Source organism: Lepus europaeus, chromosome 10, assembly GCF_033115175.1.
Source record: "Lepus europaeus isolate LE1 chromosome 10, mLepTim1.pri, whole genome shotgun sequence".
Lineage (NCBI taxonomy): Eukaryota > Metazoa > Chordata > Mammalia > Lagomorpha > Leporidae > Lepus > Lepus europaeus.
In genome coordinates this window covers 71,100,859-71,168,523 of record NC_084836.1, presented here as the reverse complement: position 1 = coordinate 71,168,523, position 67,665 = coordinate 71,100,859, and the positions used below count along the sequence as shown (strand labels likewise).

The 67,665-nt window shown below is 57.0% G+C and overlaps 4 protein-coding genes across 17 annotated transcripts in view; all 4 read right to left on the bottom strand.

Moving 5' to 3' along the window:
• Positions 1-2,457: 2,457 nt before the first annotated feature.
• DDN (dendrin) lies at positions 2,458-4,918 on the bottom strand. Its single transcript, XM_062202495.1, has 2 exons — positions 4,710-4,918; positions 2,458-4,372 (listed from the first exon to the last, which is right to left on the bottom strand). The coding sequence occupies exons 1-2, from the start codon at positions 4,916-4,918 to the stop codon at positions 2,458-2,460; spliced, it is 2,124 nt and encodes a 707-aa protein (XP_062058479.1).
• Positions 4,919-8,544: 3,626 nt separating this feature from the next.
• Positions 8,545-22,162, bottom strand: PRKAG1 (protein kinase AMP-activated non-catalytic subunit gamma 1). Of its 2 annotated transcripts, XM_062203741.1 has the most exons (12): positions 22,083-22,162; positions 17,555-17,603; positions 11,553-11,662; positions 11,274-11,355; positions 11,131-11,189; positions 10,948-10,993; positions 10,804-10,858; positions 10,133-10,259; positions 9,861-10,026; positions 9,668-9,705; positions 9,261-9,407; positions 8,546-9,142 (listed from the first exon to the last, which is right to left on the bottom strand). In XM_062203741.1, the coding sequence occupies exons 1-12, from the start codon at positions 22,089-22,091 to the stop codon at positions 9,038-9,040; spliced, it is 993 nt and encodes a 330-aa protein (XP_062059725.1). In that variant the 5' UTR covers positions 22,092-22,162; the 3' UTR covers positions 8,546-9,037. The 2 variants fall into 2 exon arrangements, with proteins under 2 accessions (XP_062059726.1, XP_062059725.1); XM_062203742.1 differs by lacking the exon at positions 11,553-11,662 and having other exon boundaries at positions 8,545-9,142.
• A 667-nt stretch (positions 22,163-22,829) lies between these two features.
• Positions 22,830-63,354, bottom strand: KMT2D (lysine methyltransferase 2D). 13 transcript variants are annotated; one of them, XM_062203740.1, is made up of 57 exons: positions 63,010-63,354; positions 58,904-58,989; positions 58,530-58,656; positions 58,168-58,373; positions 57,958-58,067; positions 57,679-57,841; positions 57,244-57,409; positions 57,041-57,155; positions 55,672-55,829; positions 55,338-55,483; positions 53,573-55,237; positions 52,361-53,460; positions 51,817-51,930; positions 51,400-51,510; positions 50,695-50,799; positions 49,569-49,750; positions 49,264-49,428; positions 49,063-49,172; positions 48,932-48,979; positions 48,238-48,459; positions 47,897-48,016; positions 47,694-47,807; positions 47,345-47,475; positions 47,111-47,258; positions 46,876-46,941; positions 46,633-46,743; positions 46,297-46,443; positions 46,127-46,211; positions 45,718-45,959; positions 45,534-45,607; positions 45,272-45,322; positions 43,348-45,159; positions 43,062-43,244; positions 42,845-42,981; positions 40,776-42,652; positions 38,204-38,327; positions 37,974-38,058; positions 37,814-37,880; positions 37,480-37,712; positions 36,245-37,372; positions 34,706-34,843; positions 34,481-34,621; positions 34,190-34,357; positions 33,872-34,031; positions 33,296-33,371; positions 32,951-33,126; positions 32,724-32,854; positions 32,203-32,335; positions 31,995-32,122; positions 30,748-31,888; positions 28,124-28,260; positions 27,901-28,031; positions 27,376-27,423; positions 25,908-26,193; positions 25,640-25,713; positions 25,390-25,498; positions 22,830-25,226 (listed from the first exon to the last, which is right to left on the bottom strand). In XM_062203740.1, exons 2-57 carry the CDS (start codon positions 58,950-58,952, stop codon positions 25,134-25,136), a joined length of 15,267 nt encoding a protein of 5,088 aa, XP_062059724.1. In that variant the 5' UTR covers positions 58,953-58,989; positions 63,010-63,354; the 3' UTR covers positions 22,830-25,133. The 13 variants fall into 13 exon arrangements, with proteins under 13 accessions (XP_062059724.1, XP_062059712.1, XP_062059722.1 ...); XM_062203728.1 differs by having other exon boundaries at positions 34,706-37,372; XM_062203738.1 differs by having other exon boundaries at positions 33,872-33,965; positions 34,706-37,372.
• Positions 63,355-66,962: 3,608 nt separating this feature from the next.
• The window catches only part of RHEBL1 (RHEB like 1), a 3,005-nt gene continuing 2,302 nt past the window's right edge, over positions 66,963-67,665 (bottom strand). The window contains exons 7-8 of the mRNA XM_062202226.1: positions 67,586-67,665; positions 66,963-67,439 (exon numbers count right to left, since the gene is read on the bottom strand). The exon at positions 67,586-67,665 is cut by the window's right edge and continues 2 nt beyond it. Of these exons, the coding sequence (XP_062058210.1) occupies positions 67,350-67,439; positions 67,586-67,665 (170 nt within the window). The 3' untranslated portion in view covers positions 66,963-67,349. The remainder of the gene's footprint in view (positions 67,440-67,585) is intronic.

The following is a 67,665-nucleotide window of genomic DNA, read 5'->3' as shown; positions in this document are numbered from 1 at the left end:
AGGTCTCCCATGTAGGTGCAGGGGCCCAAGAACTTGAACTGTCTTCCACTACTTTCTCAGGCCATAGCAGAGAACTGGATCAGAAGTAGAGCAGTCGGGACTCAAACCAGTGCCCATATGGGATGCTGGCACTGCAGGCAGTGGCTTTACCCGCTGTGCCACAGCGTCGCCCCCAACCCAGGGAGTCTTAATTGATAGACCAAACAGACCAAATATGTCTGTTTAATTTTCTGAACAGACACATTTCCCTGTACCCATGCCTCTGCTTTTGACCATTCCCTGTCCTTGAAATGACTTTTCACTAAATTCCATCTCAGCGGCTACCTCCTGGGAGGTAGCCCTGGGAGGTAGCCCTGGGAGACCGGGGAGGGCTTCCCCATCTCCTCCTGGAATCCATGCACTCCCCCACGTCTGACCCTGCATGGGTACTTAGCCCTTGCTGCTCGGGTCCCATTGCTTGTGTGTTCCTAGTAGCTGCTCAGTAAAGCTAGGTGGTCAGAACTGGCTGTGAGGCAGAGGGGTTGGGGGTCCCTCTGATAGCACATGCGCGGCTCCCACTTCCTCTGCTCCCTCCGCAGGAGCCCCCTGGAAATCTGCAGCGGTGGGTTCGAGGCGGGTCAAGGACGAGCTGTCCTGGGCAGCTCTGAGCCCCGCCACTCTCCCCACTAGGGCGCAGCAATCCCCGAGGGGCACCGGCCCAAAGCCAGCCAGGTCTGCTTCGGGGCGGGTGGGCAGCCGTGTGGAGCTAATTGGAGACTGCAACCAGAAGTGGTTGGCGAGCTGGGGCCGGGGACCTGCACAGCGAGCGGGAGTCGGACCCGGCCCGCCGAGTCTGCTGAGCCGGTGGCTAAATTTACCCCGGCTGACTCAGCCCTTGCCAGGAATTGGGGGGCGGCGGGAAGAGCCGGCAGGGGGCGGAGCGGGGAGGGTCGCGGCTGGGGGACACCAGGCGAGCCTGGAGTTTCCACCAAAGAACGAGTCCCCCCCTCCCCTAGTGGCGGAGGGAAAGCGGCAGGGAACAGACCGAGCCGAGGCCGAGGAGAGGGGAGCTTAACTTTATTGAGCGCCTACTGTGTGCCGGGCACCGAGCAAGGCGCTTTACATACATTATCGTATTAAATCCTCACAACAACCCTGCGAGGTAGGTGCTTATTAAATCCCCATTGACAGATGAGGAGAAGGAGGCTCCAGGGGACAAAGTGCCCTGGCCAAGGTCACAAGGCCAGTAAGTGGCAGAGGAGGGGGGTGGGTGTGGGGGTTTCCAGGACTGGAGAGAAAAAAAATCCTCAGCGTCTGAGTCTCCAGCCGGTTGGAGTGATGAGTACAAACAGGAGCCGGAGGCCTGCTCCCGGCCCCGCAGTCTGGAGGTGGCCAGGCAGGGGACAGTAACTAGGGACCCGATTAACTGGCAGTGCTGGGCTGGGGGTGTCCGGGATCAGCAACCGGGAAAATTCGCGGCCCGCGCGCGCCTCCTCGTGGCTGCAGCGAGTAGCACACCCCACACCTGCAGGCTGCCTGGAAACTGAGCTGCTCTACTTAGCCCCTGCTTTCAGCAAAGGGCAGAGAGGCAAGTAAATTCTCGAGGTTCCTTCCGTGGGGGGTGGGGCGGGTGAATGCCCTAGGACATTGTGGTAACACTTCGGATCCACCAAGGAAAATTGGGGTGGAGGGAACAGGCGGCCCAAAGCTGGTTCACTGGCTGCTGTCCCTGCCTCTGGGAGCAGTGACAGGGAGTGACAGGGCCAGTGTCCTACCCTGCCTTGGGGAGCCCTCACCTCAACCTGGGAGAGTGCAGTAGGAGCCCTTTTGCCACTTACTCAGCTCTCCTGCAAACCCTGTAGAATCTCCCGTATCAGGACCAAGCAGCCACTGGGGACCCCTCAGACTGTGGCCACTTATCCTTTCCTCTTTCCTGGCTTGTTGATGGGAAGAGGAGATAGAGGCTTCCGTTTGGTCCCCAAAGATCAGCGATTGGAGGACAGACCTTGGAAATTCCTCATTGTGCATCCCCCCTACCCTGGGAGGCCTGGGAAGCCGCGAAGTTGGCAGAGTTGGATTGAACAGACAAACCCAAGACTTGCGACACCAACGCGAGCCCTTTTCTGCTTTGCTGGTTGAATCCATTCACTTCCTGCCAAGAGCCCTTCTGTGCTCCAGGCCCCTCTGCCACCCTCTCCATCCCTTTCTTCCTGCTGCCCAGAGGCCTGCTCTGCTCAGCTGCGCCCCCAGTGCGAGTGCACCGCCCCGCACACAGCAGGCATGGAACCTCACCCCCACTTCTCCCGAAGCAAACTTGGGAACGGGCATATGCTCCTTCCCTTGCATGTCTATTTCAGGGATGGCAACCGGCATTGTTGGAGGCACACAGGAAAAAAAAAAAAAAGGCAAAAGGCGGCCGCGGGGAAAGAAGGGGAGGGATGGGTCGGCAGACCCAAGTCCACGAAGGGACCTTCTCTGCTACTCCCTATCTGCCTGTGGGGTCTCGGCGGGGTCCCTCGCCCCGAAGAGGGCCTCCTCGGTTAGGCTGACGGCACCCAGAAGCTCCCGGAAGCTGTCGCTCATCTCGGTTCTCTTCCCACCTTCCTGGGGTCCAGGGTTCCCAGTCGCAGGCTGGGTCATCTCGTTCCGCCAGGAGGCGCGCGGGGCTTCCGAGTCGCTTCCATCAAAGGAGCCGCTGTGGGCGCTGAGCTCCTCAGCTTCATCCGAGTCCGAGTCCGGGGCGGTGTGGCGGCGGATGCGGGACACGGCTTCCCGCAGGGCCCCCGCGTAGGGCCCGGGGGCCCGCGCCCAGCCCCCGCCCGCTCGCCGCGGCCCCGCCGCCCCGCCCGAGCCCCGCGCGCAGCCCGCCCCTGCCGGAGCCGCGGGGCCTAAGGCGGGATGCTCTGGGCGGCCTGGCTGCGCGGGGGCACCCCGCAGGTTCACTTCACCGACAGGGAGCCCTAAGATTCGGGAGGCGCGCTCCTCCAGGGAGGAAGAGTCGCCCGGTTTCCCGCCCTCGGCCTCACCCTCACCCTCACTCCCCTCGCCCGACCGGTGTGAAAGGCTCACCAGCTGAGGCCTCGGGCCACGGAAGGGCGAGCCCGCAGCCCCCTCGCCCTGCTGCGGACCGGGCTCGGGGGGGCTGGGAGCATCCCCTACAACACGCACCACCTCAGAGGGCAGAAGCTGCACCTGCTGCGCTCGAGGGGTCGGAACGTACTGGGACCTTATCACCACGCACGTGGCATCGATGACAAACACGCCTTCTCCACCAGCGGGGCGCCGGGAACAGCGGGGCAGAGTGTGGGCTCGGCGGGCCGCGGGGCCTGGCCCGTCCCCGTGACCCGGGGACTCCCTCCAGCCGGTGCCTCCGGGAGCCCAGGGTCGGGGGAGGGTCTGGCTCTGCCGGGACGGCTGCTTTTTAGGGGAGAGCATCCAACACCGGGGGAGCCACACCTGTTCTCTTCTTCCTTCTTTCCCTTCCCTCGAGCCCTCGAGCTGGTGCCTGGACCTGGGAGCGGGGCGCGGGGGGCTGGGGGTCGCTGCTGCAGGCCTCGCAGGAGCTGTCCCGCTGCCCGGGCTCCCAGCCACAGCGGTGGCTTGGAAGCGGCGGTCGCTCCGGCCGAGCAGGCCGGCGGCAGGCAGGACGGCCCCTCTCTCTGCGGCGCCTTTGCCAGACGCCGGGCTTGCTCGGACAGCTCCGCAGCCTGGAGATCCCCCGAGCAGACCCCGGCCCTGCCGGAGACCCCAGGCCCCGAGGACGTCCCGGTAGATCCGAGGATCCAGCCTCTTCCTGGCGCTCCCTCCCTCTGTCCTGGCCGGGGTCGGAGCTGGGGCGGACGCGGCCGGCGCCTGGGAGCGCTCCGGGCTTCGCTTCGTCCCTAAGGTCCTATGGGGACCCTCATAGGAAGGTGGAGCCACGTAGGGCGGCGGCCGGTCCCAGCGGCGTCGTGGGGCCGTCGCGGCGGCGCCTCTCAATAGCAGGTGAGCCTCATAGCTAGGGGGTCCTGGCCGCCGACCCCCCCAGGGCCCCGCCCACGCCGCCCCTGGTTCGCTGTGCGGTGGAGCAGACGGGCGGGCCGCTCTGCCCGCCGACCCCAGGCGCTCCCGCCTTGAGGGACCCGGGAGGCCTGCAGACTGGACGGCCCGAGGGGCGTTCCGGGGCTCGGGGCGGGGTTGGCCCGGGGGGCTCCGTCGGGCCCCGCCAGCCTTGCGCCTCTTTCGCTCCGTCTCCTTGGCCTCCCGCTCTTGCGACGCCGCTTTCCTTTTCTCTTGCTCCCGCGCTCGGACCTCGGCCGGGGGCCCCGCCCGCCAGTTGGTGGCTTCCTGCAGCACCCTGGAAGCCCAGGGCCGGCGGGGCGGAGGCTCGGGGGATCCCGGGCGCGGCCTACACCTGGGACAATGAGCGGGAAGCCAGGTGAGCAGTTTGTGCGGGAAGCGAGCCGAGGTTCGGGGAGACCCCTTGGGAAGGGTCTGTGCGAGTGTGCGTGCGTGTGTACGTGCGTGGAGGTCGGGGCTGACGTCCAGAAGGGACTCCTCGCCATCTCGCCATGCACATTTTAACAGCGGCTGCCCCATCTCACCTCCTTGCCCTTTCTCACGCCTCTGGCCCCAGCCCTCGGAGTGGAGTTTAGGGAGGGAGGCGCACAGCGCTCGCTGGAGCCTTCGGATGATCCGGATCCCACTCCCCGCCCCACCAACTCGCGTCCCTTCACCCCGCCTTCACTCACGTGCGACTGCGGGGCCCGCGGGCCCAGTGGCTGGCCTGGAGGTCCATGGGCTGTCGAGAGGGGACTTGGCGACTATAATGACAGGAAATGGTCTTCACTTCCATCACCAACAGCTTGGACCTCTGCAGCCAGAGGCAGCTGCCAGACTTTGCACGCCGGAGCTCCCGGGGGCTGTCGCGCCCCTCGCAGAAGAGCGGACCCTCCAGCATCCTGCCCCCACCCCACCCCGGCCCCCCACCCTCCCACCCGCCCCGGGAGCCCCCTCCGAGCCCGGGGAGCCGGCGCCCACTGCAGAGCGGCGGGCCTAGAGACTGGGAACTATATATACTCGGGCACACGTGTGTGCCTGTCTGTGTGTGCGCGCGCGCATGTGACACGACGCGGACGGCTCGGCGCTGCTACCTCCCCCACGTGCACGACTGCCGCCTGGGGCCCGGGATTGGACGCCCCTTTCCACTGCGTGGCCCCCAAACCTGATGGGACCGCTCCGGGTGGGTAGGCGGGGAGGGACTTCTGATTCCTGCCAAACTGACAATGTTGGTCCCCCCATCCCCCGCCCGCCCGCCCCCATTTCCTCAACCTTCCTGACGTGTTAACCCTTTTCTCTCCTGCTGATCCGGGGTGCCTGACCACCAGGGTCCTTCTGCCCCCCTGACTTTCTGCCTCCGACTTTGATTCTTCTGACAGGGAATGGTGAGAACGGAACTCAAGGTCTCTCGCCTGCCACCCTCTGTCTTTCTGCTGGTTTCCATGGGGTTGGGGTGCAGGAGGGGCTGGCCCAGGGCTGGGGGCTATTTTTAGCGGCAGTGGCATTCGGGTGCAGAGATGAGATGAGTAACCAGCTCCCATGCGGTGGAGAGGAGGCGGTGGCTTTCAGGAAGCTTTTGTGTGGCTCTGGGGGAGAGTTGCCTCCCCCCCCCCCCCGTCTCAAAAAAAAAAAAAAAAAAGGTGACCCCTACACCCTCAATGCCTCACCTTTCTAGTGTTGCCAGCCCAGAGCTACTGAGGAATAGGATGCAGGGAGTCTGTCTTGGCCAACCGAGCTGCTCCACCACCCCCATTCCAGATATTTGTCCTTGGGCACCCATGGAGCCCTCCCCCCATCCAATCCAGGGGGCCAAGACTTGGGGATTATACTGTTCTGTGCTCGCACAGCTCTGCTGAGCCTTAAAGAGAGAGGGATGCAGAATAGGCTCATGTACTTTCACCCTCTCAGAGGGGATGGAGGAGAAATTTTGTGCTCCCTTGGCAAAGCTAACCCCCTAGCAACTGAACTAAAAGCAGTTGGTTTCCCAAGGCAGAGCCCCCCTCCCCCACCTCAATGCCCAGTTCACTGAGCCCCACTAAAAGCAGCACTTGAAAGGCTCACCCTGGGGCTTATTCTGTCCTAGGGGGCTGTTGCTAGCATCCACGTGGTCCCTCCCCCCACTTAAGTCTATACCAGGTGTCCCCTGATTCACCATGGTGATGTTAGTGGCAGCACAGCCCACGCCAACCCTTCCATGCAGACTTAGCAACCATGCCTGGCAACCATGGCAGCAGCTCCAGGAGGGGTGCAGGGAGGGGAAAAGAGTGTGTGTGGCAATGGTTCCTCGGGAGGACGGGACAGTTCGCCTCTCCCGAGAGGAACAGGTTGAGAACAGAAGCCTGGGATGCGCCCAGATTTCTTCCCTTGCCCGTGACGCAGCTCTGTCCTCAGACTTTGAGTGAGGCTGACTGGTTGGGTTTTCAGGGGAAGCGAGAGAGCCCAGTGTGCTCTCCACTGAAGCACACAGAGTCCTTTGGGTACAGACCCTTCCTTTTAAGAGTCTGGAAGGGTGGTTGTGGGGCAGGGACGGACTCCCTGAGAAACAGAACAAAACCCAGGCACCCTGCTCCCCAGCACAGACCTTTAGAGAGACCCCAAACATCCTGTCCCACTCACTTCACCACCACCCACCCCCCTTGATTCCACGCACCTGCCACCTGCTTTGAGGCCTTTGCTTTGCTTGAAAGTGCTTCCTTCTACTCCAGGCCCAATTGCAGGCTCTTTTAAAGCCCTTGCCTCCTCCCTAGACCAATTCTCCTCCCCAAGGGAATGTGACACGAGACATCTGTCCTTTCCATCGTAACCCTCCCCCACACATAAACATTCTCTAATTCTAATAACCTGGAAGCCTCCCTCCCCCAAGCTCAGGAATGTGCAGTGACAGCCATGGAGACTTCAACACACAAACAGGGCTTCTCCATAGCCAACAGGGCCTTGATGCTTTTCCCTGGGTTGCATCAGCAGACTCAGGCACAGTGCAGGTGGGGGCAAGGAGTTACCCTGGGATTGCTCCTGGTGTGGATGGGAAATTGTACCAGACCCATAATGCAGTGGCAAAAAGGCAATCAGGGTGTTTGGCTCACCGCCTGTGGTCCAGCCGTCTTTCAGTCTGGCGCTGACCACTGTCCTGGGCCATGTGGGTTCAGCACAGGGAATAGGTTTCACGGGTGACTATGGTCCTGCTGCTCCTCATTCGCCCACCCCTCTCCCCATCCCTAATTCATTCTCGCCTGGGATACCAGGCAAGAGATTTGTGGGTTCCAATATAGCACCAGTGCAGCGAAACCCCAACACTGTCCAACTTCTCTCAGAGGAGTTCATGATGGAGGCAGACCTCTCTGTCCAAAGGAGACCCCATCCCACCCCAACCCCAGTCTGCTTAACTCTCTGGAGACTTAACACTGTTAGGGGACTTTCCTTGGGTCCCAGCTATGGTCCAAGTAGAGGGAAAAGATAATAAGGGAATGATAGGGGACAGGGTGGGGAACAGGGCAAAATGACAATTGAGAGGCAATGAACTCTGCAGCCAGACTGGGTTTATTATTATTATTATTATTATTAATTTGAAAAAAGAGAGAGAGAGACAGGGAGTGACACAGAGAGATACAGAGATTTTCCATCCGCTGGTTTACTCTCCAAATGGCCACAACGGCCAGAGCTGGGCCAGTCTGAAGCCAGGAGCCAGGAGCCAGGAGCTTCATCTGGGTCTCCCACATTGGGTGGCAGGAGCCCAAGCATTCAGGCCATCTTCTTCTGCTTTCTCGGGTGCATTCGCAGGGAGCTGGATTGGAAGTGGAGCAGCCAGGACACGAACTAGTGTCCATATGGGATGCCACAACGCTGGCCCCCAGACTGGGTTTAAATCCTAGATTTTTTTTTTCCTAACTGTGTAGCCTTGCTTAGGTATTCAGCTTCTGCGTGTCTCAGTTTTTAGAAGTAGTAGTAACAGCATCTACTATTGCTCTGAGGATTAAATGAGTTCCTGCAGGTTGAATATGCCTAGTCCAAAATGTTCCAAAACCCAAAACTTACAGAGTGCTTGACAGGATGACCTCATATGACAGGCCACAGTGGAAATGCAGGCACACACTTCTGCCCAGCATCCCAAGAGGAAAAAAGACCCTCCCAGGGGCTTCGGCTGCAATGCACAAACTTCATTCCATACACAAAATTATCAAAAATACTGTAAAAAATTACCTTCAGGTTATGTGAATCAGTTACAAAATGCCCAAATAAATGAATTTTGTGTTTAGACTTGGGTCCCATCCCCAAGATATCTCATTTATATGCAAAAACTCCAAATTACTACACACACACACAGACACACACACACTCCAAAACACTTCTGGTTCCAAGCATTTCAGATAAGGGATACACAACGTGTACAGATAAAGCACTGTGGGTGATACCTGGCACAGTTGTGTGTGTGTGTGTGTGCTGTTAGTGTTGTCATTAACAATGAGTGAAAGAATCATACTAAGTGGGAAAGTCAGAGCAGCAGTGTCTACCAACTACCAAAATCAAATACCACCACACCAGGAAGAGATTCATGTCATTTAATTAGATTTGCCACGAAAAGCAATAACCTTGGCCAACCAGCCTACCCTCCTCTCCAGCCTACCCATGTCCTTGAACACGCCCGGGGACCCTGAGGCCCTCCTCGCTCACATGACTAAGTGGACACTGCCTCCTGTATGAACAACAGCATCTTCATGAAGAGCTCTGTTGCGCCACCTTATGGCAGTCAGGGCAGGGATGGTGGTACAGGCCGGTGAGGTCTGGGGATCTCGTGGAGATCAGAATCTACTGGAGGGGCACAGAGCCGGGCCAGAAGTTGTTCTCGTGTATGTGTGAGGGTAAGTCAGCTACAGACCCCCTTCTTCTTCCCTCTGTGCCTCCCCCAGCTCCCGGGGAGAAGGGCAGGGGGCTCCTGAGTAGCGCACAGTCATCTCCCAAGGCTCCGTCTGACTCCCAGGGCCCCCCACCTCCCCCCGGGCACTGCCTGGCCCCCTCTCGCAGCTCAGGGCTTCTCTCCTCCCGTGAGCACCAGAGCCTGCAGGATGTCTGACAGTGACACAATGCCTTTGACCACATTGCTCTCATCCACCACGACAAGCCGGTGAACCTGGCACAGAGCAACACGGGAGAAATGGTAGGTTCAACGGGGGCCCTTGGCCCCATCCTCCCGGCCAGAAGGTTCATGGGCAGCTTCTCAGCCCAGCCTGGGGCTCACCCGGTCCTACCTCTGCCTCCACCAGCCTGTTGATGATGGTCTCCAGGGTCTCGTGCAGGTAGCACTTGAGGACGCCCTCGAAGTAGTGTGACCGGTGCTGCAGGGCTTTGGTCACAGACACATCCAGGTTATTGTAGGTCTTTTCTGCGGCCAGATTCTGCAGTGAGAGAGGACGGGCTTGCGGAAAAGCTAGGGAACCAGGTGCCAGACCCTGAGCCCACCCAACCTTACTGGCAAGGTTTAGGGCAATCAATGGCCATACCCACCAGCCACACCCGACTTGTTCAGTTCCTTTTCAAATAGGACTGGAGTGCTTGGAAGCTTCTGAGATCCTCAGAAGAGACCCCTTCTCCCTCTCCGCTTTCAACACCCCCATCCCCTTCCCTGCCTCCCAGCCCACCACCCTCAGTCACTCACGATAACATCAAACTTGGAGTAGATGTCCACCACACGCCCTGGGGGGACAGAGGCAGCTCAGCAGGGAGGCTGTGGCACCCAAGGCTCCCCGGCACCCACAAAATCACCCTCCGACTGAGCCGAGGGGAAAGCAGATCTTCTCAGAGCCACCCTGGCCTCCTTGAAGTCCTCCCGCTCCTGCCCGATGACTCACCTTTCTCATCCACCACGGGCAGGGCTGAGACTCGGTGCTGGACGAAGATGCCCAGGGCTACATAGACGGGTGTGGTGGTGCGGACCATGGCGATGTTGGAATAGGTGCCGATCTGTAACTCTTGCAAAGACTTGGTCATGAATTCTGGCTTGGGGAACTCGGTGATCTGAGGAAAGAACCATCAGCTTGACTTTTAAGATCCACCCAGCCACCCCTGATAACCCTTTCGACCCAGTAGGTAAGAAGCAGGAGCTGGGCTCAGAAACGCTTACAAACAACTTGAGGAACTTGAGGATGCGCTTGTGGGTGAGGATATACAAAGTGTTGCCTGATTCCGGGTCGATCACTGGCAGCCTGTGGATCTTGTTCCGAATTAACGAAGAGACAGCATCAAACAAACTGTGGGAAGGTGGGGGGGATCATGATGAGAGCCAGGGCACTAGGGCCAAGGGCGGTTAACCAACTCCTTAGAGTGTGGATATAAACAGGGAAAGCGGGGGTTAGGAGACGGACAGCATTCAGACCAGAGAGAGAGAGAGAGATGGGAGGAATCTCCTTTTCCTCTTCCACCCTTTCCCCTGGTCTTTGAGTTAAAGTTTAGGGCTTCAGCTAGGCTGATGGCAAGACACTTCCTTTCTTTTCTTTTTTTAAATTTTTATTTATTTATTTTCATTCTATTTAAAAGGCAGAGAGACACAGATCTCCCATTCACTGGTTCACTCCCCTAATGCCAGACCAGGCAGAAGCCAGGAGTTAGCACTCAATCTAGATCTCCCAAGTGCTGCAGCCTGCACCCGCTGCCTCCCAGAGGGCATGTTAGTGGGAAGCTGGAATCAGGACCGTGGCTGAGACTCAAACCCGTGCACGCTGGTATGGGATGTGGGCATTCCCAAGCAGCATCATAACTGTTGTGCCACACACTGGACAGATAGCCAGCGCTCACCTGGCATTAGGAGAAATGCAGACAAGCGGCTTAAAGGAGTCTTGCAGGTACACCTCTGAAAGGGAAAAAGGATGGGTCCTGCAGTATCCCCATGGAGAAACCTCCACCCCTTTCGGCCTTTTACAAACCAAAGTCTCCACGTACCTCTCCAAGTTTCTATCTTGTGTTCTTCTAGTTCATAGATTTGTACCTGGAAGCAGAAGCAACAGAATTGGAAACCCAATCTCCTGGATTCCTTAACCTCCATGGCTTGCTTAAAGCAAAAGAAAGAGGAATGAGGGTCTTGGACAGGGACATGGTTTTGGTCACTGGGCTAAGGCTCCTTACCAAGGCGGATTTATAGTAGCGGTGCAGGATGTTGATGAAGTCCGTGATGGTCAGCATACCTGGAGGCCAAGACGGAGCCCTCAGCACTGTCCAAAGCTTCGCCCTCTACCCAGCAACCCTCTGTCCCAGGCACTTTTGCTTACCCACAAAACTTTGCTTCTTACTATCCCACAAAGGGGCAGCTCGCACACCATTAGTCACCAGCGCAAAGAAAGCTTTCTTCACCTGTGGCCAAGACAGTAACGGTTTAAAAGGAATTCACAGGGCGCAGCACTGCAGCAAAGAGGGGTTGGGTTAGTTTGGAAAAACCTGAGACTGACCCCATAGAAGGGCAAGGCTATCACCCTTGGTAGGATACAGGCTGAGCGGTACTGGACCAGAGGCTCCGAGGAGGGGGATGGGGCAAAGACTGCTTCACTCACCTGCAGAGAGGTGTCAAATACAACAAGTTTGGAGCTCGTGGGGATCAGGTCATAGCAGCGATGAGACTTCATGAAGGAAGTATACACGCTATTGTTGGAGCCTGGGGTGTCTGTATAGGGTGTGGCAATTAGTGGCTTCCTTCCACGGAACAAAAGTTTCTAGTTTCTCAACACTTAAATAATAGCTTTTATAAGACTTCCTATTCTGCTTGGTTCCTATGGTTACCACAAAGCCTGGACAAACCCCTTAGGGGACATTTCATCCAACCCCCTAACCCCAGGTAAGACTAAATCTATTAGCTGCTTCCTTAGGTTAAAAAAAAAAAAAAAAAAGGACTGACTAAAACATGAAGTCTGCAACAGCTCTCATTAGCCTGTTCCAGTCTAAATGTTTTTTTTTTATTATTTTTAATCCAAGTTCTCCTTCCATATATTTAGCACATTTTCACTTGATGTCTTTTATCAGTGAAGACAAAAAAAAAATCAAATAAGCTTCTTAAAATTCTCCCAAGACCAGTCAGTGAAAAAGTCATGGTCCAAACTGGGCTGTTTCCCATCCACGCTGGGTTGGAGCCCTGTGCTCATATTAGCATGGCCCCAGGTGGCATGGGAATCCAATTGAGGCTCACCTTGTGAATCAAAAATCATTCTACCCACTCCAGACGAATGGGAGATCCTTTTCTTTCCTTTGATTGGAACTGCCTGCTCAAAACTGGAGAATCAAATCTCCAAAATAAAAGCCTGAGTATGTTCAGTCCTATGCTATATGTACTTAAATATGGTACATCACCGAGCTAGCCGAAGTCAGCCCTGTCCCCCAGGGTTCAGATGAAAGCAGGTGTACTGCCGGCGCCGCGGCTCACTAGGCTAATCCTCCGCCTTGCGGCGCCAGCACACCGGGTTCTAGTCCCGGTCGGGGCACCAATCCTGTCCCGGTTGCCCCTCTTCCAGGCCAGCTCTCTGCTGTGGCCAGGGAGTGCAGTGGAGGATGGCCCAAGTGCTTGGGCCCTGCACCCCATGGGAGACCAGGAGAAGCACCTGGCTCCTGGCTTCGGATCAGCGCGGTGCGCTGGCTGCAGCGCGCCTACCGCGGCGGCCATTGGAGGGTGAACCAACGGCAAAAGGAAGACCTTTCTCTGTCTCTCTCTCACTGTCCACTCTGCCTGTCAAAAAAAAAAAAAAAAAAAAAAAAAAAAAAAAAAAAGAAAGCAGGTGTACAGCAGCTAAACAAACCGTGTGAGGTCATTCCCACTGGGAAGCAGCAAAAAAGACTCAAAACGAGAGCTACCTGAATCCAAAGGTCGTAAGTTCATGCTCTAAAATCCTAGGCCAGTTTGATTTTCAACAGTTGTGTTTTTTTTTTTTTTTTTAAACCAAAGCTATATAGGCACAAAGTTTAAAGAACCAAATAGTTTTACAGGTTTGATTAAGAAAAAATTGCAGTCTCTGGCACCTATAACCTTCTTATACCACCACTCCCCAGAGATGAGAACATTAGTTTTTTAAAAGCCAGTTCGATGCCTATTTCTATGTCCTTAAAGAACATGTGTGTACTGCTACTTCGTGAATTTCCATTTCCCACTGTGATTCCTTCTCTTCTTTCTTAGTTCTCTTTCCTACTAGGATCCCATCAAACAAGCACCTCCCATCTTATCCCCATCCCCACTCCCACCCCCACCAACTCTTCCAGGAGTTAAACCATAATGTTGCTTCCATCAATGCTGAAGTCATTTTGACTGAACATTCACTATTCAGAGCCATGGTAAGCAGTAAACTGATTTTCTCTTTCCTTCACAACTTTAGTTTCCCTGAAGTCAACAAAGGTCTTGTCTTTTTGTTTGCTTAGTTTTTAAACCTTGGTAGTCACAAATAATTCAACACCCAACTCTTTACCAATTGTTTTAGCTATTCTTTCAAGATGCTAAAAAGCACTAGACATATTCTGTTAAATTAAACTCCCCAGAGAAGCCTCTCCAGAGCCTTCCGACCTGCTCGGATCTGGGCTGGTCTGCCCGTTGTGCTGTGTGCTGTGTCTTCCTCGGATCTTTCTCCACATCTCTCCTCCACAGTTGTACCTGCTCCCCGTGTCCCATGTTCTCATCTCTCATCTCAGCCCCTTGTATTGGTGGAGTACAACTTCCGGTAGCTTCCTGAGAAAGGGTGCATGGGGGGGGGAGGTCAATTTTTTGAGAGCTTGCAGCCTGTAGATCTCTTTGCTCCACTCTCATCCTTGATTTCTAATTTGGTTAGAGGACAGGATTCCAGGTTGGATTTTGTTTTCCTGCAGAATGCTGAAGTGCTGCTCCACGGTCTGCCGGCTGCCGGTGCTGAGAGTCCAGGTTGGTTCTGATTCTTTGCATGCGATCTGTCTCCTCTCTGGAAACTCACAGGACCTTCTTGTTGTTTCCAGTGCTCTGAAATCTCACGACTGCTTAGGGCTGGTCAATCTCATCCACTGTGATGAATACTCAGTGTGTCCTTCCCACACAGCAACCAGCATTCTTCAGTTCCAGGGCAATGTTCTTTTTTTTCTTTCTTTCTTTCTTTTTTTTTTTTTTTTGACAGGCAGAGTTAGACAGTGAGAGAGAGACAGAGAGAAAGGTCTTCCTTTTTCCGTTGGTTCACCCCTCAAGTGGCCATTATGGCCGGTGCGATGTGGCCGGCGCACTGCGCTGATCCGAAGCCAGGAGCCAGGTGCTTCCTCCTGGTCTCCCATGTGGGTGCAGGGCCCAAGCACTTGGGCCATCCTCCACTGCACTCCTGGGCCACAGCAGAGAGCTGGACTGGAAGAGGAGCAACCGGGACTAGAACCCAGGGTGCTGGCGCCACAGGCGGAGGATTAGCCTAGTGAGCCGCAGCACCGGCCCAACTCTGGCAATGTTCTTGAAGTTTTTTCTCTGTGTTGTTATTTTTTTTTCTCCTTCTGTAATTCCTATAATTTAAATACTGGACCTCCTAAACTGATCTTTTAAGATTTTCTTGGATTTTTAAAAAACGATTTATTTGAATGGTAGAGTTACAGAGAGGTGGAGGCAGAGAGAGAGAAAGAGAGAATCTTCCATTCACTGGTTCACTCCCCAAACATCTGCAACAGCTGCAGCCAGGCCAAAGCCAGGAGCCAGCAACTACATTCAGGTCTCACATGTGAGTAGCTAGCACCTGCTGCCTCCCAGGGTGTGCATTAGCAGGAAGCTGGATCTCAAGCAGAGGCAGGCCTCAATCCCAGGTACTTTAATATGGAATGAGGGCGTGATCCAGGCACTCTGCTGTGGGATGCAGGCATCGCAAGCTGCAGCTTAACTCGCTGTGCCCCCACACCTGCCCCACCCAGTACATATTAGTGTTAGTATTAAAGTGTTCTTCTCTGTGCACTGACTTTTCTCCCCTCAGCTACTTTCATTGTGTTTGTTTCCTTTGCTGTATATGTGCGTGGGCAGAAGCTTGGATCACTTTCTTTAAGAAGTTTTCTTTAAATGTCTGGTAGCCGTTGGTTTAAGGGAGGATTTAGATAATTTCTGAAGTTAATAAATACATGTTTTGTTGTTGTGGTGGTGGTACAAAGGGTTAAGCCATCGTTTCTTGGCCTTTTGGCTAAGATCAACTGCAGTACAAAGGGTTCAGCCACAACCTGGGTGGTACAAAGAGTTAAGCCATACCCTGGGATGCCCGTATCCCACAGAGAGATCTTTCATCTGCTGGTTCACTATTCGAATGTGATGGCAATAGCCAGGAACCAGGAACTCCATCCAGGTCTCTCACATGGCTGGCAGGAACCCATGTCCTTGGGCCATCACTGCTGCCTTCCAGGTGCGTTAGCAGGAAGCTGGATTGGACAGCTTGAACCAACTTGAGCCAGGACTTGAACCCAGGCTCCCTAGGGGATGCAGGTGTCCCAAGTTATGGCTTGACATTGGCACTGAACAACCACCCAGGGCTGGACCTTCATTATTAAAAATTTTATGGTAGTTTTTTTTTCCTGTGAAGGAATGTATACAATCTACCATTTTAAACCAGAAGTTAAAATTGTTTTTCAAACTCAAAAACTCAGACCCCCTTGGATACCAGTTCAAAATCCACCACACTGATAATTATATACTACCATTTTAGGCCAAAGAACCACAAACATATTGGATTTGCTTTCCTAGTGCTTTCTTTCTTTCTTTTTTTTTTTTTTTTAAGATTTATTTATTTATTTGAAAGGCAGAGTGACTAAGAGGCAGAGGAAGAGAGAGAAAGAGAGAGGTCTTCCATCTGATGGTTCACTCTCCAAATGGCCACAACAGTCAGAGCTGCACCGATCTGAAGCCAGGAGCCAGGAGTTTCTTCCAGGTCTCCCACGTGGGTGCAGGGGCCAAAGGACTTGGGCCATCTTCTACTGTTTTCCTAGGTGCATTAGCAGGGAGCTGGATTGGAAGTGGAGCAGCTGGGACTCAAACCAGCACCCATATGGGATGTCGACATTGCAGGTAGCAGCTTTACCTGTTATGCCACAGAGCTGGCCCCTCTTCCTAGTGTTTTAAAAACAGTTTAAATCAGTTGCCAGGGATAGGTGTTATGGCACAGTGGGTTAAGTCATCTCATCACTTAAGCTCACATTACACACCAGAGTGCCTGAGACTGAGTCCCAGCTCTGCTTTTGATCCAGCTTCCTGGCAGGCGCCGAGGCTCAATAGACTAATCCTCTGCCTTGCTGCGCCAGCACACTGGGTTCTAGTCCTGGTTGGGGCACCGGATTCTGTCCCGGTTGCCCCTCTTCCAGGCCAGCTCTCTGCTATGGCCCGGGAGTGCAGTGGAGGATGGCCCAAGTGCTTGGGCCCTGCACCCCATGGGAGACCAGGAGAAGCACCTGGCTCCTGCCTTTGGATCAGTGCGGTGCGCCGCACTAGGAAGACCTTTCTCTCTGTCTCTCTCACTGTCCACTCTGCCTGTCAAAAAAAAAAAAAGTTCATAGAAATGCATATTATCTTTTAAAGAAATCAGCTGCCAAGTCTTAAAAATCTGAAGATTTGCATAAAAATCCAACTTCCCAGTTTCTCTCCAAAATCAGAAGATCTGGGAAAAATAGGTCTTCACTGACCAGATGTGGACAGTAGCTGCCTCTTTTCAGAGGTGACACCACATCTACAGGTTGTCACAGTCATCCATGGCCCACATGACTCCTTGGTCCATGCAGACAACTCCATTTCTGGCTCGCTCGCCTTGGTGCTGATGCAAATGTACTCAGACACATAAAACAGGCACTGACATCATGCAGCAGAGCTCAATTATGAACAGTCATCTGGTTAACGCAAAATATGACCATGGTGGCTTTTTGAATACCAATAAAGCGAAAGCAGAAAACTTAGAAATTCTTGTCAAGAACTCAGCTATCCTTAATAATCCGTCCTAGGGTCTCTGACTCTATGCTACTTCCAAGGAAAGTGTGTACCCCCAAGGTCAGAAACATGTTCTAGAAAGAACTAGAGTACTCCTGGGAAAAATCCTCTACCAGAGATGCCTGTGCATTCTTTCTGGATGGCCTTGGGTAGGAACATTCCATTCTAACCAGGCACTTGGGCAGACGCTGAAGTGGTCTTCTTGGGTGCTCTGGTTTTTGGAGGGTTAGTGCGTCTCCTTCCAGATTAGTTCTAAGGGCTTTCAAGGCTTTTCCATAATATCCTGTGCACAGTCACTGTTTTGAATGAGCTTGCTGGGTGATAAAACCTTGGTGGCATTGTTTCTGGACTACTTACAATACATCAGGGACTTCTAAAGCAGAGATGTCAGTTCAGAGTTGCCTGTCCCTCAGAAGTTTCTATCAAGTGGTTTGATAACTTGTAGATATTAATCACCCCCATTCTGCCCCCAGATGCACTCCTGGGTTCTGTTGCTAAACTACTGCTCCTGGTCTGTGTGGTCTGGCATATTATATGGCCCACCTCTTATTTTCCCAGGGAGAACCCTAGGGGACACTGCTAAAGACAAGTCCAGGGTCAGGGGCTTATTTTCTGCAGTAAACTCACCTTGAGAATGCTCATTTTCCACAGCTGAGCAGCTATCGGAAGCAGTGACCTGGACAAGAAACAAGAGACACACAGGTTCAGCTGAGTCCAGGCTCCTTCCGCAACCACCTGGCAACATTAGGGGAGGGGCTGGTGAACTAGGACTCCCTTTTAAAGCACAACACGGCCTTTCATACATACTCTCTCACCTATCCTTCATGACAACCCTGAGGCAAACAATCTTATCATTAGCCTTATTTCCATTATTAGGAGACAAATTCGAGGGAGACATTGAGCAATCTGCTTGCTAGAGCAGGATTTGAACACACGCCTGTCTGTTTCCAAGGCTCATGTTCTTATACACTACTCTGCCAAATGAAACATTCAATCTTTGTTTTTTAAAGATTTTGTTTTTTGAAAGATTTATACACAATGAGAGAGGGAGAGAGGGGGAGAAAGGGAGGGAGAGAGAGGGAGGGAGGGAGGGAGGGAGGGAGAGAGAGAGAGAGAGAGAGAGAATCTTCCATCTGCTGGTTCACTCCCCAAACGGCTGCAACAGCCAGGAATAGGCCAGGTCGAAGCCAGGAGCTCCATCCGAGTCTCCCACGTGGGTGCCAAGCACTTGGGACATCTTCTGCTGCTTTTCCAGGCACATTAGCAGGGAGTTGGGGGGAAGGTGGAGCAGGTGGGACTTGAACCGGTGCCCATAGGGGATGCCGGTGCTGAAGACGGCGGCTTAACCCGATGCACCACAGAGGCTGGCCCCTAGATACTAGGTCTTAAAAATTACAACTATAAAAGAATCTGTGTGTAGGGCTGGCCCCCTCTAGATTATTAAAATATGGAAGGCAGAGAGAGAACATGGATTTCCCTTACACATTTACCAAGCAGTTGTGTGCACTGGACTCACAGATACACCCCTCACCATTGAACAATGGCCACATCTGGGTGGTGGGGGGAGAGGGGGCATCCCAGCAGCCACCTGTCAGCCAGCCAGGCAGAGCTTGAGTGGCTGAAGGATGCATGAGGGACATGGCTGTTCTAAAACCGGGGGCGGCTGCTATACTGAGCCAATGCTAGTTTTCCGAGTTTCCTTTTTTCTGAGTTAGTCTGAGATTAGGGAGGGCCCTGAAACACAGAACAAACTTCAGAGCCATCGCACTGCTCCCTCAAGTGGGAACATCTGGAAATGTCATTGTACCGAGGAGCCCAGGAGGGACCAGGATGGTTTTCATGCATTGACAATTTTCAATAGTTTTGTTCTGGATAACATCCCCAAACTAACTTAAAGGCATACTTCAACTCCATAGCTTCTATGCAACGTGAAGTTCAAGATCTTAGCTTGAACCGGGAAGGCTGCCAGGCAAGCAAGGTTAAGTTGAAAGGCCAGCTCTAAGCCTCCTTCCCGAGGCCGGGGCAGGGGACTCTCCAGGCAGTGTAAGCCGATCAGCTTTGTCTGGCATTTTGGCACAGCTGCTGGAATAATAGCCTCATCACTTACAGGAGAGAGGAAGGGCTGTGCAGTAACAAAGATGGCCATGGTCTCTTAAGAATCTACACAAAGGTTCAGAAACAGCTACTTCTGTAGAAATTACTGTAACCATCCTATGATTTCTTACATACCGCACTGGCTACTGTTGTTTTGTTCATTATCTATCCAAACAGACTAGAGATTCTTGGAACCCAGGACTAGCTTAAACTTTTTTTTTTTTTTTTTTTTTTTTTTTTTTTTGACAGGCAGAGTGGACAGTGAGAGAGAGACAGAGAGAAAGGTCTTCCTTTTGCCGTTGGTTCACCCTCCAATGGCCGCCGCGGTAGCACGCTGCGGCCAGCGCACCGCGCTGATCTGATGGCAGGAGCCAGGTGCTTCTCCTGGTCTCCCATGGGGTGCAGGGCCCAAGCACTTGGACCATCCTCCACTGCACTCCCTGGCCACAGCAGAGAGCTGGCCTGGAAGAGGGGCAACCAGGACAGGATCGGTGCCCCTACCGGGACTAGAAGAACCCGGTGTGCCGGCGCCGCAAGGCGGAGGATTAGCGTAGTGAGCCGCGGCGCCGGCCAGGACTAGCTTAAACTTTGTGTCCGCCAAAACACCCAGCATGGAGTTTTGCACATAACTCACAATTGTTAGGTTTTCTAATTCTCTAATCATGCACACTAAAATGAACAGAGACCTAAGAATAGGTTATTCACAGAGAAAAGAAACATATAAGGGTTATGGGTACTTCAAAAAGTTCATGGACAATGAAATTAAAATATAAGTTAATTTCAGCACACAAAAAAAATCTTAAAATCCATGCATATAAGGGGGCCACAAAAAGTTTATGGAAATGCATTGTGGAAAAAATATGCACAGATTTCAAGTTCTTGCATCAAAATAAATGCCTTTTTTAATTTCAAATCTCCACACACTTACTTGTTTATTTGAGAAGCAGACAGACAGACAGACAGAGACAGAGAGGGCTCCCATCTGCTGGATCACTCCACAAATGCCCAAAACAGCTAGGGCTGAGCCAGGTCAAAGCAAGAAGCCAGAAACTCAATCCAAGTCTCCCATGTGGGTGGCAGGGCTCCAACTGGCTGGGCCATCACCACTGCCTCCCATGGTCTACAGGCGTCTTAGCCGCTAGCACAACCACCCTGGCCCTCCACAAATTTTCTGCAGTATCCATGCTAAATAGTGACACAGACACGAACACAAGAAAGCCGGGGATAACTCACATGTGACCTTATCTCTCTGTCTGTTTCTCTGCATGAGAGGAGTGCTTATGTTCGTTCTTCTGTTTTAATAATAAAGGGGCCTGAGAAAGTACCAGTGTACTATGGAAGAACAAAATACCATTACAGAGACCCGCTGTATCTGACACAGACACAATTTCTTCCTAACCCCTTGTCCACATTCCCGATTGTTTGTTAACAACCACGAATGTCCGGCTCCACCCATGCTTCAACACAAAGTAGAACACTTGTTCCTTCAATCCTACTAGACTTACTGTGGTGCCCACTTTTTATTGTTGCCATTGCTGTCTTCCTGGGTGCCTAGAGCTGGCTGGATTGCTACATTAGAAATGCCTCAACTCCGTCTTTCTTCCTTCACAACTTGCGGCTTTATCGCTCACTTCTGCAGCAGTCTCTAAACCTGTTCTCTCTGCTCCAAATCTACGTCCTCTTCAATCCACCTGGAAGCTTCGGAAACAGCCCTAAAGGACACGCACTGCCTTGCTCAGGTATTTCCCACCGGTTCCCTTACTGGAAAACAAAATTCAGACTTAGCAGGGCACACAATACCTTCAAACTGATCTTAGCCTACCTTTCCAGTCTTTTCTCCCTCTGTGGATAAAATTCAAAGTTCCCCACTAGCTTACCCCCAATTTCTATTCTTGCTCATACTGTCTCTCTCCCTTCTGCAACTCCCCTTCCTAGGCCCACGGTGATCTCTCTCTCTTTCAGGCTTTCACAGTCCTTTGTATCATGATGCCACTCATTACGGCGAACCTTAACAGTTATGGCTGGCTTGCCCTCACCCCCATGCCAGTTAGGCTGAGCACCTACAAATCCCTCTTCTTTGTTTACACCACTTCTATGGCTAGAAGCTCCATCTAGTACTTAAAAGTGTAAGGGCTTAATTAGAAATCTACCTAACGATGCTTTGTTAAAACACATTTTCAAAGTAAGTAAAAACTGATCACTGCTTTGCCTTTAATGGAATCAGTCTCTAATCTTCCACAAAATTCTCCTACTCCGTAGGACGTGACCTTGCTGGTGGTGGGGGGGGGGGGTGTAAACCAGTTGCACATCTCTTAACTACTTGGGTCTGTTTTCTTCGCTACAGCCGCATGTTGATTTCCAAAACGTGGGGGCCTGTTTAACTGATCCAAAGAAGAGTGGACAACACCACTACAGCCACTCTTCCAGGATGGGCAGCTGCTTCGCCTGACTAGATACACGGTTAAGACTGTGTGTTGGGGGTAGGGGCGGTCCAGAGTGCTAGAAAGCTTTGTGTGTTGGGGGGGGGGGGCACACGTGTTGCAGGCGACCTACAGCCAACTGTCAACCTGCCCGCTGGCCCATGAGCCATGCCTACACGCCTGTTAAGAGCTGCAGAGCAGGGCAGGACCTAAACTGGTCGCAGGAACACAGCGGACTCCCTTCTGGGGCTCCTGAAAGGGAGCGTGATCCCGCTGGAACACAGGATAAGCCTTTCAAGGAGTCCCTCCCGCTGAGCGCAGGCTCACAGACGACCGCGCTCCCACCCAGCGAAGCCGGATTACAACCTCTCAAAGAGCTGGAAGGAGAGGGGCCCGACACTGCCAGGACGGGAGCTAGGTGTCACTGCCCGCTCGGGCTGAGGGCACCGCGGGCACAGGACGGGCAAGGGCGAGGCCCAACCCTAGGAGATTCGCCCGGCGAAGGCGCGGAGGGGCAGGGTCACGGCACAGCACAGACACCGGCGGCGCCAGCCCCTGCCCGGCCCTGCCGGGTCCTGCCCGTCTCCTAACGGGGGTCTCAGGCTCCACAGCGCCCCCCGCCGCCCTTCTGCGCTCCTCACCGTCTCCATTGCGAGGAGCCCGCTGGCTTCGTTCGCTTTAGGAAGCTCGCTCGGGTCAGGCCCCGCCTCTCGTCCGGTGCGCGACGCCACTTCCGCCTACGTCACGCAGGCGCAAAGCCGCGGCGGGAGGCGAGGAACCCACCCTTCCGGCGGGGCCCTGGCCTGGGTCGCCGCCCTCCCCCGGGTCCTCGCGTACCGCACGGATCCGGCTGACGGCGAGGGTTATGGGACGGAGCCGCTTGTATTTAAAATGTTCTTTTTTTATTTGTCGTTTAAAAACAAACTTGGAAGAAGCAAAATCCAAAACTTGCCCTTTGCCTCTCGCAACATAAATTATGTACAGTTCAGAATGATCGCTGATACAAAACATGCCAAGGACTGGGGGCGCTGGGGTGGAGGGAGAGAGGGCGCTTTAAAAAGGGGAACCATTTCATCCGTTGTTACGAAGGACCAACCTTGCTGTACAGGATACACACAACACAAAATAAAGTCTTCACGGGATTCACACTTGTCAGCGATTTATTTTTTAAAAAGGGGGAGGGTCCTGGAGGTGAGAATAGAAGACTAAAGGGGAAAAACTGAAAATTGAGTATGTGCAAGTGTAAACCAACCCAAAATACAAACACGGGGTGGGGGGGGGGGGGAGGAGGGAATTCTGATGCAATTATACAGGCAGGGTACTTAAAAAAAAAAAAAAAAAAAAAAAAAAACAAACCAACAACCAAAATTCCAACCTTGTAGCTTGGGTCTGAGTTATAGTTTATATAAAAATTAAAAACTGTATAAGGTTTCTTTACTAAGTTCTACAGGACTATTGGATACCTAGCATATGCTTACAAAGTCTGCCCCTTCTCCTTTTCCCAATCCAAGGGCCCAAGCCCCAACCAGAGCCTGACTCATAGGAGCCAATCTCCCCCTCCCTGTAGCCTAGACCTTTCGCTCTTGGAAAAGGGTCCAAGGGCTGTGGCTTTGGGGGCAGCCCAGTCTCCCCACTGTCTGACTTAATTATAGCGGTTCCCGCCGGAGTGGGGGTGCTCTCTTAAAACATCTGCAGCTTGAAACGGTTGAGGAAGCAGCTTAAAAAAAAAAAAAAACTCCCTACCCCCAATTCACGACCCCCCCCAATTCAAAACAAAACAAAAACAAACCTAAAATCACAACAGCAATTTGTGCTCCCCCTCCAGCAGGCCTGCCCATCCATTGCCACCAAGCCCACTCCTACACTCCAGACATTTGATTCTTGAAAATATTAATTACAAAATGCCCTTTGCCCACAGCCCCTTAGGAGAGAACTGCATATAAGCTTCATCTTCATTCCCATGGCTCCCCACTAGAGGAGGGGTCCGGGGCCTCACCCAGCCCCCACCCTACCCTCACCCCCGGAAAGAGGTTCAACTGCAGCACAAGCTTGGGCAGGAAGGGGAAGGGGAGGCGGGGAACCCCTCGGCCTCTGGCTCCCCCGCTGGGGTCAGCTCACTTTTGTGCGTTATAACGTAGTCCAACGATACAAGCGGGTGGGAATCGCCCGGCCTCTCTCTGTACCCCCACCTTACAGCAGTCATCGCCAGGGGGTAGGGAGTGGGGGGGGGGTGAGGAAAAGGGCGGTAGGTTGGGTAATGGAGGGGGCCCCCCCACAAGGGGAGCTCCATGTGTCCGCCCCACGCCCCCCTACCATTTATAAACTGGTTTTGTAAAAAGAAAATAGATATATTTATATAGAATATATAAAGCACAAAAATTAGTAGTTTTACATTTGCTCTCCCCGGGGGGTGGGGGAGAGGGGAGGGTTCTCACCTCCAGCCGGCTCCCCCGTGCCCCACACGACTATGTACAACCCCATGTATAAATAGATAAATACCCCCCACCCTCCCCGCGCTGACACTAAGCTCCCCACCCCGCACCACCACCCCTTCCCACCAGACCAGCAGCAGTTTGGTGACTGAGGGCAAGTGGGAGCTCCGGGCCACACCCTGCCTCACTGGGTGCGGGCACGCCTCTCAGGCCAGCCCTCACCCATCCCGCCCACCCCATGCAGGGGCCGGAGGGCCAATGGGCGCATGAGGAGGTTGGGAGAAGAGGAGGGAGACAGCCTGGTCCTAGGTTTAGCATGCCCCTCCTGTGTCCAGACGGAGAAGGAACTCCCAGAGCAACCAGGGGCCAGTCATCCCCAATCTTCACCATCATTTGCCTCAACCACCATCCCATGCCCAGAATTAAAAACAAAGATGGATTTTTTGTTGTTGTTTTTTCTTCCTCCTCCTGCCCCCTCTTCCACCCACTCAGAAGAGGGCAGTGAGGTGGGGGAGAGGGTTGGGGCAGTCGGGGGGCTTGGAGAGGGTCTCACATTTCAAAACAGCAAAAAATCCAACACTTAAATGAGGTAGGTGTGGGTGCGGGGTCTCCTTGCCCGGCTTGCCCAGCTTGCCCTCCCGGGCAGCTCGGGCGCCTCTTTCCCATTCACGTTGCATTTGTCAGAGTGGAAAACAAGGAAACACAACCCATAGAGAGACAGAAACACAGAGGAGAAGAGGGAGACAGAGACAGATCAAGAGGGAAGGGGGTGGGAGTGAGGGTGGGGGCAGGACCCGGCAGGCAGGGCCAGGTGTGGGACCCGGCCTTTGGGATTGTCAAGCTTAGTCAAGTCTCTTTTGCAGCCTGGAGTTGGGCTGGAGGAGTCAGAGGGAGCAGCAGGGCTGTGAGGCCCCACATCCTCCTCTCTTCCCTGCTGCCTCCCAGAGGCTTCTGGGTAGCTCCAGGCCCGTATCCCCCTCAAACCTGAGATGCCCAATGGCTGCTTCTGTCTGGCCCCTCCTGGAGTTGGGGGCAGAGATGCCAGCCTGAGGGCCGGTGGCGGGGAAGGGGTTGTCCCTGGTGCCCAGGGTGGGCTTGGCCTAGGGCCCTCTGCCCCAGCCTCCTGTGCCAGGGGCTCCGGTCAGCCGGCAGCCCCAGCCCTGGGTCCTGGCTCTGGCTGCTACCTCTCTTCCCCCTCATCCCTTTCAGGGAAGAGGTTGGGGGTGGGTGGACTCCCCTGCCTGGTAGCCTCAAAGCTTCTCAGTTCATCCATTTCCGACAATTCCAGGCTCCACAGTGGCAGGGGATCTTGTGCTGATCGTCCTCAAAATCAAACTGATAGTCATAGGTCAGCTGCAAAGAGGAGAGGGCAGAATCAGTGCCCGATCCCAGGAGAAGGGCGGCCGGCAGAGCTGATCCGGCCTGGGATCCAGCCTGGGAGCTGCGGCCTCCAAGTGACGGCAGAGGAGGGCAGAGGAGGGGCTGCTCCACCACCCCTCGGGACGCCTCCTCTCACCTCTTCTCCTTTGGGGATTCGCCGGCTGGAGATGATGATGATTTTGTCCTCTTTGTCAAATGTCACAACCTCCGCCACACAGTTAGGGGCACAGGAATGGTTGATGTACCTGGGCAGTTGGGACAGAGTTAGGGACACCAAATGGCCAAGTCGGGACAGTTTTGGTTCCTTGTGGCCTACCACCCCTACCCCAGCCCACCCATGCCGCCCTCAGGAACCCCTGAAAGTCCCTCCCTTATTCCTCTCTCACCTGGCAGGGCCTCCGGTCAATGTAGCATCAATCACATGTTCATTGTTAATTCGGAACATGTAGATGCCTCGATTCTAGAAAAGCAGAGGTTGGACAAGGGACAGGAGATATCAGACAGGGACAGGGGTAGTGGGTTCACCTGGCATGTTCCACACTTCTCCCATCTCTCCCTCCCCGCTCTGCCCCAGCCATCCACCTGTTCAGGACCCACTGGTGCCCTGGCCGCGTGTGGATATGGAGCCATAGCGAGTGCTCTGTCTGCTCATACCTGCTCCTCGTAGATTTTCTCCCGCCGGTTGGCCACCTCGTTGCGAATGATGGTGCCGATGTACTCGATGACCATCGTGTGCTTCTCTAGGTCCTTGGCGGCATAGAGCCCCAGGCCCTGGATCCGGGAGCGAGCCAGATACACGTTGTTCTTCCACTCGGTGCGCAGCCGCCGGTACTGAGACGACTTGGAGTGCACAAACTGCTTGCTATATGGGGTGTGGGTCTCGCCTGTGAAGGTGCTCTGATACGCCTTAGACATGCTGGTGCTGTTCAGGGTGTGGGGCCTGGGAGGTGACACAGTCCATGACAAGACAGCCCTGCCCCAGGCCAAGCACACCCCACTCGCCACCTCTGGACCCGCGGCACCACTTTGGGGCGTGTGCTGCGGCGAGCACTGCCAGCACTGCCTTGGAGCAGAGCAGAGGCGAGTGGGTTGCAGCTTGGGTGAGGCAGCAGCCAGCTACGGGGGCCTTTCTGACACTCTGGTGGCGCAGAGAACCCAGGATAGGGAGGTGGGGGGTGGTGGAGGGAAGGGGGCACCGATTCCCCCTACACTGAGCCTGTCCTTCCTTCTCCCCACTTCCCACCCAACCCCCTCTGCCAAACCACACTCAAGGCCACGCTCCTCTGGGAGCTCTTCCCCAAGCAGCCTGGGCCTAGAATTTAAGCTGATGGTTTGCAAATGTCCAAGTTCTATCTCCTGCAGATGCTGAAGCCCTGAAAAAATAGGGGCCACGTCTCCCAAAGTGGGCTGGTGGCACCCCTGCCTGTCTCCAGACCACCTCTCTCTCTGATGTGACACGGGGGTGCTCTCACAGATGGCTCAGTGCAGGGGAATGACTGCGGCCTAGCGGGGTGCCTTCTCACCACCCGCGGGCACCAGCCCAATTTTTGCCCATCCCAGACCAGTGGTTTTCAAACATTTTTGGTTTGTTTCTTTTTAATGTAGTAGAAATCTCCCCCCTACCCCCCTAACCCCCACCCCTGTCCACCTCCCACCCCCTTTAACAGGATGCTGCTTGCAACTCCAATGCATAAGCTCAATGAAACGGGCTCTTCTAGTTCTGGTCACATCCAATCTGAGGATGGAGGAATTAGGTTTGCGTGGGAGGATTGCATTCTGCCCATCAGCTCACGTGTTCCGGGCTTTGTGGAACACATGCACTCCCGGTTTGAAAACCACTGGTATAGAGCATCAAGGACTAGGGCCAACGAGGGGTGGAGTTGCTGACGCTCTACCACAGCCTAGGAGCCACCAAAGGCTTTCGACACAGCCCTGCTGCCACGACTCTGCCCCCCTCTGCCCAGGGGCCAAGGCCAGGCTACTGTGGCAGATAGAAAGAAGTCCAGGGGTGGAGGGTGGAGGGTGGAGTCTGGTCTGTGTGACCTTGGTCTAGTCACTTCACCTGGCTGGGCCTCAGTTTTCTCGGCTATGAGACGGGGGTCATACCACCTGCCCTACCTACCTCATAAGGTTGTTGTGAGGATCAAATGAGATAATGGATGTGAAAACGCTTTGAAAAAAAAAGTATAAAGTGCTATACAAATGTCAGGTTTTATTATTTTTCCACTATATTTCTAATTATTTATTACCAACTCAGCCTGGGGAAGGGAAGGTGACCCTAGCATTCATGGAATGTCTGACATCTGGGAGACTCATAGGCCCCCCTCGGAAGCAGAAGAGGCGAGGGGAGAGGTGACCAGATCCCTTACAGAGTTCCCAAGATCTCACCACTGTCTGCCCAGAACATCCCAGACGCCACTCCCAGGGTCCCAGATAACTATATCCTATATCCCAAGTCAGCCCAGTACACCAGGCAGGTTTGGGGAGGAGGTAAGGGAGACCTCAGGGACACCTGCGCACCCTCCCGCGCAGACTCCTGAGTCTCCAGGGGAACTCTGATCTGTGCACCCCCACCCCTCAGAGCACGGCTGAGGAGCTCCACCTGCGCCCACACCCACATGTCTTGAGCCCGACGCCACAAGCTCACCGTTTGTAGTGTGTCAGGATCTTGGGTTCTGATCGTGCACAGCCAGTGGGGTTGATCATGAGGGGCAGCTCCATCAGAGGGTGGCGTCCATAGCGGAACAAATAGTTCTGACAGCTTTCCACCCCGGGCAGCTGTGGGAGCAGGGCGTGCTGGTCTCAGCCCAGGCCCACCCCAGGCGGGCCCAGTGCTCCCCGGCCGCCCTGCCCCCAGGCCTCTTCCTCACCGATTCAGCTATGCGGAGCACCGCGTGCACTGTCAGCCCAAAGAGCTCCTCGCCTTTCAGGTACTCAGGGAAGAGCCGCAGCATGTCAGCCTCTTTCCTCATGGCTGCCACAGGCTCAATGATGCGATTCCACACGGCTGAGAGAGAGAGAGAATGCGAGGGGTCCTTAGAGGAGACCTCTGCTGACCGCCAGCCTCTAACCCCAGCCTGAACAGCTGCTGTCTCCTGTGGCAGAGGTATGCGGAGCTCCAGGAACTCCTATTCCTGGGAGCGGGGCAGGCATCTGGCCTAGTGATTAACAGGCCCACAGCTCATCCCAGGGTGCCTAGATTTGACTCCTGTCCTTGGCTCACAATTCTAGCTTCTTGTAGGACATGCAGATCCTGGGGCGCGGCGGTGATGGCTCGAGCAGTTGGGTCCCTGCCTGCCATGTGGGAGATCCAGACTGAATTCCCTGCTCCCGGCTTCAGTCCAGCCCAGCCCCAGCTACTGCAGGCACATGGGGAACAGCAACACTGTCTCTTTCTCTGCCACTTGAATAAATAAATAAATATATATATATATATATATATTTTTTTTTTTGACAGGCAGAGTGGACAGTGAGAGAGAGACAGAGAGAAAGGTCTTCCTTTTGCCGTTGGTTCACCCTCCAATGGCCGCCGCGGTAGGCGCGCTGCGGCCGACGCACCGCGCTGTTCCGATGGCAGGAGCCAGGTGCTTCTCCTGGTCTCCCATGGGGTGCAGGGCCCAAGCACTTGGGCCATCCTCCACTGCACTCCCTGGCCACAGCAGAGAGCTGGCCTGGAAGAGGGGCAACCGGGACAGGATCGGTGCCCCGAGCGGGACTAGAACCCGGTGTGCCGGCGCCGCAAGGCGGAGGATTAGCCTGTTGAGCCACGGCGCCGGCCGAATATATTTTTTAAAAAGACAACTTAGGGGCCAGCACTGTGGAGCAGTGGGTTAACGCTCTGGCCTGAAGCGCTGGCATCCCATATGGGCGCCGGTTTGAGACTTGGCTGCTCCACTTCCCATCCAGCTCTCTGCTGTGGCCTGGGAAAGCAGTAGAGGATGGCCCAAATCCTTGGGCCCCTGCACCCACGTGGGAGACCCGGAAGAAGCTCCTAGCTCCTGGCTTCAGATCAGCGCAGCTCTGGCCGTTGCGGCTAACTGGAGAGTGAACCAGCGGATGGAAGACCTCTCTCTCTCTCTGCTTCTCCTCTCTCTGTGTAACTCTGACTTGCAAATAAATAAATACTTATTTTAAAAAAATTAAAAAGAAAATTAAAAATTTTTTTTGTCCAAAAAGCTGCAGCCAGGAGGCTTCCAATGTTGGAGTGGGATATCACAGAACCTTGTGATGCAGACACAAACCCAGGACCCGTGGGAGAAGGCAGAGACCACAGTCCTTGTTGAAAGAACAGGTATGCTTTACAGTTGGGAAGACCTGGGTCCAGGTCCTGGCCCTGGCCCTGGCCCTGGCTGTGAGACCTTACACCAAACACATCGCTCCAAGACTACAGTCCTTGAGTCTGGGTGGGTGTAATGATAGGACTTACCTCAGGCAGTAGCAGGAACAAAGTCTCAGTCACCGAGCTTTGTCTGTGGCATACTATGTTCACTAAGAGGCACGAGCTCTTACTGTTACCTGGATTATTTACACTAAAACTAAGAACAAAAGAATTCTGCCCAGGAAACTCATGACTAAGGGGCCAGTGCTGTGGCACAGCAGGCTACTGCGCCATTGTGACACTGGCCACTACTGGAGTGCAGATTCGAGTCCTGGCTGCTCTGCTTCCAATCTAGCTCCCTGCTAGCATGCCTGGAACAAAACAGCAGAGGATGGCCCCCAAGTTCTTGGGTCACTGCCATTCATGTGGGAGATCTGGATGGAATTCCTGACTCCTGGCTTCAGCCTGGCCCAGCCCTGGCGTTTGGCCACGTGGGAAGTGAACCAGCAGATGGAAAGCTTCTAAGTGGGGCTGGTGCTGTGGCGTAGCAGCAAAGCTGTCACCTGCAGTGCCAGCATCCCCTATGGGCGCCAGTTCATGTCCTGGCTGCTCCACTTCCAATCCAGCTCTCTGCTATGGTCTGGGAAAGCAGTGGAGGGCCCAAGTGCTTGGACCCCTGCACCCACATGGGAGACCCAGAAGAAGCTCCTGGCTCCTGGCTTCAGATCAGCACAGCTCCGGCCATTGTGGCCAATTGGGGATGAACCAGCAGATGGAAGACCTCTTTCTCCCTCCCTCTCTCCATCTCTCCCTCTCTCCCCGCCCCTCTCTCTGCCTCCTCTTCTCTGTGTAACTCTTTCAAATAAATAAATAAATCTTAGGGGAAAAAAAGCTTCTAAGTAAGTAAATACGTTTTTTAAAATAAACAAGAACCTCAAAGTCTGGCTCAGGTTGAGAGAACCAGCCAATGGCATCTCAGAGCTGTGTCCTCTTAGTCCCACTGAGGGTAAGAAAAGGAGCCAGAATGTGTGAGATTAGACAAGGACGATATACACTCCTGCCTGCCTGAGCTGGGAGAGGGAGGCTCATTCCCATGGCGGGGAATCACCACCATCCAAACGGTGTCCCTGGGAAAGACCTGCCCAGTCCCGTCCCCATGTGAGGCCCCATGCTCACCCTGGGGAGAGGCGTCGGTGAAGGTCAGATCCTCCAGGCCTTGCTCCATGACTTTGACCATGAACTCGGGCCGCCCGTTGTTCTCACCAATGGAGCAGCGGTAGCAGCAGCGCCGGTTGTTGGTGCGGAGGCTCCAGTAGATGCGTGTGGCCTCATAGCCCACGGGGTAGAGGGCGGTGGCACTGTGGAAGTCGGCCATCTGGTGAGGGAGCAGCTGCCCAATAGCATGGAACACGAGGCCCCCCACACGGAACATGTGCAGCCGTTCTCCTCGCTGGATGATGCTGGCGATCTGCTTCACCTCGTCCCGCTCGATGTAGACCCGCCGGAAGACCGCAAAAGAGCTCAGCTCCTGCTCACAGGGACCCTTGATCTTGTGCATGGGACACAGCATGGTCTTGTCCTTGAAGAACATGCACTTGGCGCGGATGGCACAGGCAAAGTGGTAGACGTTGGGGCAACGCATGCGGTTGCAGCTGCTGGTGGCACCGGTTCGCTGGCACAGGGAGCACTTGGTGAGCAGGCCTCGGTGGAGGGCAACCTCCACATTCATCAGTGCCCCACCCTGGGTCTCATACACCTCCGTGGACCACAGGGCACAATTGAGGTGCACCCACAGGTCCAGGTCCAAGTTCAACAGGCGGGCGGGCCCATCCGTGGCCCCGTCACCCTCCTCGTGACAGAAGCAGCAGCGCCGCATGTCCCGAGGCACCTTGTCTGGCCGCAAGGCCGTGCCGAGCTGCTCCATGAACTCGGCCACTTCCCGCTCGTCCTCCTGACGCCCGCTGCCCTTCTGGATGGTCAGCAGCAGGCGTAGCCGCTTCCAGCGCACCCCCTTCCACTTCTTGAGACGAGGCGGACGGGAGTCTTCACCTTCCTCAGGGGGCCGGGCTCGGGGCTTGGGCCGCACCGATTCAGGGGACGAGGCCAGCGGCAGAGGGGAGGGCATAGGTGGCTCAGCCGAGGGTTCCGACGGAAGTTCAACTAGGGGCTCAGCAGGCGGGCTGGCAGGAGAGGGTGCCAAGGGGGATGGGGGCGGGGAGGGCTCCTCAGGGGGCGGGGCAGAGAGCTGTCGCACGTCCAGATTGGAGACATTGTAGGTGTAGCTGTGCTGGGTGGGCGGCTCTGGGGCGGGACTCTCCTAGGAGAGGGTGTCCTGGACCGTGAGTGCCAGCTCCGCTTCCCGCCCACCAGCCCAGATCTTCCGCTCCCCACACAGCCCTGGGCTTTCTCTCCCCTGGACCTACCTGCTTCAGGAGGCTCAAGATGTCCAGTTGGCTTTTGAGGCTGTAGCCGGGCAGCACTGCATCAAACTGCTTCAGCCACTCGGGGCCAGCCTCCGGGCTCTTGCCACCCAGGCCCTTTTCTTTCCCTCCTTGTGGGAAGGAAAGGGTCAGGAGTCCCACCGCAGAACCAGTCCCCACAGGCCCCCACAGCACTTCCTACTACACTCACCAGGACCCTCGGCCTCCCCCTTCTTGGGCTCCACGCCTGCCCGGGCAGGGCTCTCGGGGAACAGCACCTCATAGGAGTTGGGGATCTTCATGCTCAGCAGCTCTGCCACGGCCACCATCACACCATTGAGGTTCTGCCGGGGCAGGGGAGGGAGGGGAGACAAACCAACACTGTCTGGTGGCAGGTGGGGGGGGGGATGGGACAAAGACACCCATAGCCCATGTCCTTGGGTTGGGCAGCCCTACCCCTGCCACTCCCACTCTCCTTAAACGTGCCCACACAACAGCCTGTCCGGAGCACCACCAACACAAGACTGGGTTTGCGAGGTTTAGGCATGGCACCTGCTGCAGTCACAACCTGGAGATGCCCCGTGCACATCAGCACATTCAAGAGCCCTTGGAGGGTGGCCTCCTATCCAGGCTTCCGCACATAGCAGGTGTGCAATGCCATTTAGACATGCTCCAGGGACAGCTGTCCCGGCACAAGGGTCCCCTTAGCCCAAAGGTGTCCCGGGGACACACCTTGGCTGCGGCCGCAGAGACCGTGAGCATGACGGACACCTCACTTCCTTTGCCCTTTTCCCAAGTTGTGGCAGGTAGCTTTCCTGGGATGTCCAGGTCGAGGGCCATGTAAGGTTTGGTGTCTGCAAAGACTGAAGAGGACAGAATAAGGACTCGGGTAAGGAGGTGCCTCCCTCCCCACCGCCTCCAACCACCCAGCTGAGGCCTAGCCCATAAGCAGCACACACCTGGGATGCTGGCCCGAGGGATGATGGGGATGACAGGGGAAAGGGCCCGGTCATTCTGTTCCCACCGGCCAGAGCCCAGCTGAGGGAAGCGAGGGGCCTCCTCCCCCAGGATGCTCTCAGGAGACGACGCCGGCACAATGCTGTCAGGGGAGTCGCTGTCTTCATCGCTCTCCATCCTGTGGGCCCAAAGAGACATTTGTCGTTACAGCCCTGTGGACACCCCCACACACACACCTGGAGGTCAGTGTACATCCCAGCCTCCCGTGAACTCCCTCACTGGCCAGAGGAAGACAGAGGGGCCTGCACCCACCCCACGCCCCCTCCCATTTCCCACCCTACCCCTACCTGACGTCCTCAGTCTGATTGTGAGGTGGGGTAGGCAAGGCGGCCAGCAGGTCCAGACTCTTTACCTCAGAAGCATCTGAGGGCAGGAAAGGAGAAAGGCTGCCGGTGAACAGAGCTGATGGTGCTTCTCTGCACCTGCCCCGGGTCCCAGCACCTGGTATTTCAGGCTGCACTTAGCCAAGATGAGCTCCTGGCTGGCAGCAGCAGCCATCTAGGCCCCTACCAGTCTGGGGCAGACAAACTGCATTCTAATGAGCCATGCCTGAGAGCCAGGCCCTGGGCTCTAAGGACATTCTCTGTCTCGTAGCAACTCCTTCAGATGAGCATGCCAAGGCTCACGCAAGTCAGTCAAGTGAATGTGGCTAAAATAACACAGGTAAAAACAAACGCAGAAACCAGAATCCAGGTAAGACTCCTGCTCCACACCTCGCAGCTTCACCAAGACTCCCCCAGGCAGGGCCCTCCTCTCCCAGGTACTGTCAGCCAAGTCCTCAGGGAGGCACACAGCCTGCTCATTCCCTGTGCTGAGTGGCAGGGCGATCCCACTGGGGAAGGGGCAGCCTGCTCCCCACTCACCCCGCGGCGTCCCTTCCGTGTCGCGGGCAGCCGGAGCGTGCTTGGGGTGCTCCCCCAGCTCCTCGGACGCAGTGACACCGTTCACCATCTTCTGCTGCACCGATGGGGGTGGGGTGGGGGGCAGCGACGAGGGTGGTGTCGGCGGGTTACTCAGGTTATTCTGAGGGTGGGGTGGGGTGGTGTGTGCAAGATGGCCGAGGGAGACTGACACAATCTCCTGGCCCCACACCACACCAGCAATTTCCAAAGTCCTCTATCTCCACCCCCAGTGCTCCCAGCACCTCACAAACCCAAAAAAGCCAGTGCAGTTTTTCTCACCTTGGTAAGCAGCTGGGAGTAGTAGTCGGGGCCAGTGGGCAGTGCCCCACTTCCAAAGGCCCCCCTCAGCTGGCTCTGCCCGCTGATCGGGCAGCCACTGCCAAAGGGAGCAAAGAGGCTAAAGTTGGCGGTGATGGTAGGCTCCGTTAGGGGCAGCAGGGACAGCTCCTAGGAGGGGCGAGATGACCACGTCGGAAACCAGTGGTGTCTGCATCTCTGCCACTGCACAGCGCGGGGACAGAGCGCCCCCTTGCCTGGGATGGGGCCGGGGGACTGGCTCCTGGGCATCACCTGTTTCAGCTGTTTCAGTAGGGCCTCACTGGCCCTCACCCCGTCCTCCTTCCGCAGCTTCTTCCGGGAGCTCACCAACCTGTCGCCGGCCTTCTGCACCCGCTTGGGCTTCGGTGTCAGAGGCTTCCTTGCTGCCGCATCCTAAGCCAGACAAGCCAAGTAAAGGCAGCTGTCCTGTCTGACCCAGACCTGCTCGTTCTGCCCCACTCTGGCTCGCATACTCACCTCCTTGTTGATGGGAGTACCCTGCAGTTTCTGCTCCAGCCCAGCCAACTTGCTGTCAATGTGCCCGTTGATCTCAGTTCGCAGCCCCTCAGGCCCCCGCCCAGCGCTGAGTTGCACATTCTTTGCTCGTAGAAGCTTCTGCAAGAGCAGATGCCCAGCCTCTGAGCGGGGGCCTGCCAGCAGGAGGTGGTTGCTGGTACCTGGTGTCCCTACTGGCTCCCCATTGGCCTCCCTCTTCACCACCTGGGCTCCCAGGGCACACGGCTCCTCCCGAGGCTCCTGCTTGATGCTGAGTTGGGGTGGCTCAGGCACCGCCTGTCCGTTCACCTGCTCCAGCTGCCCAGCTACCAGGCTGCTCTGCTCTGGCTTCTGGGTTTCTGCTAGGTTGTCTGGGGGATTCCAAGGTCCCAGACCCTTGCCAAAGAAGGTATCCGTGTGCTGGGCGGCAGCAGGTGAGACCCTCCCCGGAGGCAACTCCAAGGTTGGCCCCTGTGGCTTTGGAGTCCCTGGGTGGGTGGGGGTAAGCTGGGCACTGGGGGAAGGTAACTGTGAGGAGGGTCTCTTTGGCTCTTGGGGGCTGGATGGTGGAGGTGTGGGGTGCACAGGGCCGAGGGCTGGTCCTGTGGATAAGGCTCCTTGTGGGACAGGGAGCCGGGGTGGGCCCTGAGGTCGAGGTCCTGCTCCCAGCTCCTGGAGGGGGCCTGTCTGGGATCCAGGGAAGCCCCCAGGTTGTGGCTGGCAGCTCAGGAGGCCCTGGAGGGGAGAGGGCTGGGTCCCAGGCTCCTGGTACGGTGGAGTCTGGCGTACTGCCTGACTCTGCTGCAGCTGCCGCTGCACGAGGAGGGCCTGGAGCTGCTGCTGCTGCTGAGGACTCAAGTGCCGCAGCTGTGGGTTTTTGGCCAAGACTCCTTGGAGCTGTGCTCGAAGCTGACCCACTGTAGGCATGACTCCAACCCCAGACAGAGCCTGCCCGGGCTGGGGGACAGGTCCCGGCTTGGGAGGCTGTTGCCCTGTATTATTCTGCATGGGCCGCTCGAGCCCAAGGGGCGGCTGGGGGCCGAGAAGGTTCTGGGTCATGGGTCCAGGCTGGTCCCCTAAGGAAACAGATGGTTGGACCAGAAGGTGGGGCATGGCTGAGGCCTCAGAAGATGATCCGCTGCCTAGCTGCCCATGGCTTCCTACGCCTGCTGTGTGGAGCAAATTAACTTGCTGCTGCTGCTGTTGTCCTGGGAGCCTCAGAGGTGGCTGTAGCTGTAGGGAGCTGGGCTGAGGCTGGGCTTGGGGTTGGACAAGCAGGAGTTGTGAGTCCCCAGAGAGTGAAGGCTTTACCTCCCCTGGTTCAGCAGCCATTGGCTCAGGTGTAGCCCCTACTGCTAGCGGCCCTCCTCCCTGATGGGCAGAGGACCCCTCAGTGCCCTCTGAAGGAAGCGCCGTCTCTACATTTTGTTCCTTGCCCGGCAGGAGGAGGGTTGGGCCCAGGGCTCCGGGGCTAGAAAAGTGTTGAAGAGGCTTGGCTGGCATGCCGGGGCCAAGTGTCACCTGCTGCTGCGGCTGCTGAGGAGACAGTAAAGTTCGACTCTGGTTCAAAAGGCCCATCTGCTGCTGCTGCTGCTGCTGCTGCAACTGTTGCTGTTGTAGCTGCTGCTGTTGCTGGAGCTGCTGCTGTTGCTGCTGGAACTGCTGTTGCTGCTGGAGCTGCTGCTGCTGCAGGGAGCCCATGGACTGGGCATTCAGTTTAGGCTGCCCACTGTGTGACATCAACCCCTGCTGAAGATGGGAAAGCCCTGCCATGGATCCCTGCTGTTGGTGCTGCTGCTGCTGCTGTTGCTGCTGCTGCTGTTGGGCTGTGACCAGCCGGTGTCCCATAAGGCCCTGACCCTGCTGTGCCAGCTGGGGGGAACTCAGCACCCGATTCTGGGTCATAAGCACCTGTCTGTGAGGGCCCTGGGGACCCAAAGCTCCAGGGTGCTGCTGCTGCAATACTGCCACCTGAGCAGGGCCCAGCATGCCTTGGGGCCCCTGGGGTGGTTGAGGGGACAGCTGCTGGACGAGAAGACCTTGGTGGTTGCTAGGGGGCAGAAGCCCCTGGGGCTTGGGGCCCAGAGCCTGGTTCGCCTGCACCCCTGGCCCCTGCTGCTGCTGGATTGCCACTTGGCCTAGGAGGTGCTGCTGGTGCTGCTGCTGCAGTTTCTGGGCCAGTTGCATGCGCTGCTGCTGCAGCTGCAGCTGCCTTTCCTGCAGAAGCCTTGAGTCAGGTCCGAGGCTTCGAAGAGCAAGGTTGCCAGGGAAGAAGCCCCCGGAAGGGCCCGCCAGGGATCCAGCCCCACCAGAATGCTGCTGTTGCTGCTGCTGCTGAGCCAGGGATGAGTTGAGGAAGGGGCCACCAGGCTGTCCAGGCAGTGCCATACCCGCCGGGGGCAGGCGGAGACCTCCAGCTTGCCCACCTGGGGGCCCCTGTAGTGGCTGCAGCCCATGGCCAGGGAGTAGCTGCCCAGGGAGCTTGGTGAGTAGCCGGGGACTCTGGGAAGGACTAAGAGCCAATACGGCTGAGTGCTGATGCTGCTGTTGCTGCTGCTGCTGCTGCTGCTGCTGCTGTTGCTGCTGCTGCTGCTGCTTATTCCGATACTCTGCCATGAGGTTAGTGTGCTCTTTCTGCTGTTTCCGGACCTTAATGTGGGAGAGTCAGAGAGGTCAGTCTGGAGCCTGCAACCCTCCCCCTGCCCCGTGCCATCCCTCTTCTCTGGCTTCTGGCTGCTAGGTGCAAGCTGCCCTACCTGATCCAGCTGTTTCTGGATCTTGCTCTGCTGCTCTGTAACCAACTTGAGCTTTTCGGCATCAGCTTCCGGGAACTCACGGCCAGCCTTTTTGGCAGTACGCTGCTTGGCACACAGGGCCTTCCGGGACTTGCGGTGCACACCAATCTGTTCCTCAAGCACCTTTAGCTGCATCTGTAGGAGCTGCTGGGTATGGAAAAGCCACTCTTCATACTGCCGCTGGTCAGCCTCGTCTGGGAGAGGAGATAGAGGAGCCACATGGTGATCCCAATCTCTCTTCCTCCATCTGCCCCAAACCACTTCCTCGCACCCTCCTCCCATGCCCTGTACTCACTGATCACTCCCTGGGCAAAAGTGGGTGGGTTGGGACGAGGCTGGGAGGGGTCACCAGCATTCCGTTCCTGCGATGATGAGAGATACTGCTGAAGGGTCACTGTTTCATGCCAGAACCTAAGAATGGTGTCTCAAGATCCTATTCCCACTTGGCCACTTACCTGGCCACTCCCAGGTGCCACATGATTCTGCAGATCACTGCCAGGTCCCCCTGAGAGCCTCTGGGCTAGTAGGGACACTTGCTGCCTGGAGTCCACCAAAGCATAAAGAGTACGTGTTGGCAATGGGAGAGTCAAAAGGCAAAGATGGAGGACAGGAGGGAGGGAGTGCCAAGAAGGGAATGGGTGTTAACCAGAGGAAAAAAAAGACCAGCACCAGCCCACAGTCTCACCTGTTCATACCGGGTGCCACCCCAATGCTGCCCTGAGCCATCACTTTCTTAATGCCTTTCAGAGCCACCATCTTGGCTTTTGCAATAGGATCAATGATATCTTCAGCAGCAAATTTATCCAGGTCTGCAGAAGGAAAAGAGAAGTGAGCTGGACTTTGGGGGGCGGGAGGGAGAGGGCAATGCTCCACTGCATGAAAGAACTTCAAAGAGTTCGTGAAAAACAGACGGCGGGCACTTGGCCTTGTGGTCAGGCCACTAGCTGGGATGCTCACACTCCACAGTGGAGTGCTTGGGGTTCAACCCCCAGTTCTGTGTCTCCTCTTTCTCTTTGATTGTCCAATAAATAAATGAATAAAGTTCAAAAATATATATTTTTAAAAGTTCATGCAAAATGGAATGAAAAGATAAACTTATTTTGAAGCAAACATTTTGAAAATCCATATGGTGCTTTTCAAAATTGACACTTTCCATGAACTTTTCTGAAGACCCATTGGACATCTGTTATCTCTCCCGATAAGCTGACCTCGCCCAGCCACGCGGAATAAAGGTGCAGTACAGCAGGACCACTGAGCTAGCTGAGCCTGGCTGACTGCTGTTATCCACAGGACATTCAATCCTGCTTTGACTTGCATAGTGCTCGCAAAAGGGACTCAAGAAATACTTGTTGAGTCCACCATCTATCAATGTCACTTCACTCTTTAAGCCCCAGGTTATCCCTCTGTTTGACAGAGATCAGGGTTCCTACTCTTTTTCCGGATCAGAGGGGACAAGAGCATGAGTAACCTTAAGGACCTGGAAAGTACTCTTCAAGTAGTGTTCTTTCTGCAACTAGTGTGACCAAACCCAGACACAGGGGCTGGTGCGGCGCAGGCTAACCCATGGGTCAGGGCACCAGCTGAGTACCAGTTACCGTCCCAGCGACTCTGCCTCTGATCCAGGACCTTCCCTCTGTGTGACTGCCATCCATTTGGTTCAGCCTGGCTGTTTCAGGTATTTGGGGAATAAAACAACAGATGGGGAAGACCTCTGTCTCCGCCTCCCCGCCCCATGCCTGCCGTTTCTCTCTTGCTCTGCCTTTCAAATAAATATTTTCTAGAAAGAACCCAAGATACACACACTGTGGCAAAGGCCTAGATGCCACAGCTGTCCTGGATACAACATACCCTCACCTGTACCCTTAGGCTACAGTCTGTCCAGGATGCCAAGTAAACAAGAAGCGAGTGACCACCAAAAACTTCTACATTCCTAAAATCTTGTGCCCTTGTGCATTTCTCCACCACTCAGAAAACATGTCTGACTCCCCTACTTTCTGGAAGACTGACACGGATCCCTGTCCTGGAATTCAGAGGCAATGTAACTGTGAAGTAAGCACCAGGACTCAGATCTAGCTCTGCTAGCGGCTCGCCCTCCTCTCCTGTTTCCTCCTCTGCAACAGAATAACAACACTACCTATTCAGGGAGTCTGCTGTGATCCTTAAGTTGGACAGTGAGTAGCTTTCAGCATAGGGCTTGGCAAATACCAGTTACTCAAGAAATGCTATGGTAATTTGAGGTCTTCCTCAATCTGCCCCTTCTTCCCCCAATTCCTCCCCTCCCCCCAAGGAATTATTTATTTGAAAGGCAGAGTGACACAGAGAGAGACCTCTCATGCACTGGTTCACTCCCCAGTGGTCACAACAGCCTGCCAGAGCTGGGCCAGGTCAAAGCCAAAAGCTGAGAACTCCAACTGGGTCTCTTGCCATCATCGGCTGCTTCCCTAGTCGCATTAGCGAGGTAGATGGGAAACAGATCCTGGCCCCACCCTCCACCCCATTCTTACCTGTCCAAAAGTCTGGCACTGCCTACTCATCACTATTCAAACACCCCAGCAGTTTTCCTGCCACTGCCACTGCCACCTCCCTCAGTCTTTCACTGTCCCAATTGTTTGTTCTGGCCCTGCTTCTCTCCAAGTCCTAAACTCTGAGCCTCAACATACCCACAAAGCCTTTGCTGTCAGATGCAAAGTTCCCACTCACTCATTTTTTTTTTTTTTCTTTTTTGACAGGCAGAGTGGACAGTGAGAGAGAGAGACAGAGAGGAAGGTCTTCCTTTCTCTGTTGGTTCACCCCCCAATGGCTGCTGCGGCCGAAGCACCGCGCTGATCCGAAGCCCGGAGCCAGGTGCTTCTCCTGGTCTCCCATGCAGGTGCAGAGCCCAAGGACTTGGGCCATCCTCCACTGCACTCCCAGGCTAGAGCAGAGAGCTGGATAGGAAGAGGAGCGACCGGGACAGAATCCGGCACCCTGACTGGGACTAGAACCCGGTGTGCCAGTGCCGTAGGCGGAGGATTAGCCTATTAAGCCACGGCACTGGCCCCCACTCACTCATTCACACACTAGAATGCCCACTGCATGCCAGAAGCTGCTCCCTCCCTTAAAAGCTACAGTGAGTAGGATGGCTATTCAGCTAAAGCCCTTAACATCCCACCTCCCTTGACCAGGGATCATCTTAAAGGGTCTTTAGGATCAGAGTTCACACTTGGTGGTGACAATGATCACCCTGAGGAACCAACCATGACGCCTGCTGAGGTTACCTGTATCTGGGAAGAAGCTGTTAGCCAGCTGTTGCTGTACTGCCAGCTGCTGAGGCTTCATGCACATGGAAGGTGGCATGGCGCCCATGGGCTTCTGGGACAGCACTGGCTGTGGGCTCTGCTGGGGCACCAAGCCTGCCTGCCCCCCGTGCTGCCCACTTAGCATGTGCCCTTGGTTGGACACCATGGTCATGGATGGGGCCAAGCGCTGCTGGAGGGCATGGGCCGGCGGCTGGGTAGGCATCAGCGGCTGGCCCAAGCCTGGCTGCCGTGCCCCTCCGATACCCAGGGAAAGCTGCTGTTGGGGTCCAGACAGACTCGGAGAAGAGCCTTCATGGGGCAGAGGCATGGCCTGGGCAGGGCCTGCTGCGGACAGCAGAGGATGCTGCTGCTGCTGCTGCTGCTGCTGCTGCTGCGGAGTCGGCTGCAGCTGTGCTGAGAGCTGCTGCCGCTGCTGCAGCTCCTTCTTCTCATGTTCCAACAGGTCCTCAATGAGCAGGGGCAGATCGCTGGCCACCAGGGAGCTCTCCATCTTGTCCAGCTCATCCCCAGATGCTGCAGGGCCACCGGGCAAGCTCAAGGACCCACTCTCGAGCTCAAACTTATCCAACAGGGAGGATCCTCCTGGGCCACTCAGTGGGCTTGGGGCTAGCAGGTGAGCTGGTGGTCCTCCTGTGGCCCCAAAGGGGGCTTTCTCCGCTGCGTGCCCACTGCTGGAAAATGGCCCTGTACCAATCCGGGGCTCTCGGCTGCCCATCACAGTTTGCCCCGGCTTCATGCCTAGGCCAAGGGAAGTGGTAGCAGGTGCTGGCTCTACCTTGGGGGTCGTGATGGTGAATTGGCAAGGGGAGGGGTGGCGCCCACCCTCCTCCACCTTGGGCTTCACCTCTGGGAGCACGGATGCCAGGCGGGGCTCAGCGGCATCAGAAACGGGGGCAGGGCGCTCCTCAGGGCCCAAGGCTCCTGGCTCCACCCCCCGCAGCAGGGCTTCCCGCTCGGCCTTCTCGTTAGCTGACTCCACCAGCCTCAGGTGCTCATTGAAGATGTCCTTCTTGTCCCCAGTGTCCAGCTCCGGGTCCGTGTAGGCCAGTAGATCAAACTCATCTCCGTTGAGCAGGTCATCCAGGTGGGGGTCGTTGGTCTCCAGGTTCTCCAGGGTGCCCAGTTCATCGTCACCCTTGGCCACATCCACACCTAGCCCCAGGTGAGCGAGCTCTTCATCATCCTCTAGTGCCTTGTGGGCATCAAAGTCATCATCCAGCTCAGGATCCTCGCAGGCTAACTTCCCCGGCTCCAGGGCCAGAGGAGGGGGGCGGCCAAGCTCTGTACTCGAGGGTGGCCGGCTGACCAGCTCCAAGCCAGCCGGAAGGGTGGGACCCTTGGTGTGGGATGGGGGATGGAGGCTGTTGCTCAGCTCAGGGGCCGGTGGGGCTGAGGGTTTCTGTGGAGGAAGGCCTGACAGCGCCAGGCCCCGCAGCCCTTCCGGAGCCAGTCGATGGGGGTCTTCACTGACAGGGTAAAAACGAGGTCTCTGAGGGGGGCCTTGACCAGGAAATGGAGCTCCCCCAGGTCCTAGTCCTTTCTGTACATTGTGCCTCAACTCGATAAACTGGGCAGGACCAGCCGGACCAGGCACTGGCTCGCCAGGGCCTGGCAAGCGGGTGGGAATTCCTGCTACGGGGGACCCCAGGGCTTGGCGACTAAGCTCAGGTCCAGGAGCTGATGGGAAACGAGTGGACATGGAGAGTCGCATGGAGGCTGCTGCTGTTGCCTGCTGCTGCTGCTGCTGCTGCCACAACTGCTGCTGCTGCTGCAAGGGCAGGGACCCAGGATAGGGCGTTCGCTGATAGAAGGCCTGGGAGCCTCCTACCAGTTGCCTGGAAGAATACGCAGGAAATCAGAAGGCAAAAGGGCCAGAACACAGGCTTAGGGCAGGGAGGGGAAAGGAGTGAGGGAGACCAAGTGATGCCCAGGAAGGACGGATGAGACAGGAAAAGGAGAGGCAGTACACGATGGTGGGAACAATGGGACCCTTTGGTTTACCCCCAGGAAACTTCCTGGAGCCTCACCGGTTATTCACATCCATGGAGGAAGGCGTGGCTGGGGGAGGTGGCCGTGAGAGTCGATCATCACTGGGGAAGGCTCCTGGCCCCAGGACAGAGCCACCCAGCTTGCTGGGGGGTAAGCCCATGAGACTGCCCTTATCCTAGAAGACAGACAGATGAAGATGAAGGGGAGGCTACCCTTCGGGATCACAGCCCCACCTCTCCTTGCCACCAGACCTACCTGAGTCCCAGCAAAGGGGGCCTGGCCCCGGCTCAGCTGCTCAAAGGCAGGGCTGCTGGGCTCAGCACCCCAGCCGCCAGGGGGCCCCACAGCTCCTGCAGCTGCCGCAGCTGTTTCCTTCTCCTGCCGCAGGGTGTTGCGCTGGATCTGCTGCCGAATCAGCAGCTCACGGAGTCGCTGGCGCTGCGCGACAGATAAGAGGTAAGCCCATTCAACTCCAATCACAGGACCAGCCCAGGGACAGCAGATGGGGGTGGGGGAGCTCAGCTCCAGGGTGTCCATTCACCTGTCGCTGCTTCTCCAGCTCTGTCTGGCTGAGGCTGGACATGCCAGGGTCCTGGGTACCTGGGAGTTCAGGTGCCACCAAAGAGCTACTCATTCCAGCCCCTGGTTCTTCTCGCTTTTCGACTGGAGAGGTGATGCTGGCCCGCTGTGAGGCTCCATGGGACAGGTAGGGGAGGGATCCGTCGGGTGCAGGTGGTGGCAGAACTGACGTGGGGCGTAGCGGGGACAGCCCATAGCCCTCTGCTGTGGACCCGCTGCCGGGCCCCAGGGGGCTGCCCGATGGGTGGAAGTTCCCCGTGGCTACTGCGTAGTTTGTGCTTTGAGGCTTGCCCAAAGTGGGGCCGGGCCCAAAATGGCTGTTGATCCCATGGGGTGGAGGGAGACCAGGCTGAGGGGCAGGGGGCTTGAGGGAAGGCTCCCCCACTGCCTGAGGGAAAGTGAAACGCATAGGAGATGGGGTGCTCACAAATGCGCCTGTCCCAGGAGAACGGGCAAAACTGGGGGGCTGCCCACTTGGGACCTTGGCGTGGAGCTCACCAGTTGGCCCCGAGGGCAGGGCTGCTGGGAAGCCCCCGGCCCCCAGGGGAGTGTGGGCCAGAGGCCCAGCCTTAAAGGCAACTTCAGAGGGCTGGGGTCGGGGAGGCTTATGCAACGGGGCGAACGGGTCACGGGACTGAGGGCGTGAGGGTGGGCGGGAGTAAGGGTCAGGGGACTGGAAGCGAGGGGTGACAGGGGACGGGCAGAAAGCCTCGGCAGACAGAGGACGGGGCGTCAATGGTGACTGGGAGCTGGACTGGGACTGAGGACTGGCGGGCACTCGGGAGAAAGGGTCAGAGGGCAGTGAACGAGGGGGCAGGGCACAGCAGCTCTCAGGGGGCTGGGGCTGGGGCCGAGGAGTCAATGGGGGCTGGGCATAGGGGTCAGGGTAGGGGCCAGGGTGAAAGATGTCCGGGTGGCTTGGGGGAGAAGGAGCCAAAGCCTGGGCAGGGGGTGGCTCCTGGGGCCGGAGGCCCAAGCCCGGGCTCTGGGGCTCTACCTGAGATGCCCGAGGGGTCAGCGGGGCTTTGAAGACGTCAGGGGCCTTCAACTCCAGGCCACCAAGGTGGGGGCCTGAGGAGGGTGGGTCAACAAAACCCAGGTTTGGGGGCCCATAGCTCGGGGAGGATGTCCCAAGTTCTTCCTTCTTCACCTCCAGGGCCTTGCGGGACTCCCCAAGAGGTGGGGGTGAGAGCAGGGGCTCAGAAGCCTTGCCTCCCCCTACCCCTGGGCTCTCAGGCACAGCCAGGTTGTCCAGTGAGGGGCAGCGGGGCTTAAGAAAGGGGTCAGGTGTGGAGGGCTGGTGTCGGGGAGTGCCAGGGGGAGTGCCATGGAATTCCCCTGGCAGGCCAGTCCCAGGACGAACAGAGGCACCGGGCACTGGGGGCTGCGCAGGGGCCCCAGCTGGACTAGGATAGGTAGGGTAGGCGGGTGGTGCCGCAGGGAAGCGGGGCTCCAGGGCGTAGGCAGGGGCCAGTCCAAAGGGGTCCTGCGAAGGCACTTGGGCGGGCACCTGGGGTGGGAGCTTGGGGAAGAGCTCACCGGGCGAGTCGGGGCCGGGCACGGTGCCCGCTGGCGGCTTCAGGAACCCGTCCGCGGAGGTAGACATGCCGGCGGGGGGAGTGGGGCTGCCAATGAAAACGGCAGGGGCGGCAGCAGGGGGCGGGCTGCCCAGGGCCCCCGGCTGGGGGGGAATGCGGAGATGCAGGGCCGGTCGATCAGTCTTACGGGCTGGGTCGCCCACCTTGGTCTGCTTGTTGATCTGGCTCTCAGCCTGCTGCAGGGCACACAAGCACAGGGCAGTCAGGCTGCTGCAGCGGGCCCCACTGCAGGCCCCTCACAGCACAGCACAGCACAGCACAGCACGGCCCGGCCCGGCCCCCACTCACCTTCTGCACCTTGTTGATGCGGTGTGCTGCCCGGTTATCTTTGGCCTTTTGCTGAGGGATACAGGACACACAGAGAGCCCAACGCTCAGCCTCATGGCCGCCCCCGGCCCATACACCATCATTCACACTCCCCACACAGAAGCTGATCCCTTCTGACCCAGACGCTTTCCAGGTGAGGGTGGAGAGAGAGCTGAGGTGAACCACTTCCCCGAGCCGCCTCACTCCCTCTCAAGTTCCACGCTGGTCCACACTCCTGTCTCACCAGGTAGGGGGCTTTGTCAGCTGCTGGGACCTTTCTCCAGAGCTTCATGATCTGTTTGCAACGGCTGGACCAGTCTGCAGAGCAGAGGGATGGAGGGACACAGTCTTGGCAGATGGCCCCCGCCCACCCACCCAGCCATGGGCCATGCTGCCAGGCTGTCCTCCTGCCCTTGTCCCACAGGTACCTGGGTAATCTTGCTTGAGATTAGGAAAGTTAATGTTGGCATAGAGCACAGGGGAGATGGTGGAGAGCTGGCCCAACTCCTCATCCTTCTCCCAGCGCTGCAGACTCCGCTGGCTATAGGAGAGCCCGTCGCCCTCGCCCTCTGTGGTGGGGGTGGTAGGGGTGGAGGGCGTGGTGCCCCCTGAGCCCGTCCAAGGGCTGTCTGGCTCACCGGGTTCTGGGCTAAAGAAGCCCCCGCGCTCCCTGGGGCGCAGGGGCAGAGAGTCACAGGAGGCAGGGGTGCCAAGTCCCACCCACGCCCTGCCCCAGCCCAGACAAAGCAATGGGGAAATGCTGGACTGCAGAGCATGGGCCCAGATAGAGAGAGAGGACGCAGGGACTGCCCACCAAAGTTCAGCATAGGTACCAACCTAGAGTCCAGGAAAGGAGACTGGCAGAGGGCCGGGTAGGAGTCCATTGGGCTGCCGGAGGGCAGATTACCCAAAGGGAGTCCACCTACAAGAGGAACAGGATCAGACAAGGGAGAAACTGGCCCTCCTGGGAGCAAGTGAGACCATGCCAGTCGTCAAACCATTCCCACCTGTATCACCTTGGACAAAGGGCCTCTGCAGTGGTGTGCGGCTGCCTTCCAGGCCAGGGGTTCCACAACCCAGGTGCTGCTCTCGTTCAGACCCCAGCACGTCCTTGAAGAGCTGCTGCAGGTCCTTGGATTCCATTTTGGGGAGTTCTGGGGGAGAAGGATGAAGCACACTAAGGACGGGCAAGTTCAGCGGGTACCCCAGGTCCACCCACAGTCACGGCCAAGCGTGGCCAGGATTTCCCAGCAACGCAGCCGCACACATCGTGCAGTCCCCCTGGGACCTTCCTCTCCCATGGCAGACCCTTACACACGAAGAGGTATGGGTCGCAGTCTCACCTTCCGTGGGGATCCTATCTAAGTCAGAGCTAAGCATCCCTTCACCTGGAGTACTTGGCTTCTCGGGGTCACTGGGCACTGGAGATGCCTTTATACCCCCATCCTCAGGTCCTGCAATTGCCAGGAGAAACCCATCAGCTAAAGCCAGCATGCAGGCACCATGCTGGCCACTGGCCGGGTCCCAGTCTCCAATTTAAGACTGACAGAGGTAAAGGCCAAGACAGGTCCCACAGCAGCCCTCACCTGGTGTGTCAGCCTTGCCCTCGGGGCCATGGGACTCCTCGTCTGCAACATCTGGGCCATCATCTCCTAGGAGCAACAGTGACCACTCCAATCAGAGACCGTCTGCACCTGGCACCAGAGCGGGTCCCCAGCTCCACAAGGCCACCCTGCACTCCTGGAGCCCAGGCACCAGCCCATCTGCCACCAGATACGCTTGCCAGCAAGAGGGAGCCCATCGCACTCCCACACGACAAACCTTTCTGTGAGGTGGGAGGCTCCTTCCTATCTGAACCTCCGTCCCCCTTGGCTTTGGGTGTTCCTAGTCCAAAGCTTGGACGGCCCACCCCAACTGCAAAAAGGGCCTTTCGGCTCAGGTCCAGCAGCTCCTTCCCAAAGAAGGCCTCCTGTGGGGGGAAGTCAGGGAGAAAGGGGCTGCTTCCTGCCCTGCGTGGCACAGCCGCCTCCCTCACCCTGGCAGACTGAGGCCCACCTGAAGGTACACAGGGAACATGTCTTCTAGTTTGCTCTTCTTGCGCCCTCGCCGCTGCTGCTTCTTCTTCTCATCTCCATCTGCTAAGCCCTGTTCCCCGGAGCCCTCTGCAGGCAGATCTACAGGCATCACTGTGGACATTACAAGCAGGGTCAGCCTCTCTGGACCCATCAGGGACACTGCACCCAACCCAGCCAGGTGGCACGTTCCGCCTGGTCCCCTCCTTGGCACGAGCTGGGCCTACCACACCCTCCTGGCTCTTTCAGTGAGCTCCCCCCAGGCCACCTGGCTGTGCTCCCATTAAGTACAGTGATCCCCACCCTCTCCCAGGTCCCACTGGTGCCCTCACCCGTCTCACCCTCGTCGGGCTGCCCATCCCCACTCAACACCTCCGCCTGTGCAGCAGGTCCCTTTTTCACACGTGTGTGGGATTTCCGCTGTCGCACCATGAAACCACCAATGCCTGAGAAGAGACAGAGCTGAGGAATGAGCAGCACTGGGGTCCCGGTGGGCTACCGCTCGCTGCTCCGCCTGCCCAGCCCAGGACCTCACCAGGCCGATAGGGTTTGCGCTTGCGTTTTTTGCTTTCCTCGGTCTCCTCTTTGCCAGGTTCCACGTCAGGACTGGCGGGGCCCTCCAATTTAATTTCACATTCCATGTGCTCCACGCCACCTATGGATGGTGACAGGACAGACAGGCAGATCAGCGGCACGGGCCCACCACACCCTCCTACCACAGGACAGTGCCAAGCCCCTTGCCAGAGTGCTGGCTGGACAAGACCAACGGGGCTGGAGGGCGACTGGGAAAGACAATGCAGCCCCTACCCAGGGTCCCAACCCCCACAGTGCACTCCCACCACTCTGCAGCCCCCCACCCCGAGTCCCCAGCCCAACCTTCACCCTTGAGAAGCTCTTCGGTGTCCAGGTCCCCATCCTTCTTGTCATCAGGGCCGAGGGCATCTGATGGCTCGGAGCCCTCCAGCCCTGCCTCGCCTGGGAGGCCAAGCCGTCCGCGCCGCTGGCGCCGCTTGTGCAGGGGCGACATGGTCAGGTTACGCAGCACCGCCATGCCTGTTTCCGTCAGCCACACACCTTCAAAGCGGAAGTACTGGGGCTCTGCAAGAGGAGCAAAGCGCGTGACCCCTGGGTGGTGGCCCTTAGAACCCACAACTCTAATCTGCAACCTATGTCCCGCCTGAGGCAGAAGCTGGGACAGCAAGGGGGTACCAGTTGAGGCTTGAGTGGTCAGTGACCCCAGGGACTTGGAGAAGAGACTGCTTCTACAAAAGCCTAGCTTTGCTCATGATTTGGGCCTGGGCTCCCCACACGTCAGGAAGCAGCGCCTGCCTCATGACGCAGGAAGACTGCTCAGCCCCCTTCACTGAGGAGAGAACCCATGATGCCTGCTGAAAGGACCACCACCCAAGAAAACAGAGGCTTGCTTCGGTCCAAGCTCCACCGTGAGCTTCTAGGGAGCTGTGGGCCGAGTTCTCCCCTCCCTGGACCTGCGTTTCTTCCTCTTAAAATGAGGAGATGAAGTTGGGCATTGGAACTAGATGGTGTCTATGGCCATCAGAGCCTGACTCACCTGGCTCCTTAACTTTCACAGGCACCAACTCTGGAGGCGCAACAGGTGCTGCGGAGAGGACACAGCAGTGCTGATTGAGGCCCTGCCCCAGAGCAGGCCCCTGCCCTAACTCCCCCACACCTGGTACTCACCCACAGGCTTCACCACATAGGGCTGGCAGGAGACACAGTCAAAGCCTTCATCGGCCGCCTGCTCCACATCGTCCTCCGTGAAGAGGCTCTCACAGCCAGCATGCATCCACCTAGGAGAGCAGAGACAGGAGGTGAGCCCCCACCATGCGAGGCTGGCGCAGGGAAGCGGGAGCCAGCTCGAGGGGAAAGGGACCGCCTCACCGTTCACAGTGGCGGCACTGAATCAGCAGGTCCTCTTCCACATATGGAGCGTGGCAGATAGGGCAGGTCACCAGACTGGCACAGGGCCCGCAGTGTGTGTAACTGTTCTGCCACTCACAGTGGAAGCCAGGGGAGGCAGCCCCACACTGCATACAAGACACACACCTGGGAGGAGCACAAAGATCCTTAACACCTTCCCTGCTCAAGGCACCCAGAGGCACCCACTAGGAACATGGCCTCCACCACGTCCTTGGTGTTCTAGCACCTCAGGCCCCACGTCCCCTGAAGACCCCAGGCCTCCTTACCACTTGCACTTCCAGCCACCCTTGGGCACAGTGAGCAGTGGGGGGTCCAAGCAGTATGTGTGGTAGCTAATGTCGCAGTCGTCGCAGAGCAGCAGGCGGGAGGGGTCAGAGGCCTGGCCGCACACCTCACACACGATGCACTCCACACAACGCCAGCCCTTCACAAGCATCACCTTGGTGATCTGATGGAGAAGGCGAGAATGCCTCAGGCTCTGAGTGCAGAGCAGGATGGGACTGTGCACGGAATGGGGCTGGGGCGACCTCGGCAGCCAGGCCAGACTTCCACTGGAGCACAGGGGTGCTCCTGCTCCCAAACCAGTGGCTCTGAACTCAGGCTCCAGGGATCTCTGAAGCCCGGGGACGCTTCCCCATCCACCCTCTGCCTCATCCTAAGAGTGGAATGGCAACTTGTCAGGAGCCAAGCCTCCCAAGACTGGGTAGGCCCATGCTGCCCTGACAGTTAGAACCTGCCAGTGCTGCAAGGTACTGAATGTTAGCAGTAGACAAAACCCCAAAACAACAGATCATGATTAGGTCAAAAAACGTGTACTTATGATTTTATGTATCTCTCGGTGATTGCGTGTTTCCTACTAGTAAAGCTGTCATAGTTTAGGGGCCAGCTTTTGGCCTAAATGGCTAAGCCACCATCTGGAACACCTGTAGCTGTAACAGAATGCCTAGGTTTGAGTCCTATGGCTCTGCCCCATTCCAGCTTCCTGTGAACATGGGCCATGGGAGGCAGCAGGGGTAGGCTCAAGTCGCTGGGTCTCTGCAACCCATACAGGAGACCCTGAGTGGCTACCGATCTCCCATCTCAGCCCCAGCTCCTGCAGGCATCTGAGGTGTGAACCAGTGGGTGGGAACTCTGATTCTCAAAAAAAAAAAATTTAAAAAGTTATCATAGTTTATATGATGTATTGAATTACCCCAGCGAGTCATCGTCTACCACAGAGAAACTGCCGTGAGTTCCAAAGTACTTCTCCCCAAGACATGCTTGATAATCACGAATGACTTCTATGACCAGTGGCTGCTTTAAGCAGCAGTGTGGCCAGGCTAAGGGACTGAGGTGAGAACCCACTGGCCCTATGCCACAGCCAGTGCTCCTGGGCACTGAACTCACACTCACCTTGCTGTTGACACAGTAAGGGTGATAGCATTGAGAACACTGCGAGCAGGCCAAGAGGTGGCCCTCTGCTCCTCGGCCGAAGCTGCCGCACACCACACACATGTCCTGGGGAAACAAGCAGAAACACATGTCCAGCTGGGTCTCCTCTCGTGCAGGCCCAGCGGACTGACTAACCTGAGCCCAGGGAGTGGGGACATCGGCAGTCCATCCCACAGCCCTAGGACACTGGCAGCCACCACAGGGCTCTGTGCCTCCTACCCAACCAACCCACAGACATGGCTCCCTCCCAGGATGCCTCGCTCACCTCGTCAGGTAACTTTTGAATTTATAAAGCCTGACGTGGGTAAAGGTCCTAAGAACTTAAAGAAAGGTAAGATGAGGTAGACTCACATACATGACACCATCCTATCAGCTTCAGGATTACTCACAGGGTGGCCATCTGGCCTAGGAGTTAAGACACCTTTTGGACGCCTACACGCACAGAGTACCTGAGTTCCACATCCGCCTCCAGCTCCTGACTCTAATGTCCTGCTAATTCGGACCCTGGGAGGCAGCGGTGCTGGTTCAAGTAACTGGGTTCCTGACAGGTAGCATCCCCACAAGGAAGTCCTAGCTTTCCTCACTGTCTCTCCCACCAAAACTCACAACATTCGCTACACCAGATCTCCCCACCGAGGACGGGACTGCCCCAGGCCAGCACAGTACCTGCATCAGAACAAACTTGTCGGTGTTGGAGAAGAGAACCACGGTATTCTGCATGGTGTCGTCATCGTCCTCCTCCTCCTCCTTGCTGGGTGAACCGTCCATGTCAGCAACCTTAAGGTCAGAGAGTCATGGGAAGTGAGGCAGGTGAATCTGCCCAACTAAACCGCCTTCCTGCATGGTTCTGGGGGAGGGGGAAGCCCTGTCTAAGAGGAAGGCCAGAAGGCAAGACTAAGAGGCACAAGAGCACCCCAGCCCCCAAGCCGGACCTCAGCCCAATGGCAGAGATTCCAGACCAGATGCCTAGAGGCTGAATGGACAGGAGCACAGACTCAGGCTAGGCGAGGCGACAGGCTGGACTGAAAGAGGCATCCGAAGCGTGCTGGGGTGGGGGTGGGGGAATGGCGGGTCTCTCCTTACTACCAGAGTCTCAACGGAAGAAGTAGTGGATTTCAGCCGGGCCCGTCCTCTGCCTCGCCCTCCGTGTGCTCCCCCACGGGGCCGGCGTCTTCCTGGGAAACTGCTGCTGCGACCCTGAGCAAAGGACAATCACAGGGGCAGGTTAAGGGTCGGCATGCTGGGTCTCCAAGCTAGGACAGAAGACCAGAGCCAGACAGGTAATACTGCAAGGAGGTCCACTCAGGGCAAGGGCAAGAGCCAAGCTCCCAGACACCAACAAGCAGGTGGCTTGGGTGCAAACCCAGTCCATTCTCCCTCAAGGCAGGAGTGGCCAACGTGAGAGTACCAATTCTACTACTGAGTGACCATGAACCAGGGCAGGTGATCTGCATCGCCCCCTCCATGTATCAGTCGGTATTCTCCCTAGTGAAGTCAAACATCGGACTACAAAATCACCAAAGTCCAGGATTCAGTAAGCCGAGCAGGAAGGTTATCGCTAGCACAAGACTGGACCTCCAACAGTGCCAACACATTGACCTCAACCCGCGAGGAGACATCTCCTCACCTGCTTGATGCGGGAGCGGGCTGGAGAGCTCCGGCGCCTCCCCTTGTCTCCCTCAGCTTTGCCTCCGCTGACGGCCGTCCCGGCCTCACACAATAACGAGTCATCAGTCTCTGGCAGTGAGTCAGTACAGAGCCGCAGGGAGCCCTCGTCGCGGGCTGGACTGACATCTGTAGATACCCCGAGCTCCATGGACAGGGAGCCCCCACCTTCAGGGTCAGGAGAGCCCAGCAGGGGCTCTGAACCAGGAAAACTGGCACTGGCATCACCCTGGCTCAGGTTGGAGATCTCGTTAACGATGTCAGATTTGATGAGAGTGGGTGGTGTGGGGGCCACCGCTGCACGCAGCTCCTCCTGCTCATCACAGGGCGAGCCCTGCCCCATCTGCTTGCATTCTGGGCCATAGACCTCCATAGGGGTCACAGGGGCCAGCTCCTCAGGATCCAAGAGCACAGGGGAGCCCTTCAGTTCACTGCCAGGGGCCTCTCCAGCCTCTGGCTGTGCACGAGCAGCATCCATCCCATCCAGAGGGGCCGCGTCCTCCCCAAGGCCAGGGAAGTCCTCCAGGGCTGGCGCAGGGCTGGGGGCAGGGCAGGACAGGTCCCCCATTGGGGAGAGGAGAGGACTGGTGACACTGGGTTCCAAGGCTGGGCACTCAGGGTCTGGGGCCTTCTCAGTCTCCATCTCATGCGGCTCAGGCTCATCTGAGAGCTCCTCTGCCTTCCCGACCGGACTCAATGGGGAGGGCACAGACAGCGGCAGAGCAGGAGGAGAGCACTGGGAGGGAGGAGGACTTGGGGCAGGCAGGGAACGCTGCAGGAGGGGAGAACATGGAGGGGGAAGGGGCTCCATCAGGATGGGAGACGCCGGGCCCAGTGGGGAACCAGGGGAGGGGGGGAGGATCATGGGGGGCACAGGCTCAGGGTCAGTGCAGTGAGCTTCAGGTGGAGGACTGATGGGGGTCTCCAGGATGGGGGCAGCCAATGGTGACTCAGGGTCACTGTCCCCTTTGGCACCAAAGGGGTACCCTAACTCCCCCAAAGGAGACAGGGCTGGTGGGGCCACAGCTGTGATAATGGGGGAGAGTGGAGGAGGAAGAGGATCTGGAGGAAAAGAGAAAAAGAGAGGCTCTTAGATTAGATGCACCATGAGGGGTTCAGATGTTCCCAGAGAAAGGGGATACCAACATCCCAGGTTCAGGGACTACTACCTTACCTGGTGGCATCAGCTGAGGTGACAAAGATGGCTCCCCAGATGGAGACAAAGGCAGCTCTTGAGGCAGAGGGGACAGAGGTGGTTCCCCAGGCTCAGACAGAGCTGGCTCTTCAAGCAAGGGAGATAAAGGTGGCTCCCCAGGTTGGGAGAATAAGGACAGCGCCTCAGGGACTGGGCATTGGCCTGGCTCCTCAGGCTGGGGGGACAGGTGCGGCTCCTCAGGCCGAGAGGGCAGGGGTGGCTCCTCAGGCTGGGGTGACAGGGGTGGCTCCTCAGGCCCGGGCAACAGGTGTGGTTCCTCAGGCCGAGGGGACAGGTGCAATTCCTCAGGCCGGGGGGACAGGGCGGGTTCCTCAGGCCGAGGAGACAGATGAGGTTCCTCAGACTTGGGGGACAGGTGTGGCTCCTCAGGTCGGGGCGACAGGCGTGGTTCCTCAGGCCAGGGGGACAGGTGCGGTTCCTCAGGCCGGGGGGACAGGGCAGGTTCTTCAGGCTGAGGGGACGGGTGTGGCTCCCCAGGCCGAGGGGACGGGTGTGGCTCCTCAGATTGAGGGGACAGTTGAGGTTCCTCAGGCTGAGGGGACAGGTGTGGCTCCTCAGGCCCAGGAGACGGGGGCGGTTCCTCAGGCCGGGGGGATAGTTGAGGTTCCTCAGACTGGGGGGATAGGCGTGGTTCTTCAGGTCGGGGGGACAGATGAGGTTCCTCAGACTGGGGGGACAGGCGTGGTTCTTCAGGCCGGGGGGACAACTGAGGTTCCTCAGACTGGGGGGACAGGTGTGGCTTCTCAGGCACAGGGGACAGGTGCAGCTCCTCAGGCTGTGAGGACAGACGGGGTTCCTCAAGTGCAAGGGACAGGCACAGCTCCTCAGGCTGAGCAGACAGGCGAGCCTCCCCAGACTGCGGGCAGAGTCGTGGTTCCTCAGGCCGGGGGCAGTGTGGCAGCGCCTCAGGCAACGGTGACAGAGGTGACTCTTCCAAGGGCAGGGACATAAGTGAGTCCTCCGGTGGTGGGGACAGGCGTGAGGCCTCAGGGGGAGGCGATGTGGGAGTCTCCTCAGGCGGTGGGGACAGGGGGGACTCCTCAGGCGGTGGGCACAGGCGCGACACCTCAGGAGGGGGAGACATGGGTGAGTCTTCAGGTGGTGGGGACATGGGTGAGTCCTCAGGTGGTGGGGACAGGCGTGAGGCCTCAGGTGGTGGGGAGAGGGGAGACTCCTCAGGGGGAGGGGACAGGGGAGACTCTTCAAAAGGCGGGAACAGGCGCGATGCCTCCGGTGGTGGTGACATGGGAGACTCCTCGGGTGGGGGCGACATGGGCGACTCCTCGGGCGGTGGAGACAGGCGCGATGCTTCAGGCGGCGGGGAAGTGGGCAATTCCTCAGGTGGTGGGGACAGTGGGGACTCCTCCAACGGCGGGGACAGGGGCGATGCATCAGGGGGCGGGGACAGGGGCATCTCCCGTGGAGAAAAGGGTGACGACTCAGGCGGAGGAGACAGAGGAGACTCCTCCGGTGGCGGGGACAAGCGCGATGCCTCAGGCGGCGGGGATGTGGGTGACTCCTCAGGCGGCGGGGACAGGGGTGACTCCTCAGGGAGGGGCAGCAGTGGCATCTCCTCATTCAGGGGGGTCTCCAACCGGGGCTCAAGTTGGGCCCCTGCTCTCCCTGTAGACACAAGACACTGTACTCCTACCTAGCTCAGGTGTGCACCAAAGCACAGGCCATCTCTCACCACAGAGAAAAAGGACCCTCAAATCCTACTCACCTAGTGGTTTGGCTTCACATTGCAGGGGCCCCGGTTCCTTGGGTTGCATAGAGGTCACGTGCCCGCCCTTTGGCTGCCCTTGGCATGCAACGTACAGAGCATCGGGCTCGTCAGTGGGGGTGTCACCAGGCTCTGGGGGTGAAAATCTGCAGAGGGTACAGGGAAGCAGGCACTGTGGCTCTCGCCAGCTAACAACGTGCAGACCAGTACCCTGCAGCAGGGGGAAGGCCGCGGGCCGTCCTCCCCACCCTAGTGCTTGCTCTCTCCTCAAAGGCCACTTAAGTTCCAGTCCTTCCCACCACCCGTCCCAATTCCTGCCAGCCCGCACCCTTACCTGCTACAGACAGGGGGGTGCTGCCCAGCCACAGAACTGACAGGCTGACCTCCCTGGGCTCTGTGACAGCGGTGACAGAGGGAGTAGTTCTCAAACCACTCAGAGTGGGGACTCAGCTCTGCTGAGCCTGCCCCACAGGCCCGGCATATCCGGCATGCCTAGGGAGAAGGGAGCAGGCCAAACAGGCACTGGTCAGACAGATAGCAGAGACTGGAACAAGATACGAGGGGACTTCAAAAAGTTGAAGGGACATGGAAGTCCAAGTTTATTTTGGGGGCCAGCTTTGTGGTGCAGCAAGTTAAGCCACTGCTCATGATACTGGCATCCCATAACAGGAGCTCCAATTCAAATCCCCACTGCTACACTTCTGATCCAGCTCTTGCTAATGCACCTGGGAAAGTGGCAGCAGACAGAACAAGTCCTAGGGCCCCTGCCACCCACATGGGACACCTGACTGGAGTTCCTGGCTCTTAGCTTCAGCCTGGTCCAGTTCTGGCCATTGTGGCCATTTGGGAAGTGAACCAGTGGATCAAGATTGCTATCTCTGTCTCTCCTTCTCTGTAACTTTGCCTTTCAGATAAATAAGCAAATCCCTAAAAAAAGTAAATAAATAAATAAGTTGTAAAAGTTTACTTTGGGGGCTGGCGCTGTGGTGCAGCAGGTTAAGCCGCCATCTGCAGTGCCGGCATCCCATATGCGGCCATTTGGGGATTGAACCAGTGGACAGAAGGTCTCTCTCTGTCACTCTGCCTTTCAAATAAATAAATAAATTTTTAAGAAAAGTTCACTTCGGTGTGAAAGTTTTGAAATCTATGCATAGTTTTTCATAATATTCATTTTCCGTGAACTCTGTGATATCCTACATATGCGTGGATTTCCAGATTCTTTGCATCAAAATAAACTTACCTTTTAACTCCATTTTCCACAAACTTTTACCATTTTTCTTTTTATTTCTATCTTATTTGAAAATCAAAGAGACAAAGGTCAAGGGGGATGGGGAGAAAAGAGAGAGAGATGGAGATCTTTCATCCACTGGTTTACTTCCCAAATGGCTACAATAGCCAAGGCTGGGCCAGGCTGAAGTCAGGAGCCCAGAACTCAATTTAGGCCTCCCACATGAGTGGCAAAGACACAAGTACTGGAGCCATCATCACCTGCTGCCTCCCAGGGTTCACACCAGCAACAAGCTGGATCAGAAGCAGAGTAGCCGGGACTCAAACCAGGCACTCTGATATGGTACGTGGGTGTCGGAAGCAGCGACTTAACTTCTGCGCCAACTTCTTGAAGTCCCTTTGTGCTTGACTTGTTACCACAGGGATATTCTGAGAGGTCTGTGGGACAGAATTAGGCAGGAAGAGGGGTCACTCACCTTGCACTTCCAAGAATGAGCAGGCAGCTCCTCCATGGGTGGTTTTAGGCAGAAAGTATGGTATCCTTTGTCACACGTCTCACAGACCAGCATCTTAGAGTCATTCCCAGGTTTCCTGCGGGGACATGGGGCACACCACAGGGTCCTTCCCACCTTCATTTTCCACCCTAAGCTGTGCTTCCCTCTTGCCCTCCCGTTCTTACCTGCAGGCTTGGCACACTTTGCATTCAGGGCACTGCCAGCCAGCACGCTTGCGGGCAGTCAGAGCAGTGTCCAGGCAGGCCCCATGATAGTGATGCCCACAGCTGGTACAGAAGAACAGGTCAAACAATTCCCCCGGCCCCTCACAGACAGCACAGCGCGCCTCCTCTGCAGGGGAAGGGCACACAGCACAGGTCACCTGCAGGTGCCTCACAAGACTCAGCATGGTGCTGGGCACCCAAGAGATGTTCTGCGACATGGGGTGAATGAGACAGAGAGTGACCTGCTGCTATCCCAGGCCCTAGACATTACAGTTAGGGAGCCAGACAGAGCCACCACCCCCAGGCTCACAATGTTCACACTTCCTGACAGCACATAAGCACACACTCTGATGAGTGCCCATCGCCTGCCCCGTGCCAAAGGGCAGGGCTCCTCACCCAGATGTGCAGCCCCGTCACTGTGCTCTGGGCATAGCAGCTGCAGCGTCTTCATGGACAGGAAGGAACCACTGGCAGCTGCACAGGGGAAGTGGTAAAGCCGTAGACAACCGGGCGAGCGGCAAGGGATGGAGGCACCGAGCCTGGTGCAGTGGGAGCAGCGCTGCCAGGGTGGAGACAAAGCCTCAGTGCCAGTCAGCCCCCTCCGGCCCTGCCCCAGGATGCCCACCCCAGCCTGCCTGCCCTTGTGCCTGTGCGGTCCCCTTGCCCCAGCCCCACCTGTGAGATCCCTGAGAAGATGGCCTTGTCCACACCACATAGTTCTGGGCCCTCCTGCCCCCACACGCCTGCTGACCACGCAGCACACCAATGGTGAGCCCAGCAGAACCCTTCACAGGTAGGAACAGGTAAACAGAAGGGAAAGAGTTAACAACAAGGTGCCCACGCCGAGCCCCTTCCCCATGGCCTGCCCCCACTTCCCTCACTCACCTCCAGGTTCTCCCAGGTGGGCAGGTGTAAGGCCCTCAGGGAAACCAATCTGTGACAGGTCCTCACTGGGCCCTGGGTTCCCCCCAGGGGATACCACTGGACACCGGGGCCAGTCACACGGCAACTCAACGCGCCGCAGCTCGCGCTGCCCATGCAGACTAGGCTCCCCGCAGTTACAGAGAGCACAGCGCCGCGCTGGACCCTCACTGTGGACACACAAGCATCAGCACCATGCCAGGCCCTCCAAACCCATGATCCGGCAGGCCCCTGCTCCCCAAACACTCCTCTTCCTGCAGAGCCCCAGACTCACAAATCAAACCCTCCTGGGTGCTTCCTATCCTCGACTCCCCAACGCGAATTACCTGCAGTCCCCTCCAGGCCCTTGAAGCCTGGGACTCCCAGGACTGGGGACAGACGCCTCCCCCACGTGAGGGCTGGGAAGCTCGGGCTCAGGGGCGCCTGGCTCCTCAGAAGCTGCAGCTCCATCAGCTGAAAGGACAGACAACACGGCTCACGTCAGCCAGAGTTATAAACCACATCCACTCCCCCGGACCCACAAGATCATCCAAAGCCATCAGTGAGCCTGTGATGGCGGTTAAACTTCTGTCTCAAAGAACAAAGTCCTGTAATTACCCGCCGAGTACACACAGTCCGCGTCCTTACATCAGCACCAGGAGTCTAAGGTTGCCCGTGAAGACAGAAAGTTGACAGCACACCCAGGACGCGCCCTACTCACCTGCCGGTTCTGAGTCTTTATCCTCGCCAGGCGGCTTCTGGCTGGCCATCCCTCTCTCCGACTGGGCAGGGCCCTCTCGGGGAGACCTGTTGGTGCCAGCAGAGGTATCTGTCTGTCCAGGGAGTCTCCTCAATGAGCACTTTTTCCAGAATCCCAAGGGGGAAGTCAGCTCATGGTACCCAGACCCCAGAGCAAAGCCTTACCTAGAAATGCTACACTAACGACAAGGAAAGTCATTCTCCCTAGCCCTGTGCCACCATCTAGTTCCTCTCCAGGTAAACATAAACCCTGTTTGCCCATTCTGGATTCTCTGGGGACCCACTCCGCTGTCCCACTTCCAGCCTCCTCTGTAACAGTTCCCAGGGCAACAGCATCCAACCAGAAGCACATCCCACTTAGAGCTAGCATCGCACTCTGCCTCATCTCTGAGTCCCTGGTTTCTGGGGGGCCCTGTGCTCCCTGTGTTGTTCCTCACTGCCATCCTAGAGGCCTGTCGGTGCCAACCCAGGAAGTCTGAGTTCGGCCCAGACCCCTCTTCCAGCGGTGGTCTGGGACCTTGTGAGAGATGGAACACACTACGGATCTCTTCCACCTCTGCTGGTCTCAACGAGGATATCCCAATCCCAACCACTACAGAGGAAAACTCCCCAATCTCCACCCACTGTCAGTCCAGATCCAGCTCAGGCCCACCCTTGGCCCCTGCCCTAACCCAGCCTGAAGGCCTCAGGTTGTTGCCCTTAGCGACACCAACTGCCCTTCCTCCTCAACTGCCCCTAGTAGTTAACAGTAAGTGCGCCTTAAGAGTTACTGAGCATGTGTAGTCAGGCCTGGAGCTAGGCATGCTGGGAGTTGTAGTCTCAGGAAGCACACTGCCACTTGGAGGAGTTCTAAACAGGACAGGACATAGCAGAGCTGAGTAGCTTCCTTCCTCTTCCGTCAGGCAGGGTTTCCACACACACTGAGGAGTGGGGGGGTGGGGGGCAGAGGGAGTAACGGTCCCACGTCCCCTCTTTGAAGACACGCCTGCCTGTACCAGAGGCCAATGCAACACGCTAGAGTCATCATTCAAAAACTTGCGATCCACACCTTTGGGCATATTTTCCTGGACCTGACAGGTGGGACTAAGCACGGCGCAGTCAAAGAGGGGAGTGAAGAATAAGAAGAGTTACCACGGTGAGGGGTAGTAGAAGGAGCTCGTGGTGACTGAGAAGGCGCTGATGGGGGCGGTCCCCAAGAACACTGTAAGCAGTGAGCGTGCTCCAGAGCCTGATCTCCCACCTTCTCCTTTAGCCAGAATGACCATAACCCACTCCTCCCAAACAGGAGCTGCCTGGGGTGCAACGGGGGCAGTGCTCACTTCAGCAGCATGTACACTTAAAAAAAGCACAGGGGGAACCCTCCCAGGTGCCCAAGACTGGCAGACGACCCCCAAGAACCACAAGATCAGCGCTTCTCCCTCGAGTTCATACTGCATTTCCACCTATCAGCAACACCCATACTGAACAACATGTCGTAGGCTGAGAAATTCTCCCACTTTTCCCCCCTGCTAACACTCATCATCTACTGGACAGGGAAAGCCAAGATCACCTGCCACCTGCCACCTCCATCCCCAAACCTGCCACACAACCACACCTGAAAGTAAGGGTAGGTCCTTGGGCCAGCACACAGCAAAGCCGCTCTGGAACTTCAAGGAGCACCCAGAAGCAACCCAAGGGAAGTGGGAGCTCCACGAGGGAGGTCAGGACACGAGCCAGGCCCCCTTTCCTATGCAGTTGTTCAAGGCCCAGCCACACCCCGAAGGTCCAAAGAGGCCCCAGTTTTCTGGATGTTTGCACTTTCTGGTATCTCACCACCACCACCTGCCGCAAAGTTTCTCCATCAGCTCTACTCTCGAAGGAGCCATAGACAGCAAGAAATAAAGAAGCGACAGCAATAGTACAGTGGGTAGGAGGACTGCCTCACACAAGGCCAGAGGGGCAGGTTCCCCCACGCTCGCCCAAGTGCAGCCCTCTCGCCTGGTAAGGTTGGCAACTGCCCAAGAAGGTACAGAAACCACCTCCATCCCACTGAGGTGGCCACCGGAGAACAGAGGATCATGTCGGCTGTCCCAGAAAGAATCTAGGGAGGTGTACCTCCAGTCCACCACCTGTACCCTAACGCCAAGGCCCACCATGATCAGGCCCCTGAACATAGCTCAGCAAAAAAAAAGACCACAGGCCCCCCACCTCAAGCCCCATTATTCAAAGCCAGTAAACACAAACACACACACACACACACACACACCCCACGAGGGTCTTTCCCTGGACCTAAACTGGGCTAGCGCCTCCCCAGAGCGGAATATGGTGCTGACACTCCTCAGTCCTACCTAAAAGGCCCCCAACAGCAAGAGGTCCGCAGGGATTACTCTCCATCTACCTCACTCCTCTGCCTCCTCCCAGACCAGCAGCTCGCCCTCATTCTCCCAGCCCAGGGGGAAATGGAGACTTGGAGAGGTCCAGGGCAGAAGCAGGCCCTTGAGTGAACAGCTCTTCAGTAGGACTCAGGACTTCCTGGTTCCCAGTCTGAGGATCAAACCACACCTCGCCCCACCCCCATTTTGAGTCCGCCCTCCAGGAAGCAACACTGGTGCTGCAGACCCTCTGACGGGTCCCTGGCTCAGCCCGATCCCTGGCTCAGCCCAGGGGCAGCCACAGCTTCCCAGGGAGCAGCCTCACCTATGGGAGTTGTCTGGAGACAGCAGAAGGCATCCTCCAGGGAAGGTTAGGAGCAGGGAACAGGGCTAACAGCTCACCTATCTCTACCACCCCTGTGCCACCTCTCACACCTCCCAAGGGCAAAACCCCCCACTTCTGTCTTTCCAAGACCAGACTCAAAGAGAGCTAGCACGTGTATGTTGGAGAGGGTGCAGGAAGGGAGCAAAATGCACAGCCAAATCCCCGCTGGGCAGCATGACAGGTGTGAGAGGGGCTGTCCCAGCCCAGAGCCCAGAAGCAGGAGGCTCATGCTGCATCTTTCCTGTGTGCATACACATACCCCTTCTCCCCAACCCCTCCTGCCAGGGCTGGAAACCGCTGGCTTCTCCTCCTAAGAGGTACAGGCCACCCTACCTCTGCAGGGCTGAGACAGGCCCAGGGGCCTAGTCAACAGTCCCTGCTCAGAAAAGGGTTGAAGGGGTCTAGGAGGGGCCTGCAGCACAGGCCAAGGGACTCCTGGGCAGCCAGCTCTCCACATCAGGCCCCAGAGAAAGCGGGAGACAAAAGCCATTTTTTTTCTTTTTCTTCTTTTCTTTTTTTTTTTTTTTTTTTTTTTTGCAGCCCACATTCGCAGGGAGCAAATCTCAACGGCCTCCTCTATAATCCCCGGGAGATTATGTCCATCCCGAGAGGAGGGGAGGCGAAGCAGGCTAAGACAGCACTAGGCCTTGCTGGGGTCACTTTGCTGGGCAGGGGTAATTTAAAGTTGAACAGCGGGGGCCAGAGGAGCCCCCCAGCCCCGCCTCCTCCTTGCCCCAACCACCCCCTGGATCACACTGGCCACTTTCCACACGGCCTTCCCTTCACCCACAGAGGGGAGGCCTGTTGAGGAGTTAGGGTTCCTTGAGCCTCCCGGACACTGCTATTGGGCACCCGGGCAAGCAGGAGCAACGTTAGGGTCCACCCTGAAAGTCAGCCTGACCCGGCAGCGGCACCCCCACTCCCAGCTCCGAGTTGTTCCGTTCCAAAACCCACAAGGAACCCCGAGAGGAGGCGAGGCAGCGGCCCAGGACTGGCTGCTGGCATCAAGGCCTGGGTCCTAGTTTAGCCGGACTCCCCCCAACACAAAAATAAACAGGCAGAGAAGCTCTCTGGACACGTTCCCAAACTCCCGTGGTTCCCCGAGCCCCCCGTCTTTAAAGAGGCACACCCCACAACACCAGGCCTCAGCTCTGTCCCGGCTTACCGGGCTGGGCTTCCCTTGACAGACCCTGCCTGCCAAGGGAGCCCTCCCCAGGCCTGGTACCCCCCCCCTCCTCCGACCCAAAGCCAGCTCTGGTCAGAGAGTCCATCTGGCCGTGCCCCCAAGTCCAACCCTTCCTGGGCCCTGGCGGGCGGGCGGACTCCACTCACCTCTTCACAGGGCGATCCAGAAATCCTCATCCGAGAACATGGCCAGAGCCCGGGCCGCTCCCCGACCTCCAACCGCCAGAGCGATCACAGCCGCCCCCCGCACGGGGGGGCTCACGGGGGCCAAGAACGGTAAATCCAGGTCGGAGTGGCCACCCTCCCCACGAAAAAAAAGCAAGCAGCTGAAGGGGTGGGGGGGGAGGCTCTCTGCTTCGGGTTCCAGCAGTTTAGGTTTCCATGGACAGCCCCAGGGCGACGAATCCCGAGCGGACACAAAGAGAGCACCGGTGGCTTTGATCTTGGGCAGGCAGGCTGTGCATCCGCGCCGCCGGGCGGCCTCTCAGTCCCGGGGCCCGGCCAGCGCCCCGGCCGCCCGCGCCGGGCTCGCGCGGAACGCCGGGGCTCTCCAGATGGAACGCCGAGGCGCCTCCCCGCAGCCCGGAAGGAGCGCCGCGCCGCCGCGCGCGCCCGGGCCGGAGCGCAGCGGAGCCCCCCGGCCGCAGCGCCCCCCGGCCGCGGCGCCGAGCTCTTCTTCCCCCGCCCCGGGCCGGCGCCCCGGGGCCGCGCGAGCTACGGCGGCGACGCGGAGCCGGCGGGGCCGAGCCTGACACACACCCAGCGGCCGGGCTCCTCGACCCCGAGCGCTCGCCCTCGGCGGCCTCGAGCCCCCCACCTTCTGCTCCCCGCCCCCCCACCCCGGGAAGGGAGGAGGAGGGTAGGTGGGCGAGAAAGAGGAAGGGGCGGGCGGTACGAGCCCTCTGCCCGCTCCAGGCCCAGCGCTCGCCTCCCTTCCCCTCTGGCCTCGGGAGCTGCCCCGCCCCCGGCCTGGCCGGCTCCGGTCGGCGGCACCCCCTCGACCCCCGGCTGGCTGTGGTCGCGGGGGGCCTAGAGGTGCATGGCCCAACCCCGGCTCCCGGCGCCGGGGGGTCAGGAAACTGAGCGGAAAGTGGGGAACGAGGCAGCCATTTGCAACCGGAGAGGAAAGTAGTGCAGCGCGGCGCCGCTCCGCCTCCCCCCCACCCCCTCCGCCTCCTGCTCGGCCGGTAGGGTGGTTCCTCCGAAGGGGCTTATTTCCTGGCCCGAGACCTGGGCGGCGGTCGTGGAGATTCGTGAAGCCTCCGGTGCGAAATCCGGGAGGGCCTCTTGCCCGGAGAACCCCACTCGAGACGGGGGGCAGAAAGGAGGAGAGGCGGCCCTATTTTGTGTTGGAGCGGGGCGGCGGAGGGACTCGGCCCTCGCGGAGGAAGGGCTGTGACTTTGCAGTTCTACGCACACGCCGCGGATCCTTCCGCCGCGGGTTAACCCCGGCGGTGCCGGGCGGCGGCGGCGGCGGCGGCGGCGACGCGGACACGTGGGAACCGAGCCCCCTCCTTCGCGCCGGGGCCGGGACCTGCCGCCTGCGCCTCCCGGTCTGTGAGCCCCGGGACCCTGGGCCGCCTTCTGATGCCGTCCCTTTGGCAGTCGTTGGCCCTTGCAACTCTTTTTGAACTGTCCCCCTTGCCTTGGCCAGGGGCAGTATTTCCCGGGAGGAGGGGGATGGAAGGAGAGAGCCAGGAGATTGGCCGCTGCTCGGAATCCTGGGAACTGGAGTCCGCAAATGGAGAAAGTGAGGCACGGCGCTTGGCGTGGGTTCTTGCCACGTTCCGGGGGGGGCCCCGAGGAAAACCGGACGATGCTGGCTCGTTTCCTTCCGGCTCCCAGAGCCCCTCGTGGGGAAAGGGCTGTGAATGCCCGCACAGCCCGCTGGCACACACACACAGACCCACCAGAGCATACATGGAGAGCTCCCCTAACCTTTGCACGGTGCCCCCACCCCCATCTCCAGTCCTTTTTCAGTAAACGAAGGTCGGCTCGCTGTAGCTACCTGGCCAGCGCGCTGTCGCTCTAGACAAGGTCCCAAAACACACTCCTCGCAGGCAGGCACCCTGCCCTTCCTCCCCACCCCCAGCCTCCTTAAGTTTAGGTGAGAGGATTGGGAAGCCTGAACTTTACACGTGGGGCGGCTAGGAGACAAATTACCTATGTGTTAGATACTTTTTATACTCTTAGATGTTCTTTAAGAGTTACACGGCTCGAGCTGACTATCACTGATGAAGAGATGGGCCGGGATTCAAACCAAGGGCCGTGTTTTTCCTAGGAAGATGATGGAGAAGGAAGCACGCAGTGTGGGTCCAGAGCTGGTTTTGTGAGAAAGGGTTCGCTGCACTCTGACGCTGTCTGATGTGGTACCCATTTGCCACCATCGAGCACCTTGAAGATGGGTAACTTTTCATTTTAACTAAGTTAAGCATAACTAGCCATATGTAGTTTATGGTTTCCTCCCTACCGGCCAGGCTTAGAGGAAGGATAGGGACCCGGCATGCCCCCTGCTACACTGAGCACCTAGGTCAGCAACCAACTCCAGCAGTGACTCTGCACCTGTCTCAGCTGTGGTAATTAAATTGACCAAGAGACAGATGTTGGGAAATGGAAGGTACTCCCTCCCTACTCGCTTGTGCCTAGAGGCAAGGAGAACCAGGCCACCGTCAGAAAGGCCTCCAGGAGTTGTCAGCCACTGTTTCTGATGTGTTTATTATATATAAGGAATTGTGCTCGGCATTACATATCACAATATGTGTCACTTCAAATTTATGAAGCATCCTTCATAAATGAGAAACAGACTCAGAGAAGTTAAGCGAATGCCCAAGGTCACACAGCTAGGTGGAGATGCCATCAACCAGCTATGAGCTATTTTACTGTCTTCATGCCTGGAGATGGCTTATTAGAAAACTTCAGATGTTTGTAAATTTACGCTAGAGCTCATGGAAGCAGCAGTGGGTGGGTGGGTCCCTGTAACAAGTGCACCAGGCCAGAGATGCAAATGGACATGATTTTAATGCGAGAAGTTGGTGACAACCCTGGAGAACCTTCTGGGCAACTGAGATGATTCTTTACATTTCTTCGAACATCTCCTTTCTTTTCATATTCTGAATCAGAAGCCAAAGCAGCTGGAAGGACCTTTGAAAACAACATGACAAACTACCAGCTCCAACCAGAAGCCAGTGCTGGGTCCCAGCAAAAAAGAAAAAGAAAAAGAAAAAAAACTCCCACATAGCTTCTGTCCTGTCTCCCCAAGTAAGTGCCCGGACAGAGCAACGAGGGTAGGAACGCTTCCCCCAGTTGGCAAGAGAGGTCCGTGTCTTCCCTATAAAAATGCACCACTTAGAGAACCCTTAGAAGTCCTTGGAAGAGGAGGGGTCGGGTAAACTAGAGGCAAACAGGACCAAACCTTCCTGGCTGAACTTCTCATCCTGCTCCTCAGGTGGTAGAGGTAAGAAAAGGCAGAAGCAGTAACCTGTTACCAAAAGATGGGGCAACTCCAATGGTGTAGAAGCTACCAAAAGATATGAGAGGAGCAAAGTCCATTTTAATGGAAGGCAGTGGGAAAGGGGGCAGCAGGGAAATACACACCAGGGATATACACCCTGGATATACACCAGGGACATTATTTATTCCTTTACTCAACTCTTGGGAATCCAGATCTTCACAACACTTTTAATGCCTGCCTCTAGTCTCATCCACTGCCACAAACCCAGGAATGAGGGACTTTGTTCCTCCCCAAAACCTTCCCTCTGGTCCTAGCAAATGCCAAGGCCCCACCGGGATGGCTGGGTCAGCAAGTGGCATCTGGCCACTAGGGGGTGGTATTTCTGTAGGGAAGGGGATCTCCAGCGCCTACAAACCGGTGGGGGTGGGAGTGGCAGCCGAGGGGACAGAGAACCCAGCAGAATGGAAAGGTAGGGAAAGGTAGGGAAGGCAAGTAGTTAAGTTTCAGGGTAACTGTGCTTAAAAGAAAGGAAGCAATGGGGGTAGGAACGCTTCCCCCTGCCTCCCCAAAGGTCACAGCCATCACTGCTTGGAAGAGGAGCTCGGCACTCTCCCCAGATTCAGAGAAGTCAACAACAAGAGTTCTTAGTTTATTTGCATATGTACATTGTCATCCCAGGGAGCCAGCTCTGCTTCCTGAGCCCCCAGCTTAGCTCACCCAGCCAACACAGGATGGAATGGACCTGGATAAACAGGGACCAGGAATCCCGCATCCCAGCCCTGCTGGTTAGAACAGAATTCATAGAGCAAAAAACAGGGGCCAGAGGCCAGTGCCCACCCACATCTTTGCCCCACTGTAAACAGTGACACCCAGGCTGCCGGAGCCCAGGGAAAGTGTATACACATGAAGGGTGCCACACTGTGTGGTGGCAACAGTACCCGTGAAGTCTTTGAGGGCCTGCCGGCCCTGCCCCAGACCACTGGAGCCTGGCAAATGCCAGGGGCAGACCCGAAGCTGTCATCCTGTGCTCCAGGGCTCACATGAGGAGGCAGCGCCGCTCCGGCCCATAGGAATTCTCCACCCGGGCGATCTCCTGGATGATTCTGGTGAAGATGCTTTGAGCCAGCTATAAGAGATATAGATGCAGGGCAAAAAACAGTGAGTCCAATGACAAGACCACCTAGCTCCGAGGCAAATACCCCACCCTCCCACCCCCAGCAATGCTCTAAGAAGAGCACCACCCAACACCTTTCTAATCATCAGGACCAGCACCTGATTCTCTCTAGCAGATGACTCCATAAATGTCGCACCCCAGGACTCTGCCAGCCTCTTCCCTTCGACTGCCTGCACCT

Bases quoted from the DNA above. Each gene is read 5' to 3' on its own strand.
- DDN (XM_062202495.1), bottom strand. From the start codon at position 4,918: ATGCTGGAGGGTCCGCTCTTCTGCGAGGGGCGCGACAGCCCCCGGGAG. The intron at 4,373-4,709 runs GTGAGTGAAGGC...TCATTGTCCCAG, and splicing joins CGCGGGCCCCGCAGTCGCAC to GTGTAGGCCGCGCCCGGGAT.
- PRKAG1 (XM_062203741.1), bottom strand. The intron at 10,260-10,803 runs GTGAGCGCTGGC...ACCTTCCCACAG, and splicing joins TGCATTTCTCCTAATGCCAG to TTTGTTTGATGCTGTCTCTT. The intron at 10,027-10,132 runs GTAAGCGTTTCT...TTCTTTCCTCAG, and splicing joins TCAAGTTCCTCAAGTTGTTT to ATCACCGAGTTCCCCAAGCC.
- KMT2D (XM_062203728.1), bottom strand. From the start codon at position 58,952: ATGGCCAGCCAGAAGCCGCCTGGCGAGGATAAAGACTCAGAACCGGCA. The intron at 55,830-57,040 runs GTGAGTGACCCC...CCTTCTCCCTAG, and splicing joins CTCATTCTTGGAAGTGCAAG to GCATGCCGGATATGCCGGGC. The intron at 28,032-28,123 runs GTGAGGAAGAGG...CTGCTCCCACAG, and splicing joins TGCTCCGCATAGCTGAATCG to CTGCCCGGGGTGGAAAGCTG.